This window comes from Carassius carassius, chromosome 21 (genome assembly GCF_963082965.1).
Source record: "Carassius carassius chromosome 21, fCarCar2.1, whole genome shotgun sequence".
NCBI lineage: Eukaryota > Metazoa > Chordata > Actinopteri > Cypriniformes > Cyprinidae > Carassius > Carassius carassius.
In genome coordinates this window covers 31,547,968-31,608,915 of record NC_081775.1, presented here as the reverse complement: position 1 = coordinate 31,608,915, position 60,948 = coordinate 31,547,968, and the positions used below count along the sequence as shown (strand labels likewise).

Here is a 60,948-nt window from a genome sequence, read left to right as displayed (position 1 = left end):
CTGTGTTGCCATCTCTTCCTGCTGTTGTATTGTCTTGTCATTTATTGTACATCTGACTTATTCAGTGTTAAGCTCTATTAAAGGAGAATTTTACTTGCAATTGCATCCAGTCTTCTTTGCCGTGACAATAATAGAAAAAGTGGTGTGGAAACAATCTTCACTAAAAAACCGGACATACATTTCACCAATAAATTTTTTAAATATTAATAGTTAACATTTTTCAAAAGTCTTTGTTTAATATATACATATATAAATTCTGCCTTTTTTTCTCAGAATTGCAAGAAAAAAAGTCAGAATTGTGAGAGAGAAAAACTTTTTTTTTCATGCCAGAAATAAAAACACACAATTGCAAAATGTACAATTAGAATCTCAATTAAACCATATATAATAAATCAGTTAATTGATCCCTTTAGATGACTCGCTCTTCTGCACCCATTTTTTGACCTGAATATGATTTTCATATTCTAATAAGTGGGATTTCTTGTAAGGTCAAGGGTGAAACTAATGTAACAATATCAAGAAAGAAAGTAAAATAGACAAGCTTGAACATCCAGAGCAATTACTGAACACACCCAGAGACAGTGAAGAACAGCACAAATCAACACACTCCTGAGAAACACTCCTGACATTCACCTGGATGAGGCGCTGCAGGGAATATTTCAGCTATAGAAGAGATTTCATAACCAATTCATAAAATTGTTTTCTTTGGTGTAATTGGTGATGAGTCCGGGCAAGCCTGGCGATGAGGGCAGAACAGCCTTTAAATGAGCTTTCCTCTGTTCATTCACACTCAATGCTGTTCAACCATGGAGCTCAAAGCAACATCTGTGCTGCTGCTCGTCTGCGTCACCTTCATCATCCTCACCAGCACTGAAGGTCAGAATCTGATAAATCTCAATCACGTATACCACTTTATGTTGATGCAAACTGTAAAATGTAATACTGACTTTTATTAAATGTTTAGGTTTTGCAATTTTGGGTTATGCATTTGCTGCTTTTACCTAAAGCCAGTAGCATGTATTTTTACAATGCTTCATACAACACAGATTCTGTTCTGCAATAGCTCTAAAAACACAAGTATTGTTATTCGGATCAATTCAGTTCAGTGTTGATTACAGTAATGCAATGAGCACATTTGGATTAAAGCTTGTGACCAGTAGTTAATTTGTAAATGTATAATTGCCGGATCTAAAACAGCAATTAAAAGGCACTGTGTCCGACACTGAAGTTTTCTTGGAACATTCCATGACGTCACTAAATGCTGATGCCACAATTATAAGAGAACATCGTTCCCAAGTTTCTGCATTAATCTAATCAGGACACAGCTTCAAGCCCTGGGACAAAAACGGGTTGCCAGGATGACTTTATGTACATCTAAAATGCATTAAAAATAAAAAAATTGTTTTCATAAAAATTTAATTAAATCATAAATATGTGAAAAATATCTGACTTAAATAACAGTTTTAATTAAACACACATCCTTGCTTTATTTTACAAAATCTCAAATGCCAAAAACTTCGCTGTTTATTCATTAACAAAATACAATACAGTCGTTCGTAAAAGGTCGTTTTAGACAGTTCGTGGTATAACTAGTTCTCTTTGTATGCCAAGCACATTTTTGCTCATGTGAAGAGGATATTTGTCTATATACGAAGGTACAAAGCTTCTACATTACAAATAAAATACATTAGGATTTGTGCCGAATGAGAGGTAGGCGAGCACAATTAATGCCTGGTACTTTCAGTTCCCTTTCAGTCAGTCAGTGTAAACTAAACGAGCCAATGCACATTGATGCAATTATTGCATCCAGCTGTAGCTGATAACAGCATGAGCATAAGGAGGCAGCAGGTGCAATGCATCCCAGCTTTTCACTTTGGAGCCGAGCACAACATTGTTTTGCTCCATGCAAGTGTCTTCAAGTAAGCTACGAGTTCAACAGGCTCTTGGAAGCTTCTGGTGTTGGTGTTACAATGCTTCAGCGGTGGAAACTATTTCTCTATACGGGACACGCTTATGGTGCGTTGGTAGAAATCCCAATTCGAGAGTGACCGACTAAAAGGGAGCGTCTTGATTATGTATGGTAACCCTCGGTCCCTGAAAGACGGAATGGAGATATCACGTCCCATTGTTTTGGTTTCTTTGGGTTTATATACTCTCATTTCATTCTTCTTTTGTTCTGCATACTGTAACATGTATATGATTTGTTTTGCAGTGAGCTACACTATAGCTGTTAATAGATTTTATATTTATACATTATAATATTTCACTTTATTTCATGTTCTTGTAAGTTATTACACTCTGAGAGCGAGTTGAACTGAAGAAAAAAATTTGGGGACCAATACCTCCAAATACATAAAACTGCAGTCGCTCATATGCACACACGCACTATCACAACTGCTACAGCATCTGTAAGCTCCTGTCAGTAAAGTCATTTGTTTGATTGCCAGAGACACACATACCTTTAGCAGCTTGAATAGATGGTGAGTCACTGTGGACAGCAGAGACACTGTTGTGACATGCATCTCTCTGCTTTTTGGGAACATCAGACATGCCCTCTATATAAAACAAGACTTTTCTGTCTCTGTCCTTCTTTCCTGAGGAAGTGTGTGCTTTTGTTAGGAGAAGATTTAACTTTCATTCAATGGCAGATGTTTCTTTTGTTCCAGTGGATGCCATTCCCAGTTGTTGTCTGAGAGTTTCAAAGCACATCCGTAATGACCAGATCCGTTCTGCTTACAAACATAAGATCCAGCACAAATCTGGTGTCTGTGACATCGATGCAGTGATGTGAGTGTTTAACACACAAACACAAACACAGATCAGTCCTGTGCTGCTGCTTTAACTGTGTTCACTTCTCTACAGACTATACGTCGGAAAGAAGCAAATCTGTGCTGATCCCAGAGTCTTGATTCGTATGAAGAAACTCGAGAAGAATCACAAACCCAAACGGACTTAAGCGAAGACTGAATAAACATCATCATCTGTTTTATAATGCATGAATCTACCAGCAGTTTCAGTACTTATGGTTTGCATATTTTAAAAGTCATTTTTTTACTACAATATACTGTATATATTCTTTGTATGCTCTGTTTTTTAATGCAATAACCTTTTTCCAGTTTTGGCTCTGTGTTGGTTGAATTTTCACACTGACTCAAACAAATAAAAGAACTGTTAGTTCGCAAATGCTTAAAACTATATATATATTTCTTTTGATTAGAGCATTAGACGTTTATATTCTAAACACTTTTCAAATACTATATTAAAGTCTTATTTTTACACATGGTCTGTTTTTTTGTCTATTTTTGTTTTGTGTACACTTTGTATAACATACTGATGTACAAAGAGCTGTAATGGTCCAAAAGTCTAAGACTAGCCCTACTTGTGAACGTTTTTCTTTTCATTTCTAAAATAATTTTAAATTAATTCCTTAATTAAATGTTATATTAAAGGGTTAATTCATGAGAAAATGAAAATTTAGTCACAGGTTTTGGAATGCCAGGAGGGTGGATGAGTAACCAAGACTTTCGTTTTTGGGTAAGGATGAGTAATTAATGTGGAAAGATGAAAAAAACGAACATGTTTAAGTGTTTAAGTGCACCAAGAGTCACATGATCAAAAGTTAGTCATCTAGCTTTTTTTTAATATTTTAAGTAGGACTTTTACATCTAGCCTGTATTTTTTCTTCCTTATTATGGCTTATGTTCATTTTATGTTTTGTTGTTATTCTGTCTTACATGCTTTAAACTGTATGGCATTGCTTTATATCTGCTTTGTACTTTTGGTCTTGTAGTCTACTTAAATGTGATGGAACTAAATAATAATGATAATAATATAATAAAAAATAAACTTTTTTTATTGCTAGTCAGTCAAACTAGTACTTAAGAACATATACTTATGGAACTGGGCCCAGAAACTCACTTACTTTTTCCTTCTTTGTTGGACTTTTAGACTTTTTATTGTTGTTGACGCTCATTGAATTCGTTCCCTAGACCCTAGTTATATAGTGAGCACTACATGCTGTGTAGTGCAGAAGGGCATAGCGGTGATTTCTCGGCATCGGTCGCCATCTACTGGCGGCTTCACGAACAGACCGAACTAATCAGGTAGCACAGGTATATTTGTAGAAATAGACAACATTGTGTGAGTCAAAATTATACATTTCTCTTTTATGCCAAAAATCATTAGGAAGTTAAGTAAAGATCATGTTCCATGAAGATATTTAGTGAACTTCCTACCGTAAATATATCAAAACTTCATATTTGATCAGTAATATGCATTGCTAAGAACTTCATTTGAACAACTTTAAAGATGATTTTCTTAATACTTAACTTTTTTTTTTTGCTCCCTCAGATTCCCAAATATTGTCCTCCTAACAAACCATACATCAACGGAAGGATTATTTATTCAGTTTTCAGATGATGCTTTAATGTTTAATGTAATAATTTTATGTAATAAATGTAATAATTTTCATTTTCAAAAAGAAATTGGACCTTTAAGACAGATTTTGTGCTCCAGGGTCACAAATTTTATTATTAGCAAACGAATGATTGAATGATTGTTTTCACCCCAAAAACACATCAGCAAACTAATAAAACACAGGAAACGAATGAAACAAGTCAAATTAATTATACAGTAGTTTTCATAAAAAATGAAAACAGAATAACAGATAATGCTTATAATACTACTTTAATGCCTTAAATCCATTTCTGATTTGTGATTAAGTTAACAAAATGACTAACTGTAACCTAAGTTACTAGTTTGACCGGTTTCAGGTTTCTCCAGTCTTTCTGGACAGCAGGTCAACATTTACAGTTTCATCTCATAACATCTTTTAATATCTCTTTTGAAAACCCATCTGTTTTCTCACTCATCTGTTATTAGTTTCTTATGCTTTCTCGTTCTGTAATGCATTTGTAAAGCCTCCATGAGTTTGTTAAAGGAGCTATACAGTTACTTTTAATTATGAGTACAATTATTTATTTGTAATAATAGGCACTGTATTCTCACGCAGTGAATGTGTAAAGCAGGACAATTATTATGTGGGCACATTCAACTCGACCAATCAGAGACCGTTTCCGCGCCTCAAAGCCCCGCCCTCCCCGAGACCCCGCCCCCTTGTCATGTTAGTTCAGTTGTTGTTCAGTGGCAGTCGTTTAATTAATTATTAACATATTTTGATTATGTAACTCATTCAGAGTTTCTCTAGACTGGTTTTAGACACTAATCCAGCATGTTAGTCTCCAGACCGGCGAAAGAAGAGAAAACTGCGAGGATTGAAGCAGTTCAAGACTGAAGAAACCGAAACAACAAAAATGACGTTAAACGCCGAGGTGAACCGCGCGAGACTCATGAAGTTCGTTTCCGCCGCGTTTTACGCCTTCTGCTCGTTTTTTATCATCGTGGTCAATAAAAGCATTTTAACTGAATACAAGTGAGTGTCCGCTTCCGGCTTCCATATTAGAATATCAACATATGCTTAATTATAACCATAATGTGTGTTCATTTAATAGGTTTCCCTCGTTCATGTTTCTCGGAATTGGGCAGGTGAGAAACATTAAACCCATGTATATGCAAAAAAATGCACCAATCTCAGTGATAGTGTTTTGTTTGTTCATAGATGACAGCTACTATAATCATTCTATACGTTGCCAAAATGAGCAAAACCATCCAATTTCAGGACTTTGACAAAAGTATTCCAGGGAAGGTAATGTAGAATGAATTACGTGCATTTTTTTTTTTAAATCGCATTGTCATGATTGTTTACTTTTCTGATCTGTAGATATTTCCCTTACCATTGCTGTACATGGGGAACCACGTGACGGGACTGGGCGGGACTAAGAAACTCAGGTGAACCAATAGAAACACAAGAGAAACTCAAAGAGGTTTGCATCAAGACAAAATCATTTGAAGCCAGTGTTTTGTGTTTTTCAGCTTACCCATGTTCACTGTGCTCAGAAAATTCACCATTTTACTCACAATGATCATGGAATCCAGGATACTGAGGTATATATTTTCATTCAGTACATTTTTTTGTTATTTATTTAAATTATGCCTTAAAGCTACAGTGTCACTTTTTCGTTTGAATATTTAAATATTGAGCGAGTAGACTATAACCCCGCCCCCTTTTTTTGCCTGAAGGTAAGCGAGAATATCATTATTTGTAATATTTGTGTCGCTTATACGTCCTTTTTTTTCCAAGTCAAAGTAAACCTTCATATACCAAAATATATTTCGGAGGCAGGAAAATACACTTATAACCTTGTAGTGTTATTTATTTTTATTCAGTTGTGTTCACACGCGTTATAGCGGGGGCTTGATTTATTTCAAAGGATAAAAAACATTGACAAAAATATACAAAAAATATCAAAAAAATATGTCGTTGGAAAATATATTTAGCAAATTTTTTTTTTTTGCATTTTGAACATATTTTTTTAATTTGAAATCCATTAATACATATATATATATACACACACATTATATATAAATATATATATACACACATTATATATATATATGTGTGTGTGTGTGTGTATTTCTGGTAGGAAATTTACAAAATATCTTCATGAACATGATCTTATCTTAATATCCGAATGATTTTTGTCATAAAAGAGAAATGTATAATTGTGACTCATACAATGTATTGTTGTCTATTTCTACAAATATACATCTGTGCTCCTGATGACTGCTTCTGTGCTGCAGGGACACACACACACACATATATATATGTATATGTATGTGTGATGTATTTCCCTGGAAACTTATTTTCATAACTCATCTGTACGTGTGTCATATCCAAAAATAAAGATGTTCAGGATATTGTTATCAGATATGAATATGACCAGTCATTCATTGTCAGCTGTTTAAAAAAAAAAAAATTCAATCAGTTCTTACCTGCTCAGAAATATATATATTTCAGATATCAATCTTTCTTTGAATTATTAGAGAGTTTTAATGTTGTGTTCCTCTGGAAGCAACCTGTACTTCTATATTTTAAGGGCCAAAGTGAGTCTAAATGCACTGTGTTTGTATCTTCAGGAAAAGCTTCGCTCGGCCGCTGGTGTGCAGTGTTCTGGCTATAGTTGTAGGCGCTCTGGTGGCAGCCAGGTACATGAACACAGATCATTCATAACAATAATAATATCATATATGATACAGACTCAGGTGTGTTTAATAACTCTGACTCGACCGCTTCAGCTCGGACCTGTCCTTCAATGCAGAAGGATACACGTTTGTTCTGCTAAACGACGTCTTCACGGCTGCCAGCGGAGTCTACACCAAGAAGAAGCTGGGGATGGAGGTACATCTCTGTTTGATTAATTATGATGCATCCGTCATACAGCGGTCAGATATCCATCCGTGTGACTCAAATGACACAGATTCATTATGTTTATGATTATAGAGACTCTTGAAAGTCATTAGGTGTGAACTCCACAGCTTCTGATCTGCAGTCGTGTGCAAACACATGAACTCTTGCCTTCGCTGTCTGTTGTTTCAGGGTCTTGGTAAATATGGGGTTTTGTTTTATAACGCTTTTATCATTATCATCCCAACGGTGCTGGCGAGCGCTTACACCGGAGATCTACAGAAGGTGAGCGAGAACAGAGAGATGAAGAAGATTAAGCTGTAGAAATCTGAACTTTAACATCAACATCTCTTGTTTTCAGGCTCTGAGCTTTGAAGGATGGATGTCTGTTACGTTCATATTTCATTTTTTATTGTCTTGTGTCATGGGGTGAGTCCAACTCGTGCCTTCTTAGTATTTTATTATCATGAAATAATATGGTTCTTAAATGTATATAATAAAGTTTGGGATCATAATGATTTTTAATGTTTTTACAAGAGTTTCTTCTGCTCAAAGCTGCATTTATTTGATCAAAAATAGTTAAAAAATGTATATATTGTCAAAATATGTTCTAATATACTGATATATTATCAGAGCTGAAACTGTTGCTGCTTAATATTTTTACAGTCACTTTGATACTTTTTTCAGGATTCTTTGATGAATAAAAAGAGCATTTAATTAAAATATGATCTTTTTGAACAATATACACTACAGTTTAAAAGTTTGGGGTCGGTACATTTTTATTCTTTTTTTAAAAATAAAAACTTATTCAGCAAGGATGTGTTAAATTGTTAAGAAGTGATAGCAAAGATTTATATTTTGGAAAAATGCTGTTATTTTGTAACTTTTTATTCATCAAAGAATCATGAAAAAAGTATCATTATTTGTCAGCACAACTGTTGATAATTCTAATAATAAATCATCATATTAGACCGATTTCTGAAGATCGTGTGACACTTTATACTGGAGTAATGATGGAAATTCAGCTTTGCATCACAGAAATAAATTATATTTTAAAAGATATTAAAATAGAAACCATTATTTTATATTATAGTAACATTTTGCAAGATTACTGTATTTTTAATCAAATAAATGCAGCCTTGATGAGCAGAAGAGACTTCTTTTGAAGTCTTAATGATCCCAAACTTTTGACTGATAGTGTGTGTATATATATATAACTCTAGTATTTTCTCATTTCAGGTTTATTTTGATGTATTCCATCATCCTCTGCAGTTTCTATAACACAGCACTAACTACCACAGTCGTTGGGGCAATTAAAGTATCTTCACTAAATATATATTATTTATTGTACTATAATAATATATTGTATCATATAAAGAGTTTCTGTGGTTCTGAAAGTCTTTATGTCCTACAAATGAAGGCCTCAAAAGGACTAAAATAAGAGCAGCTGGTCTTGAATTCATAAAGTTGTGTTTAACATTAAGTGTTTCAAGCACTGCAAATAAATAAAATATCGTTTAAGTATCGAAGACGTTTATTTGAGAAGCAAAATCTATAATTAAATATGTAAGTTCATATATGTGTCAGTGAGGAATAAACACTCGTTAGCCTTTGAATTGAGATACTTGTTCTCTTTTAAACTCAATTTATTCTGTTGAATTTAAACTAGACTTCAAATTTAAGTCTTTTTTCTCAAAAAAGCGGTTTGTGTTTCTCAGAACGTGGCTGTGATGTATATTGGCATGTTCATCGGTGGGGACTATATCTTCTCATGGACGAATTTCCTTGGTCTGAACATATGGTAGGAAACTTGATTTTCTAGAACAGTTTCCAGTGTATTATTGTGTTTCTAATGCTGTGTTTCTCCTGTTCTCAGCATCTCGGCTGCTCTGATTTACTCCTACATCACGTTTCACAGCGGCTCCGAGTCAAACGTCAAAGCGGCAGAAGATCCCCCGAGTGTTAACAACACAGAGAGTCATCTGGAGGAGAAAACGTGATGCTCTGCCTCTCGCAATGAATGCATTATATAAAGAAATCCCTCGCTGCTCGGAAAACCATACAAGAGTTTCACGTTACTTCAGTTTCTCTTGTGTACTTCTTTTAATAAATAAACACAAATGCATCAACCAGGAAGGATTCATATCATTTAATGAAGACTTGAAGTGCTAAAACTAATGAGGAAAAGCCCGTTCACACATCTGTACAAAGTCTTTTGAGCACAACGAACAACATCTCAGAATAAAACGCTCGATTACATTCTGCTGTCGAGACCGGATCAGCTCATGCACGGCTTTCCCAAAGGATTTCAGGGGGGGGGGGGGGGTTATTATAAAATGAGTTTCCAATGACGAACATCTTCCAGTTTCCAAACGAATCCATGAAATATCGTAATCCGAAATGAACCGCCGATTGAAGCACATGAAGAGAGAAATAAAACGTAGTGTTACGGATCGACACCGAAGTGCTTTTTAGGATCCAGAATCTCATTTTGATCTTTGGAAGTACAGTCGTAGATTAATATCGTAAGTGCTTCATACACTAGTTTAGAAGCGTGTACCAATGCGGCATCTTTAAAGCTGGTTAGTTTGATCAACATTATTGCGAAGCCTGAGCCGGTGGCTTTAAATAGAGAATAAATACATGATTAAACACGACCGATGTGATGGACGACGGCGTACGAAGCCAACCGGACTAATGTATAAAAGCGCTATGCCATCTGCCGTCAGTAAGTCTTCATCTTTAGCAGGTCGGTCACCGCACCCTGTTTCACACACACACACACACACTCTTTCCAACAAAAGTGCACGACGGAACAAACACGAGACGTCTCATCATCTCCTTAACAAGCTGAGAAAACGACCACATTCTTCATATAATGATATCACTACCATCATAGCAGCCTAAAGGTACAACAGGAAGCAAAATAAGGTGCTTGTAGCTTATATAAGCCCAGGAGGGTCTGGAGGGCGAGGGAAGTCGCTCATGCGGAGAGATTGTTGGCTAGCTCGATGAGCGCTAGTGCGCCGTGAAGACGCTCACGCTGCTCTTGAAGACGCCTGCCGCCGCTCTTCTCTTCATCCTGCTCCTCTTCTTCACCTTCGTCAGACGGCAGGAAGTCCAGAGGATCCTGCTGCTCCTGGTCCTCTATAGCAGTGTTACTCAGAGTCTTAGCTTTAGTCGGCGCGGGCGTTCGCTGCTCCCTCGTCTGCCAGTATCTGACAACACAAACACAAACACCGTCACTCTGGTCCTTCAGGCTCATTATTGAAAAACTAAAACTATAAAATAAAGCAGTAAGCCACGAGAGGCTATAACAGCTTGTAAGAAACCCTGTTAGCTGATAAAAATTCACTGTAAACCACGGCTTCACGGAGCTTAATGCTTTTATAAAACGGTTATTCCATACACGTAGTAAGGTTTCACAAAATAAAACAGAGCAAATAAAGTGTAATGATGATGTTAATAACAACAGTATTCTTCCACCAAACAATGTAGCTCCTCAGAAACAGTTGTGATTGCTACAAAGTGGTTGCCGAGCAACACACAGAAGTAAACAAAGGTGTTTGTTACATTGTAGAGTCATTTAGAACAGCTTAGAACACGGCTCAGCCAATCAGAATCAAGGACTAAACTATCTGTTTTAATGATAAATGAGTAACTCGATCAATCGCATTCAAAATAAAAGTATTTGTTTATACAATATGCATGTGTACTGTGTATATTTATTATGTCTATATAAATACACAGAAATTTACACATAATTTAAGAAAAATGCTATGTCTATATATTAAATATATATATATATAAAATATACACGTAAATATTTTCTAAATATATACTGTTTGTGTGTGCCTTTATAAATATACATAGTACACACATATGAACAAAAACGTTTTTTATATGCTATTAATCGCGATTAATCACTAATAAAAAGAGCTAAGTATAAAAAAACTTTTGAAAATTAAATAAATATAAATAAATAGAAAACTTTTAGTACAAAACATCTCCCCCTCTATCATTTAAGAGCACCTACTCTCAATAATTTTAGTTTCAAAAATAAAATATATAAATATAAAAAAAGCTCAACTATATCATAAAAAAAAAAAAAAAAAAAGACAAATCTATATTTTTAAGAGAAAAACGAAAATTATAATAATTTCTTTAAAATAACAGATTTCAGATTTTCAAATGATTGTATCTCGCCCAAATACTGTCCTCCTAACAAACCTTACATCAAAGGAGAGATTGTTTATGACGTATAAATCGCAAGCTCAAAAAATGGGTCCTTATGACAGTTTTGTGGTCCAGGGTCACATATAAATTTTTTTGACTGAAGAAATATCGTTGTGGGATTTTTTCACACACTCATCCAAAAATATAATTAGTGTTTATTTCAAAGGGTTACCAATGACACAACATTTGGAAATTTTGTTTTAAAGTGTTACATTTTTTTTTTTTTTGCCAGTACTTCGAGTGTGTTGATGTTGTACTCACTTTGCCAGCCATTCGGCCACAGCCTTGTTGTCGGCCCCCTGTGATCTCCCGGGGCCCCCCGCGGGCTCCTCACGCTTCAGACGGGCGTACGGGTGTTTGGGACAGTGACGGTTAGCGTGCGTGAATCGACTGCCGCAACCTACAACACACACACGAGGAGAAAAACAGAGCTTTGAAACACACACCAACCAACCAGTGTTTCACTGATTACGTTTACCGCCGTTTAATTTGTTTGTTTTTTTATTACCTGCGATTCTTTTTTCAGAATTCTTGATGAATAAAGAGTTAACAAATAATAGGAAATACTTTTTTTTAACAATACACTACCATTCAAAAGTTTGGGGTCAGTTTCGTTTTTCTCTCTCTTTTTTTTTTTTCAAATAAATGAATAATTTAATTCGACAATGATGTGTTAAATTAATAAAAAGTAATAGTAAAGATTTACATTCTGAAACAACACTATTTACAAGTTTTCATGCATTGATAAATCCTGAAAAAAGCACCACAGGTTTACCCCCCCCCATTTTAAACATTTGTATTAGTTTGTAAGCATGTGAGCCTATGATCAACCTCCATGTTTATATACAAGTTTGTTTGTATACGTTAGTTTTATAAATTTCCCCAAATTTCCAATTCCTGTAAATTCCCATGTCCTAATAAGTTCCCATGGAAATTTACCAGAAATTTTCCGCCCCATTAACTTAGACATCAGTAAACTAATTATTTACCTTATTCTGAATAAGACAATATTATGATTAAGGTGTTTACTAGATGTGCTCCAATCAGGATTTTTGAGGCTGATCACAGATACCAATCTTTTTAAAGCTTTCTTTTTATCACATAGAATTATTTATAGTGATGATCCAATCAAGACTTTTAGACATTTATTCAGGGCCTGAATTCGTGACAGCGCTAACGCTCACCTTTCTCCGAACAGACGAAGGGTTTTTCTCCGGTGTGGAGGCGCTGATGGGTCTTCAGCTGTCCGCTCTGGACGAACGCTTTCCCGCAGTCCGGATAATCACACAGGTACGGTCTTTCACCTGAGACGAGAAGAGGAACGTTAGCGCTCTCGTTCTGACGTCTGAACACAAACACGGCTCACTGTTGCAGCGCTGACCCGTATGCGTGCGTTTGTGCGCCTGTAGAGATTTCTCGCGGGGAAAGACGCGGTTGCAGATGTTGCAGCGGATGCGGCTGCTGGAGTTCTCGCCCTCGTTGATCAGCTCTCGGACGGTGTCTGCCCGCGGGCGTCCACGCCGAATGCCGTCCTGAAATAAGACAGCGGGAACATGTATGTGAGACAGAACGATACACATGTGTCCCTGCAGCACAGAAGCAGTCATCAGTAGCACAGATATATTTGTAGAAATACACAACAACAATTGTATGAGTCACAATTATACATTTCTCTTTTATGCCAAAAATCATTAGGATATTAAGTAAAGATCATGTTCCATTAAGTATGTTTCCTATCATAAATATTTCCAAATATCGTCCTCCTAACAAACCAGACATCAATGGAAAGTTCAAAATTCTAATTCAGTTTTTTTTTTTTTATCATTGATACATTTTGCAACATTTATACTGTTATTTATTTCTTGTTTGATACTGTGACACTGCTTTGAAACAATCTGTATTGTGTAACATTGCTTTACTTATTGCAAGAGAATAATAACTATTAACTTTATTTTTATAGCTCCATTAAAAGTTGCATCTCAAAGCCTTCTGCAAAAAGTAAAAACACATTGGAATACAAAATAAATCAATAAAATGAAATGATAGTGAAAACACAGCAAAACAGAAAAATGTAATTATGCATAATTTATTTGTTATTACAATAGTAAGTAACGTTACATGTAAAGTGTAACAAGAACACCTTAAAATAGGGTTACCTTACCACATACTAAAATAACACCACACTTTGTTATTAATATTTTAATGGTAATATAAAATTCGACATCATATGAATAGTCATAATTCATTAAATGTGGTATATTTATTTATAATTTTACGCCACACTTCAGGCCAAACTCAAAAATAAAACTTTTAAAATAGTATCAATTGTAATACTTCACTGACTATAATACATTACTGTACCTACCAACATATATATATATATATAATGAGTTAATTCAAAATAACAATTATACGCAATCTATCAAACTGATAACGTTACTTGATTAAAAAAAAAAATTTTCCCACGGTAAAACTTCCACAAAAATAAATATTAATGTACATTTTGAGTTAAAACGTATCATTTAAAGCAGGACATTCTAACAAAACACGTTTATATCATCGTGTTAACAGTCAGTTTGAGGGAACGTTAACTGGAGTTTTCTAGAAGCGTAATGGCTCACATTTTGGCGCGCACGTGTGACGTCACGCCTAACTTCCAGGAGGAGAATTTAAAATCCCATTCAAAGCGCGCCTTTTACTAACGGCGTGTTAATGTACCTCAAAATCATTTCGTTCGGCAATAACACGTGCTAATAAAAATATAACAGTGCACGTGTGTGATATAATACAGTGTGTTTAACTATTACTGGTACAGACTCTCACCTTGAGGTGTTCAGGGCACGAATTGACGTCTGATTCGGCGGGAGAGCCGCTGTTTCCGGTCGGTGAGGCGGCTCCGCTGCCAGACCCGGGGCTCAGAGTCACATTGTGCGCGTTCTCACCCCAGCGCCACGGATACACCATGAAGTCACTGAAACCGGGGCTGGCGGGCACCAGAGAGTCCGCTCTCGGTTTGACGGGAGTCGTCTTGATCACGGACACCAGAACTCTCTTCGGCGAGTCGTTACAGAATATCACTTGATGCTTGCTGTCAGCCATCGCTAATAAAGTTCCGTTAAAATGAAGCTTAAAACCGTTTAGTTAAAAATAAATGTGTGAAAATAAGTGCAGTTGGAGGAATATCCCGCCGTTAACGTGCCGTTAGTCGCTGTGTTATAAAGGCAGTCATTCCCGATGTTACATGTATTAATGTTCCAGACCGCGGCGCCTTTGATTCCGTTCTTCTCACTGGCAGGAGCTGATACAGTGATCGGAGCTCAATCGGTACTTTCCCGCGTTGGAAATCGCGCCCGAGCGCGGCGCCCAGCCAATCAGCGAAGAGGACGTCACGGCGCTCAGAGAACGAACCAATGACAGACGCTGTGACTTCCCCGCGGCCAATCACAAATCGCGTGACGCAGGGACACTTTTTAAACATGGCAGAGCGCGCTCTTTCTGACGGACGCAACGGTCGTCCAATCACATGGCTCGTTGTGTACTGTACGGCAGTGTTGCCAAGTCTGCGGTTTTCCCGCGGGAACTGGGATACTTTTACACTGTTGCTGCCGACCCCAATAACGTGATATTTAGCACCTAAAATGAAAATTTTACTAGAGGTACCCCGCCAAAAAAAAAAAAAAGGATTTTACTCTCCGCCTTTTTTTTATAGGGAGACACCCAACGAAACGCAGATGGGCGGGGTTTGTTGTCTAAACCTGGCAACCCTGCTGTACAGGACTTCGCGTGCGTTCTTTCTTGCAGTTTAACGTCTCCCGCGCATAATGTTTACATTCACTTCGATTTAAAGGGAAAGGCGGGCGGTGACGGTGGCGCGAAAGTTACGTCATCAAACCGCCTTTTGTTTCATTGTTTCAGCAGCTGTCTCATACAGAAAACCTGCATTATTCGATTCGGTTTAAGATAAAAGCCTCCCGCGTGAAACAGTGTTTCAGTAACATCTGCTGCATTTCTCTCAGGACCTCGAGTTCAGGTCCCAAGACTTCAGAATAATTTCCACATTTCTATTTTGTTTAATTTTTTCATTTGTGCTATTTATGGATGGTTCTTTTTTTCAGGAAATGAAGAATAAAATATCTTTATTTAGTATTTCATATAGAATTGCATTTCTTTTTGGGAGACATGCATGCTTAAATTTTTTGTAAGAATTCAAATCAATCAAATTAATTGCCATAAGAGCTGTTCCACCCAAAATTAATATTAAATAAATAACTTTTAATTTCGGAGATTGCAGTTATAAATAAATTTTTAGTCAAATAAGTTTATTAGATTAGCTTAAATTGAACAATTATACATATTTTTGTAGTTTTCATTTTAGCTGTACCATTTTTTTTAGTAGTTCATATGCTTTTGTTTTTCTTTGTTAGTTCTCGTCTACGTATGGCTTTAACATATTTCAGTTGTATTTTTTGTTATTTTAGTAAAAGTTAACCTACACGAAAATATAAATAAATTAATAAATTGAAAACACTTTTTCCATCTTCAGTTTTGAATTTCAGTGTTTTATTAATTTTGTGTGTATATATGGTTTTATTAACTTTTACGTCAAGTTAACCTACACAATTTATACATTTAAATAAAGGATTTAGCATTTTAAGTTAAATATTTTTTTTTCTAATTGTGAGTAAATAGAAATATATAATAATGTTCATTCAACAACTACATGTGCAATAGCAGAAAGGATTTATTAAAAGGGATATGACTCAAATCCTTTCCTATTATATATATATGTATATATAGACATGTGAAATAATCATGATTTAAATTTGATCAAAATGAAAAGGTATGCTGTATTTACAGTAAAAAAAAAAAAAAAACAATTCTCCAGGCTATATACAGCTTTCAGTCATGCTTAGCACATTACAAGTATTAATAAAAGTACTAGATACAGTATTTAAAAAAAAAAAAAAATACATTTTTAGTAACAATGCATGATGACAAAGGCAGCTTCTGACACTCATGATATTTACAATGGCATAAAAAGTCAAACTTCACATATGCTTAAAGCTCTCAGATTTAAAAATAAAATTCATTGCTTTCTCTTGATCAAATAAAAATGCTTAACATCTGCCGATTTCCCAAAAAAACTGTGAATCTGGTTTATAGTAGTAGATCACTTAGACGAAACCATGAAGCAGTAAAACTGGAGTGATTTATCAGTCAGTGATGGTGGTCTTCACTGGATCCAGGTTCAGCGGAGAAGAGGAGCTCGAGCTTTGGACATCGAGTTACTGTAAAACAACAAATACATTACAGACCGAAGCCATATGAGAAGAACGACGAGCAGCGATCATGCACATGCTCTAAACTCAGACAGACGCTGAGAAACGCTTTATAAATACCAAGCAGAAAGAAGTTAAAGGAGGAAGTCCGATACCATGGTCTGTGAAAGCGCACCGATGGCATTGTGTGAAGCACTTTCCTTCTTCGGGACAGAGATGGTCTATTACACGTTGGCAAGGCAGTGAAAAGATAAAAAGCCGTTAAAACTAATCTCTGATTCTGTTACGGATTCAGAATAGAGGCACGTTTACAGCTGGCACTCACACGTCTCGTTTCTTAAGTCTCTTCTGCTCACCAAGCATGCATTTACTTGATCAGAAATACAGTAAAATATTGTGATTTAAAACGCCTGCTTTCAGTGTGAATCGGTGTTAAAGTGTCATTTATTTCTGTGATGCTCCGCTGTATTTTCAGCATCATTCCTCCAGTCTTCAGTGTCACATGATCTTCAGAAATCAGAATAATATACTGCTCAAGAAACATTTCTGATTATTATCAATGTTGAAAACAGTAAAAAAAAAAAACCTCTTCAAAAATGCATAAAATTTAGTCAAACATGACATTTATAATGTAACAAAAGATTTAGATGTAAAATAAATGCTGTTCTTTTGAGCTTTCTATTTTTGAAAGCATCCTGAGAAAAATAAAAAACGTATCAGTTTCTGCAAAAATATTGTGCAGCACGACTGTTTTCAACATTGATAATAATCAGAAATCAGTATATTTTCATGAATTCTGAAGATCATGTGACTTTGAAGACTGGAGGAATGATGCTGAAAATACAGCGGAGCATCACAGAAATAAATTACACTTTAACACAGATTCACACAGAAAACTGATTTTAAATTATAATAATATCAAATTTTTACTGTATTTATGATTAAATAAATGCAGCTTTGCTGAGCATATATAATTCCAAACTTCGATGCTGAAACTAGGATTTGAAACTTTGCAGCTTTGAAATCCTACATCTATCTGATGAATACGAGACGCTCGTTACAACCAGATGTAAACGGCTCAGAGTCAAACTCACAGACCGAGAGCGCTTGTGATTTCTGTAAGAGTCGTTTAACATGAATCATCATCAGCAGAGGAAAGTGTGCAAGCAGAGACGGAGAGACGTAAGAGCGTAAGAGCCCGGGTCACGAGGGCCGCTGTACACTTACTGAGCCGAGGCCATACAGCTGCAGTGATCTCTGACTGTTCACTGGACTTAAGTGCTTTAAGTTCGACTGCTTGATGAAATTACTGTTGGCCACTGAGCCAGTGCTAACGTCAGAAAACACCGGATCCTTTTCACAGGCCGTTACGTGCAAGCTGCCTAAAGATTTAGCGAGCCTTGAATGTAAAGGGCTGTGAAAGGAAAACGTCAACCGTGAATATGGACGTCAGACTTGCTCAAGTCGCTTTAGCGAGTTTAATGCAAAAGGGTTAAAAGCTCAGTGAGATGCTTACCTCGTGGCCCTGATGGATCCAAGGGAAGCCCGAGTCCTTCTCCTTTTGTCTGAGCTGCATGGAAGATATTTTACAGATTATATGAAGACTGACTGTTGATAGATTTACAATCCAGCACAAATAATTGCAGAATAATTCAGTAAAAAATAAATATATATATAATAATAAATAAAATAAATATACACACACACACATTATATAAAACCATTAATTTATAAATAATCTCTCTCTCCCTCTCGTCAAACTATAACAATTAAAATAAAAATAAAAAATGAAATAAAATCATAAAAATAAAACATTAATATACATTATGCATAAAATATTTACATGCATTATAATGAAATATAATCATTACTATATAAATTATATGAACACATGCACAATATAAAATGCATTTTATGAAAAATACACAAATTATAATAAAATAAAATAAGTTAATGGAAAAAAAAAAGTTAATAAAGAAAAGTTACCTTAATGACCTTGATGTTGATTTGGAGTGCATTGCATTTTCTTCTAACCTGCAGATAAAAGAAAAAACAAAAAGTTTAGTGTGATGAAAACATGCAAAAGGACAACAACAACAAAAAAAGAGCACCGAGATTAGATGCATTGGTGTCTCTGCGTCACACATGCAGAGAGAGAAGCCACAGAATGATTCGCCATCCCTCCCCTTACACAGGATATTCACACGCTCTTCAAATCATCCTTTAAAGCCTCAAACGAGCCACACGAGGCAGAAACACTTTAATAGACGATTGGTATCCTCTGACAGCACATGAACATACATCAAAAACCATCCACGTGCGAGATACTCTTCACACGTTAACTGTATGAATGATTGTGTTGTGAAGTAAGGAGAAGTAAAAATAAGGAGAGTAGAATACAATTATCAAACGATGCTTGATCTCAGATTGATGGTGGTCAGGAAGCCTGTGATATTTGTAAAGGATGATCCGTCGAGACACTTACAGCGTTCCAGTCCAGAGACGTTTAAGAGAGAGCATTTACAATCCCACCCCGTCTATACAGTAATGGATGGAAGGGAAGCCACACAACATCCAGCAGAAGACAACGCTACAGAGACTCAGAACAAAAACAAGAAGGAAGGAAGACTGGAAACTCGTCTTTTCCTGCCGGACACTGGATGGATCCACATTCACTCCACTCCTGCCTGTTCACACTGAGATTACAGCAGGTTTAACCTTCACAATGCATTCAAAATCTGTGAAGGGTTTCGCATTTCGAAGAAACTGATGTTGACTGAAATTGATATTTTTTTCAAATAATACCATTTGTGTTCCTGGAGCACAGAAGCAGAGATCAGTAGCACAGGTATCGTAAATATATCAAAACTTCATTTTTGATTAGTAATATGCATTGCTAAGAACTTCATTTGAACAACTTTAAAGATGATTTTCTCAATATTTCAACTTTGTTGCTCCCTCAGATTCCAGGTTTTTTGTAATATTGTCCTCCTAACAAACCAGTTATCAATCGAAAGATGATTATTCAGCTTTTAGATGATCTATATATCTCAAAAAAAAAAAAGAAAAAAACTTTTTTTTTTGGTTCAGCACTTACCGGGTTTTTCGGACTATAAGGCGTATCAGTCCAAAAATACGTCATGAGGAAAAAAAACATAAGTCGCACTGGACTATAAGTCACATTTATTTAGAACCAAGAGAAAACATTACCATCTCCAGCCGCGAGAGGGCGCTCTATGTCTTCAGTGTAGACTATAGGAGCACTGAGCAGCATAGAGCGCCCTCTCGCGGCTGGAGATGGTAATGTTTTCTCTTGGTTCATGTCTCTTAATTCATTTCTCTCAGTTCATGTTAAATTAATTTTGATAAATAAGTCGCACCTGACTAAGTCGCAGGACCAGCCAAACTATGAAAAAAAGTGCGACTTATAGTCCGGAAAATACGGTAATTTTTCCATTAATGAGTGAATGTTGCTATGTTATTACTGCATGCATATTTATTTATCTTTTCAGTATTGATGAGAAATTGTATGCAAATATCTCATTGTATGACTTTTTATCCACATAAAAGACACAGTTTTTCATGCTGCAATCATATGGTTCATTAATAGAGGTATATATAGAGCTCCGGAGCCTGACGTCACGCAATCTAAACTCCGCCATTTTGGCAGGCAAACAGGAGAGCGCCAGAACGGCTTTTGTGTTATCGATAGCGGTCGAGTCGAATAATAATTCAAAACAATTAACGTTACTATTTCAACATGGTGGACAGCTGTTGTGCGCCTGGATGCCAGAACAGGCGGAGGAAAGCAAAAGGGAAATCCTTTTATCGTATTCCGAAGGATCCTGGTAGACGACTGAAATGGTTCAATGCAATAAGACGTGCTAACCAACACAACAAAACCGAGAGATGGGAGCCATCAAGCAATGGATTTCGCTTGTGCAGTGACCACTTCATATCAGGTATGTTCTTTCTAATGTAACTTGGCTAGCTAACATGTTGTTTAATATGGTTTCTGGTGATTGTAATGTCATTACGTTTAAGTTTCAACCCTCTACAAAACGAGTGAATCACTCGCATATGCGACTAAATCTTCACTCTGGGCAACTAAATAATGTCCACCATTAGCCATTGGCTAATAAATTCTTAGATTTTACACTTTAGCGTGTATATTAGAGGCTAATAGTAACGTTTAAGTTTAGCATAGATTTATTTTCACTCGCTGAATACACTGACTGAGCGCTTGAGATTTTATCTCTCTGTCAGGCTGATTTATTTAAGTGATCACTAAGTTCGTTGGTATTTGTTTCTGTTAACTAAAGTTCATTGCGTAATAACTTCAATGTTAGTACTGGGGCTACTTGTAAATCGCTTTGGATTAAAGTGTCAGATAAATTAATAGATGTTAATGTAGCTAGCCTAAAATAAGCTTATATTGTTGCCATCGGGATACTGTAGGTCAGGAAAGCTAATGTTATAAATTCCTTTATTAATACACACGAAAAGCACCCCGGGGGCATTATAGGGATCTGTTATGTTTAATCTATTAAGTTTTGCTATGTACAGCTCTATATCTTTTGAATTAAAGTGCGCAGTGAACTCTGTTGCCTTAAAACTCATGCTGCCGTCATTCATTCACGCTCGGTCTCGTACCGCCTCTTGCCTGCCAAAATGGCGGTGTAAACAGAATAGGTCACGTGACGTCCGGAGCTCTATAGGTATATATATTCATGCTTATCAACAAAATTCTGTTCCAAAATGTTGGAGATATGAGGTAAAGGATAATTATATTTTACTAATTTTTTTAAACTTATATAACATCATAAATAATTTTAAATAAACCATTTTTGACACCTAATGGTCCTCCATATATCCCCAGATCAAAATAACCTGAACATAAAATGAGTAACTTTTGTTTTATTTGAAAGGTTAGATCTCATACAAAATAATGGTTAAAAACCTTGCATAAACAGTTTAAGTTTCATAGCACTTTAAGAAAAAAAATCAGTCCTACTTTTCCATAATAAACTTGAAATAACTAACGTTTTAAGACTAGTCTAAACGGTTTATACAACCGCTCCCAGTTCTTTATTTACCCTTGTAAGGGTAATCTCACAGGTGACCTGCTTTGATCTATAAAAAACTGAGTTTTCACTAAAAGGTGAGGAGTTTGATCTGTGCGATTTCCAAACGGAGACTTGGCTTGACTTGGAGATGAAATAAAGCTACAAAATGAGCCTTTAAATTAATCAACATGATTAAAACTTCCCTGTTGCACACAATCTAATCCACACTTCTGTCGTCTGATTGATAATTTAGACGTTTAGTGTAACCGTCCAAACGCTTTTTATCAAGTAAACATCAGAATAACTGCAGTAATATAACACTTACTGGACAACTGATATTTATATTTTATGCAAGTATCTGCTGCATGGTTATAAAGATCTTTGATTTAAGCATCAGAATTCAATCATAAAAATATTATTACGGTTTCATATATGACTTAAAAATTGGGTTAATTTGCTACATCATCTTGAATTCAGATTTCAAACTCAGTTTGCAAAAAAAAATTAAAATACTATTTAAACATGGGAATGTGGAATAAAGGCTAGTAAGCATTTTTCTGAAATCATTGCAAAAATACAATTCTGAAATCATGATAAAAATCATACTTTATTAGCCGTGTACTGAAATCAATCAGACTGTAATGAAGCGTCAGGAGCAGATTTCTTCCACACTAGTGGACTTGTACCGTCAGGCTTCGATGGCTACATGTAGAAAGAGAAAAACTTACGATATGGAGCCCGTGGATGCTCTGGACTGCCTCTTACTCTTCAGCGCTCTTAGTTTATCACCTTGTGTGAGTCCTCCGCACTCCTCTTCCTCTTCCTCAGTGTGCTAACCAATGCAAAACACAACCTGGTTACCAATCATAAAAACAACAGCATCTTTGTCATCCATATAATTCAGGAAAGTGCACTAGACTTTATGCTGTTACTCACAAACATGGGATGTTCCAGAACAAATAGATTCACTTACCATATCAGAGGCTGTTTTCCTCTGTGAAATGTTCTTGTTTGTACCATTAATGGAGATATCTTCCACTCCAGACAGGATTCCAGCCACTGCTGATTTACTCGAGCCATTTTCCTGCTCATTTATTCTTTGGCGGTACAAATCGCCTTCGGCCCACAGACTCGCCTGCTTCCTGTTACAGCAAAGCAGTTTATTGAAAAACTTCAAGTTTATATCACAGTCGAGTGTTTGAATAAACTTATTTTTGTCCAGACATGGTTATATATTACAGATTATATACAGTATTGCATAATAAATACTTCCCTTAAAAAAAAAAAAAAACCACGATTGCTTGAAAGAACAAAGATAGACCATATATTTTTATGTTTACGGTCTTCATGTTTCATCAGTTAAAATTTCTCCATTTCTAATATGCGTTTTTTTCAGTGATAACTGGATACTTCGTCCATATTCGGGAGTGTCTTCCGTGTGTTATTACTTCTGTGATGCATGCAGTGTTTCTGCGTGAGAGCGCCCCCTGGCTTCCTGGATGAATTAAACATCATGTGTACTCCGTAATGCACATAACACACTAAACATAGCAAAGATAATACTTCTCTCTAAAGAAATAGCATTATCATCATTGATATCGTTATCGCAGTGAATACCAGGAATTATGGTGATATGTTTTGAAGCCCATATCGAAGTGCGTGTGGAAGACTCACTCCTCGATGAAGTTCTGCTGAGGTCCGATGACTGAACCGGGTCTGCAGATCCTGATCCATGCGATGGCTTCAGCTGAAGTCAGTCTGAAGTGTTTCATCATATAACAGCCAATCAGTGTCCCTGTTCGGCCCAGACCGGCTGAAACACACCGTGATTGGTCCGTTAATAACTCTACTTCATGACACTGAAAAACTAAACCTGGAGGACTCCTATCCACAGATGAACTGAGGTGGGTTTGCCGAATCAGGCAATAAAATCATACAACAATTATAAGGAGATTCATGCAGAATTTCTGATAGCATGAAGCATATTACAATGCAGTTACACAAGCCTAACATTTAAGATATGGGTGCAAAACAAATTATATCTCATGATATAATTCAGCAATATCACACCAGCAAGAGTGCCGTTTATCCCCAAATCTGCATGCATGCAACAGTGATATTGATTTTATACAGCAAAAAAAAAAAGAAAAAAAAAAGTCATCATTATCCATTTTTGCTTTATTTTGCAAAGGTAATTTTTTCCAAAAGAGCCTTTTAAATCAACCAAAAAAAAAAAAACAGCGGTGATTTCAATGATTCAGTGACTCACTCATAAAGAGTCATTTGCTTCTGATTGAATCAGTAACTATTCAACCCTTTTTCTTTTATAAATATATATTTCAGCACTCAAGGTTAAAATCTAAATTTAGAATCAAATGATTTTTTTCTGGCCCTTTTGTAAAAGTCTATTGAAAGCTTTTTTCATCCAACACAACAACAATGACTTTAAATGATCTTTTGGGGGTAATTCATTTCTCAGCCTAAGTCCCTTCTAGATGAATGTGTCTGCTAAATATGAATGTGTCTGAATAAATATGACCCTGAAGCACAAAGGCACAGATGTATATTTGTAGCAATAGACAATACATTGTAGGAGTCAAAATTATACATTTCTCTTTTATGCCAAAAATCATTAGGATATTAAATAAAGATCATGTTGATCAAGATATTTAGTTAATCTCCTACCATAACTATATCAAAATGTAATTTCTGATTAGTAATATGCATTGCTAAGAACTTCATGTGAACAACTTTAAAGATGATTTTCTCAATATTTAGATTTTTTTTTGCACCCTCATATTTTCAAACAGTTGCATATCGGCCAAATATTGTCTGATCCTAACAAACCATACATTAATGGAAAGATTATTTTTTGAATATGTATAAATCTGGTTTTGTGCTACAGGGTCACAAATGTAAAACTTTAACATATGCAGATGAGTAAACATGCAAGGTTTACGTCAATAAACAGGAAAGATTAAGTAATATGACGTCTAAGGCTTGAAAAACCCCAACCTTTGCAGTGGACAGCAATGCCTCCGTCAGCATTCTCGCAGATGTTCAGGAACTTGTTGACGATGGCGTCGTTGGGCGTACTGCCATCTACGAAGAACAGGTCGTGGTGCTTAAAGCCCATGTCTGTGAAACGCTTGGCGTCGTACATTTTCTTGTTTAGGCGGATGATGGTGGTGATGTTGTGCTTCCTGAAGTAGGGGAAATACGCTTCAGGGGCATGAAGAGGGTATCCTGAAAGAGGAAAGTGTATATAAATCTATACATAATCCCAGCTTTGGAAACCATTGGTTTAATGGGTGAACAATCCAAAACATACGCACCATTCTCAATTTTACTCTTTGGATGAGGGCCGCTGAAAGCCAAAAACTTCCCTGGAATTATCCAGTTGAAATCTCCATTTTCTGCACGCTGGAAAAGATATTTAAGCATCGTTGAGTCGGTCAGTGTGCGGCTGAAAAGTTGAACTGACAGATTTTAAAACTTATAATATGTTATGTATGGAATTTGCAAATGTCCACGCCCATTTTCAGGTAAAAACTCACCTCATAATGTTCATATTCATCCACATTAAACTTTGAGAAATCCAGCCAGCCAAACTTTAGAGCCTGAAACACACAACATGCGATCAGCAGGAATATCGGACCGGCAAACACATCAGATAAAGCTTCAGAGAGACTCTGGATTACCTTGTGAACGGCCAGCAGACAGTCAAGGATATTCAGATTGTACATGCACGCTCCAAAAGATGCATCTCTGTTGAATGCAATAAATAAAGTCAAAGATGAAATCTAGAAATGGAAAAAAAAAATGCTTCTGATTTAAACATTTTAAAGTCTCACAAAAAAAAAAAAAAATGCATGTAGGGGTTAGATTAAAATTACCGAAAAGGTAGATAAGATGCATTTTGCGAGACTAGAAGGCTGTACGCTTCTTCTGGTGTTTTCTGTAGATGCATTACCTACAAAAGAGGACAAACAAGTGACTATTTCACACCTAACTAAATGCAAAGTTCATGCAAAACCATTAAAAGATAATATATTTGAGCATTCCAACAGGCTGCACATTTTAATGAAAGTCTATAGATGGAAAGAAAAACTTACAGCATAAGAGCCGATCAAATACGCAGCATTGGCTTGTTTCTTTCGGTCACCACAGGTATAAAACACAATCGTCTTCTTTGCAAGGGCAGAAGACTGTTGAGTTAGAACAGCACATACAATTAAACATTTAAACATTATAAAAACAAGCGTAAGATGCTTGCATACATACACTGTATTTATTAGAACATCATTACCTTCAGCTTTTTGTTGAGTTTGCAACAGAAGCGATAAAACATGGCCAGGTTGAGCGGGCCAAAGTCCGCATAGAAGCTGTTCAAATATAAAAATCGAAGAGATTATTGATAAAAAAGCCTGATGCAATCCATAAAAACCATATGCATGTTTAACCGACTGTGCAATAGGGAAGAAAACTCTTAATACTGAACATCTAAACCAAAAAAAAAATAGGCTGATATTAACACAATTAAATTCTGTTGCTTGTAATGTAAATTATGAGATCTGAGATGAGAGCCACTCTATATCTCTAAATGATACTTAATAGTGTTCAGTCCATTAATGTCTCTAATCATGAAGCAGTATTTCAGAAGTAAAGCACAATTAGACGCTCACTTCTCATAGGAAAGCTCTTCATCGATGCAGAAACAGTGTCTGTCAGGAGTGCTCTTCACCTTCTGATGAAGAAGAGCAAAGTACAGCTGATCTGAAAAACACAAGAAACAAAACTATAAAGTAATGACCGCACTTCCTGCAGAATCTGAATGGATTTGAATCAACAGATTTGAATCCGCGAACCGGAAATGAGTTCTCAGACAAACCGCGAGACAACAAAACATGTGTATTATTAAAAAGAAAACACAGAAGTATGACACTCACCTTTAATGAACTCAATGCAGTTCGACAGATCGCACGTTTCTATTGTAACGTCGTTCCGGAGCATGCTTTAATTTTGGTTAAGGATAGTTTAATAATAAAAAGACGTAACGTTAACACTAAATCTAAAGTCAACACACGTTTACACATTCAACCAAAACTAACGTTAACTAACTTCTGTCGACAGTTTATGAAGATATCAAGTTCAAGAAATGCATCGAACTACAAAATAAAAAAAAAGTAAAATATTTTTCACCCTTGTCGAAACTGTTTTATACAGTAAAACCTGCATTAAAAAAAAATATGGATTAGAATTATCCCTCTGATTAAATTGTGTAAATACAATAAGGCCACACGACACAAGCGATCTTATTATTCTCGCCTGAAGTCTGAATAAAGTTCAGTCTGGTTTAAATCCAACGCGACGTTAAACCCTTTCCCACCACCTGATTGGATAACGGTCGCAACACTGACACGTCAATCACACTAAGCCCCTCCCTCTAGAATTTTAATCCAGCGGAGTTTAAAATCAAACGCGACGTTAAATCCTTTCCCTGTCGTCTGATTGGCTGACGGTAGCACGTCAATCACACTAAGCCCCTCCCTACAGAATTTAAATCGAGCAGCAGCCAATACTCCACTCTAATTGGCACCCTGCCCAAGCCGTTGCTAGGAGAGAAGTACCGATCAGCCAATAGAATCTCATTTAGCTCTGACTGAACCCTTTGATCCATTCTCGGTGATTTACAGCCATTAAACAGAACAAAGAAAACAGTTTCGTCTCCAGAAAGACACTATTAGTTGTTAATAATGCAATTCTAGAGTCATCCTGACGTATAATAAGCGGTAATCTCGACATAAACAACACTTAGTATGTGGTTTCGTGTATATAAACCGCCAAACACACCCCTGACAGGACTCGTATGACCCTTTAGATTGCTCTTGGACTCCATCTGTGGTTTGTTTACCTGTGATTCGAAGGTAAATCTCACGCTTGGACTCCGTCTGCTCCCTCAGAGACGCGCACAGTCTCTTCCTCGACTCGCTCCGACGCTCGCTCTTGCGCTTCATGCTTTCCTAGTACGCGCGAAAAAATGGCGTTTCAGACGCGAAGGTGCGATAGAAACAGGATTTGCGCTTTAGTTTGCATAGTCTGGCTTTAAACGACTCCATATGCTGCAGACCAAAGTATATTCGAGGCAGTTTTCCTGCCAGTGACGTAGAGAGAACAAGTTTCTAAGAGCCTGTCGAGTGACGTCACTGCGCCACAACATCCGGGCACCCGCGGGAATTCTAACCATGCTCGAAAAATCCCCAAAAATCGAGAGACTAATCCAATAATAATCGGTTTTAACATTATTTATTTGCATTATGTTTTCATGTTTAAAATACTGTCACATAACTGTAATGTAAAATATATTATTTAAACCGTATTTCTGCATTATGGTAATCGTGCTAAATGTCTTAAATGTAATTTATGCAGAAGTTAACAGTAATACTTCAGTAGGTATACAATGCACGATGTGCATATGTAAAATATTACTGTTAAATGATTATGAGATTCACAATCAAATAAGTACTAGTATATCTTAATTATAATGCTGTTGTTTTTTTACATGTTATAATGCAAAAAATAAAATTAAATTAAATAGAAAAATAATTGTAAAGCATTTACACATAACAGCAACATTTTTTATAGTATTTTATATAAATATTTATTTAAAAAGTTTTTTTTATTGTTTTGTAGACTCCAATGATAATGAGAATAATTTAAACAATGCACAATGTAAAAAAAAAAAAACAATTGTCCAATTATTTCCTTTAGGTAAATAAATTTCTTAAGAATGAATCATAACTTGGACATATTTACCCCGAAACTAGTGTTGCAACAATATGACCTGTGTATATGCATACATATATATATATATATATATATATATATATTAGATAGATAGATAGATAGATAGATTTTTTTTGTGTGTGTGTGTGTGTAATGTATCAAATATAATCAAGGGTCCCTAGCAGTGGAATGGCTTGCTCCTATTAAACACAAATGATATAAAAAAAAACAACAATTGTGAGCCATTACATAGTTCAAACAAAGACCAGCATTGCATTATAAAGCATCGATCGCCGTTCCATCATGTCTAACTCTTAAAAGCTCCCTTTCCATTCAGATGTCAATGATTTTGTGTAAACCGCTGAAGTCCAGCGTTTGAAGGCCTGCTAACTGAAGCAACCAGTTGATGGGCATGTGGTCCAACCGGTTCATGTCAAAATGAGCAAAATGAACCTCTGGAGCTGAGAAATAAAACACTGAATGTTTAGATCAAGTCAAGAAATAGAGATGAAAGCAGAATCAGAACGTGTGTGACCTGGGCCTACGATGAGAGCGCCGCCTTGCTGCAGCGGATCTCCCTGGAAGTCAAAGGCAGGGCTGTTCACGGCACGCCAGACGCTCCGCAGATTTCCGATCACGAGCCCGGATTTCACATGAGGACTGCTGGACGCTGAACATACAGAGTAGAGGCACATTCAGTCAAACACATCATTCTAAAGCATGGAGATGTGTGTATACAATGACAAAATAAGCTATGCATCTATTTCAGGCAGTCAATTTATGATTAAAACATTAAATTTGACATTTAACACACAAGAAGTGACTAAATCAAGCACAATACGTGTCTCCATGTATGTCTCTCCTCTTCTCATCCCAAGTTTTTTGTAAATTTGTCTCTCCGGATCAACATATATTTCATGAGAGTAGCCTGTCAGGGAGCAGAAAGCCTACAACATGAAGAGATCGCAGAGAACAAGACAACCTTGAGTAGTTTTGCATCATTAAACTTTGCATCATTACTGAGAAAAAAAAAACATTGAAAATGTTCTCAATCAACTTGATTGGACTAGAGAAACGAGTCAGAGTTTGTGAGATGTAAACAGGAATTGCAAAATTAAAATTAGAGCTGGCAGATAAGAATCTTTTCGAAGATTCGAATCAATTGAATCAACATGACTCACTGCTTCGAAGCGTTCGGAAAGCCACACACTGGCGACGCCTGCTGTCAGAACTGTGTTACTACAACACAAACTCAGCTCAAACATGCACTACAAAAGCTTTTACAAGCCCACTGCAAATGTCTTTTTGAAATTATGCATTAAATGCATTTTTTAGATCATTATATACCTCATATTAAATATAAAGAACCACTGAAATTCTGAAACTTTGTGTTTTGATTCATCAAAAAAAGTTTTCAAGCCTTTTCGTATTTTAACTGTATAAACTCATCCTACCTCTATATGACACCACGACGACTGTCCAATCACTACTAATCTGATATTCGATTCCTACATTTATGAGAAGGGAAAAAATGTTTTCTTTTTTCACATTCATTGAACATATGCTGATTTTATATTTATATCATCCTAACCCTAACCTGCAACATTTGCTGAGGTATTTTTCCCAAATCTTCCACATATTCTTTGCATGTGTAGCACAAGAAGTTCTGTAAAATATTAGAAGTTAGAGAGAGCTTTATTGCCAACTATGTTTGCACATACAAGGAACTTGTTTAAGTGTCACAAGCTGTGTCACACCGATAATAACAATAAGATGTGAACAAAATACACATGCATACATATAAATAAACTACAAAAAAAAACAATATTATTATGTGGAATAGACATAATATAGCCTTATTATGCAGTGAACAAGTAAAGAATGAAAAACAAAACAAAAATAAATAAAAAATCATGAAGCATCAGCTAGATCTAAAAAGGTCACAGAACCTCTGTGACAAATGTTATGGCAAAAAAGGTCATGCAAAGTCAAGATGATCTGCTGGAGAAGCTCTCTTACCCTCACGAAGACAATGATAGCTTTGTTGTGTTGAAACAAACTGCTGAAGGTTTTACAGACACCGTGTCGATCAAATATCAGACAGTCGCTGACCTCAGACACGCACAGATCGTGTGAAGCGCGTTTGTTCTCCTGGACGGAGCGCGCGATCTGGCGCGTTATCGGGAGAACGCCAGCCATTGCGTGCACTTTTCCAAGACGAGTTATTTTAGGAAGTTTCCGCCCATTCCTGCGGGATCACGAGCCAGCCAATCCACCCATACACAGGGATTTACGACTTCATTTCTGATAGAGAATAGGTGGCTAATAATATTATCCCTGGACACTGGTAAAATAGTAATAATAAACTGTAACATTTGTTATGTTAGAGTGTGGCTTAAAAATAATTATGTCGTGGTTCATTGGAATGAATCATCCGAACCGATTCGTTGACTCGTGACTTTTTTCATAACTTTTTTCGCAGGTAAACTGTCAGGTGGTAATAATTATTATCATTAGGCTATTCCTGGATAATGACAATTGTTTGGCGGTTTCATGGAATGAATGAATCATACGAACCGAGTCTAAAATGTCCGAGCACAAACAAAAAAAGCGCTATAAAAGCAATTTGACTTGACTTTCAGGAAGCTAAAGATTTTTCCACTAGTATAGTTGCGGGGTGGTAACAATAATGATTAAGCTTATTATTAATGCCACTGGGACATTCTAAAATTTCATGTTTATGTATGAATGCCTTAAAAGTTCGCGGTTCATTGGAATGAATCATCCGAACCGACACACTAAAACGAACGCACTAGCAAAGCATCGATATGTTTGAGATGCGCACACTTTTTCGATCCTTCCTATCAATTTTATAACGCTTACACAAGTAAAACTCCGAGGTGGTGACAATATTACGAATAAATAATATTACTATTCCTGGACACTAGTCATGATAAAATTTAATCTTAATGTTTTAGGGACGTGACGTTTTAAAAGAATTGTATAGCGGTTCATTGGAATGAATCATCCGAACCGACTCGCTAAAATAAACGCACAAGAAAGCGTCATTCCTTTCTCCAAACCTCTTTTTTTTCTTTATACAAAGTTGATTTATATATAGAAACTATCCAAAAATCTATGAATCCAAAAGCAATAATCTATTTATTCAGCATTTGTGCCCTTTTGAGATGTTTTTTTTTTTATTTTTTTACTTTGTTGTTGCTTTTTTTGTTACCCTGGCAATGAAGGCAAATCTGTCTCTATGTATTTATTTTTTTTTTTGGTTTGTGCTATTTCCCTTTCTTTTCATTCTTGTCTCTGTGTAAATGTAACGTTACTGCTTTTTGCTTTTAAGTTACTGTTCAATAAATGAAAAGCGAAAGAAAGCACCATTCAAAAAATTTACTTTACTTGTAAATAGTGACAGTGAGGTGGTAACAATATTGTGACTTATTAAAATTATTACACCTTTTACAGATTTTTTTAATCTTTACTCTTGACTGACGTCATAAAATAATTGGATCGTGATTGTAATTGATCGTGTGCAATGAATCTAAAATATAAGAAAATATACTAAAATAAAGACCTTTTTTTGAGGTGCACCTGTAGAAGTAATTCTGACATGACTTTTTTTTTTTTACAAGTACAGCTGTGAGGTGATTACAAAACTGGGAAAAATTAATATGATTCTTCATGCACATTGAATCGCGCGTCATTGGAATGAATCATCCGAACCGACTCGCTAGAATGAATCTTAACTCACGACGCTGCAAACGATGAAGAACGCGTATTTTTTTTGGCTGGAATGTGTGTAGATGATTTGTACAGATTCATAAACACTCGTTTGCGAAAGTTTCAAAACAAAACCGCTTTCACGATTCTTAAGTGTTGATGGTTAACAAAGTAAGGTGCGATTTAGCGTCCGTCCTGTTGCAGTGCAATTATTTATACATTCGCATTAAGCGTGTTTACAAATGTTATAGCCGTATTTAAAGAGTTCCCTTTAAATCACCAATGATAAGCCACCGTGTCCTCACAGACAGTTGATCTAGCCAATGAACGCCCGCTCTCATCTCGAGCCTTGGGCGGGATTTCCGCTGTTATTCGAAATCCGGAAGTGTTTTGAAACATTGTAGCAGCTTGACACAGCGAGCGCGCGTTTGCGGTGCGTTCGCTTCTGTTTCTGTGTCGCGCGGAGGATGAGAGCGCGGGAAGGAGGTGCCGAGGGCCGCGTGAGCTGGTGAGAATGGGCAGGTTTTATTATGACAGATATTCGCTGTTGCCTCTTTTCTCGCGAGGGACTTTAATGGCGTCGTCCGCCGCTATCACTCAATGAAACACAACAACACTCCTCGACGAGTGTGTGAACAGTGACAGCAGTGTTTGGGAATGTTTATACGGTCCCTGCTGAGACGTAACAGCAGCACAGAGCCTAACTAACACATCACACATGATATCTGAGACATATAATCTAGCCATGCTGTCCTAAATACTCCTTTTCCAATGCATATAGTACTGTGGGGATACCTTGGCACAGTTATGCTATAGATATATAGACTGTAGTGCGAATGGATGTTCATATATTTGTTCACTTAGTAGATGGACATTCAGTATTGATCTTGCTATGCCTCATGTCGTGCACTTTATAAAACCATTGGTAAGACTTTTGTTTGATCAAGTGTCTAGTTAGTTTAACATCCGAAGAATGTGTTTTTATAATTTTTGGTATGTCACAGTGATTTTGAGACACCTGCAGTAACTAATCCACAATGCAACAGCCATCAATATAACCTGATATGGTCTTGTGTAGATGCAAGTGAGTCAAAACCTATTTTAAGCGCATATTTATTGTTCAGCAAAAGACGATTCTTCTGTCACTTCTTTTAATCTCTCTTTTTTTGGATTTTTCCTTTTATTTGATTTTCAAAACAACAACACAAAAAATAAACCAAAATAAACAAATGCCATCAGCACTAACTACATCTAATATGAATACTTCTGACATCAGAATACCCTAAATATATGGTCTGGCATCGGACTTAAATGTCAAAACAATGACTGTTGCAAAACGTGTTTCCCAAACACGCCTCCTGTCTGCTATTGGTCACTCAAACAGATAGCCCCGCCCCCAGCTCACTCCACTGGATGTTGATCAATGTTTTAAATGTTACAATGTTACGTTCTGTGAACCTATGGACACTTATAGTGATTCCAAACATTAAACGTTAAAGGAAAGTTTTTAAATATTGTATGTTGTAAAAAAAAATTTCCTCGCTTTAGTAATTTGTATGAATTTCTACCCTCCTTAGTAAATTATGGCCTTATTGTACTTTTAACCTACCCGTGATTACTATAACGAGAGAGCAAATTAATAAGTTCTTGATTCTAAGCAATGATAAATATATGTGACCCTGGAGAACAGATTTATACAGCTAAAATCTGAATGTGGTTTTTTAGGATGACGATATTTAGGAAATTTAGGAAAAAAATCTAAATCTTGAGAAAATCATCTTTAAAGTTGTTCAAATGAAGTTCTTAGCAATGCATATTACTAATCAAACATTACGTTTTGATATATTTACGGTAGGAAGTTTTTAAATATCTTCATGGAACATGATCTTAACTTAATATCCTAATGATTTTTGGCATAAAAGAGAAATGTATAATTGTGACTCATACAATGTATTGTTGTCTATTTCTACAAATACACCTGTGCTTCTGATTCAGAATCACATATTTTTCTCTGCATGTTGCACATATATTTTACTGTTAAAGCCACTGCTATTTCAATTGTTTTGCAGTAAAACTGTCGCTCTCTCGTTCCCCAGAGTCACCGTGAATCATCTATATGGGCCATTTTCTCTCAAGAAATGGTTACGGCCTGAAGAAGAAATCACGGAAGCTGCGCAAGAAGAAGAAAAGGAGGAACTGCTTCCTTCGGGGTCCCTGCATGCTATGCTTCATCGGGAGCGTCGAGGACGACTGGCCCTTCGAAAACGCGGCGGTGTCCAAACTCGTCTCGCTGAACTCGCCCGAGGAGTGCGTCAGGTTCCTCCTCTCTCCGGGAGAACTGGCCCTTTGGGAGGCTCAGGGTCGCAGTCTGCTCTCCAAGCTGATCGGGCCCCCGGCGCGGTTCTGTGCCGCGGACGATTCTGAAATGGTGTGCAAGCGTAAGTGTGCTGAGCTGCAGCGGTGTACGCCCCGCAAACAGCCTCGCTGTGCCTTCCAGGAGGCCATGGAGAACGGAGAGGAGCGAGGAGACAGCCGCTGCCTCCTTCCTTCACTGCCTTCATCCTCCTCCTCTTCCTCTCCTTCGGAGGAGGACGGCTCCGGCGCGGGACGGCATACAGATGCAGGCAGCGCCTCGACTTCTTCCTCCACCTGCTGCTGTCAGTCGTCTCGAAACGAGAGCTCGGAGGAGACGAAGAGCGCTGAAAACACAGACATCAACCAGCTGCCCTCCTCTATACTGCTCAAGGTCTGTACTTAAACGAAGATGTGCTCATCCAAGAGTATTCACAAAACATCTTCAAGCTAAAAGTAGCTCCTATAACTCGCCGGTTTAGGAGAAGAGCTAAATGTTTGCTCTGAGAGGTGTTTCGCTCTAAACTAGCTCCGAAATGTGTGAAAGGTGAGGAGCAGTGAAGAGGAGTCTCCTAAAATATCTGTTTGCTGGGAATCTGTCTCTGAACGTCAACATCTGAGACAGATTTGACATTTATAAAGGCATCACTTTGGTTTGGGAGGTTATCCTGCTCTGAATTCTCTCCTTGTTCTCATTAAGCAGCTGAGCAAGAAGTAACTTCTCTTTTATCAGCCGTGATTATTACACTGTTAATTAAAAGAGTGTTTAGAATCGATTCAGAGACGCACACATGTAAGACGCTCACAATCAGATCAACGTATACTTGTTTAATTACTGCATTTTAAAACCTTTTTTTGAATATGGGAGTATAATACAATATTTCTATGAATGAATCTCTGACAGAGACTATCAGCCAATCAGTGTGTGTGTAGTTAGGAAGCATGATGACATCATCCACAGCCACGAGCTCAGCCCCGCCCCCTTCCTCTTCTCTCTATTCCTGACTAGAAGTGTGTCTCAGCAGATTTGTGAACAGCTTTTAACAGGAAACTCTTTTACTGCTGTTTGGGAGATGTTTTGTGAATATGAGCCCTAATTTGTAGAAATGCAGCACTGCATCAGTGTCCCATCAATGGATGCTCTGCAGTGAATGGGTGCCGTCAGAATGAGAGTCTGATAAAAACATCACAATAATCCACAGCACTCCAGTCCATCAGTGAACATCTGGAGAAGACAAAAGATGAAACACATCCAGCATTAAGATGATTTTAACTCAAATAATCCATAATAACACTTCCTCCAGTGAACAAGTGTTCTGGTCTGAATCAGGAGAGAAATCTGCACAGATCAAGCACAGTTTAAACAGCTCTAAACAGAGCTGAGAGAGACAACAGCAGATGCACTTTTTCACTGGAGGAAGTGTTATTATGGATTATAATCTGGATTCATTCATGTATTTAAAGTGATGATGAGTCGATGAACCCGTGTGGTGTGTTCTTAGGTGTTTTCTCACCTGTCGGTGAAGGAGAGATGTCTGGGTGCGTCTCTGGTCTGTAAATACTGGCGCAATCTCTGCTTAGACTTCCAGTTCTGGAAACAGATCGACCTCAGCGGTCTCCAGCAGGTTTGTGCTTGATCCAATTCATCCATAAAACTCCTTTAGTTCTAGGATTATCTGTGTGCATGTCTGTTAGGGCTGCAAGATCAAGAAAATCAAAAGAAAAGCTAAATCGTGTACCAACCGTGTTCCCAAACTGGTAATGAAAGTTTAAAAGAAAAAAAAAAAGTTTCCATGGGCTTCCTGCAGTTTTCAGCCAAAATAAAAGTTCAGTAAAATAAATGTTAGATTAGTAATTTTACAGTTGTTAGGTAAAATAAAATTATTATAAGTAATATATTTCTTAAATTACACTGAAATATTACAATGGTAATTGTTTTTGTTTATTTGGATATTATTATAAGAAATAATTATAATTTTTGCCAAATTGTGCAGCCCTATATAAAAGTAAAGGCATTTTAAATCGCCATATATATATATATATATATATAATTTATTATAGAAATAATTACAATTGGATTTTTTCCCCCAAAGTTTTTATTTTTATGAACTATAGCTGAAAGCCGTGTTGCATTTTTATTCATTTGTATAATGGCAGCGATTTTATTTTAAGTTTTAATGTGATGTTTGCTAAAACTAATATATATATATAATTTTTTAATTAAAGCTGAAATATAAATATAAGCTAAAAATTTTTACTAATGTTGCATTGGCTGCTAACTGAAATTTAAGTGCAAGTATTAATATTGCTAAAACTGAAATAAAAAAACTAAAGCGGAATAGAAATTTATTAAAAAGCGAATAAAAATGACAAAAGCAAAAATCACTAAACATCACAACCACAAAACAAAAATGCTATTCAGATCCATTTAAACCCAGTTTTTCTCAGAAAAGAAAACATCAACAATGATGTGCCATTAGTAACTCCTTGAAATAATCAATAATAATAATAATAATAAATAATAATAAAATGTTTTATGTGTTTTATGGCTGGTCACATGGGATAGTGTGTTTACTGAAATTACATTCATGCAATCATCAAAATGTATATATATCACATCCCAGTTATTAACCCATTGTTAACTGTTTCATAACATTCTATAGTTACTATTATACATAAATAAAAAAAAAACCGTTATTATCCCAGCGGTCACTAGCGGTTTCCTCATTCTATGACCACACTTAACAAAACTCAATGCATGCAAATTCACATATTAATACTAGACACCTTAAAGATAACATGCACCAGAAATCTTTATCATATATCACTAGCCTTTTGAATCCATCATCATCTCATGATGCAAACAGGAATTTAATAAACTCCTCTGGTCATGTGACAGTTTACACAAAACATGTAAAACTGCACATATTTGCAGAAAATGCTCTAAAACCTCTTTTTATAAATGCTTTATAAATGAGAACCTTCTTTACGGTCTCTATAGTGACTGGTGTATAATGATATTAAAGTGAGATTGCTGTCTGTGTGAGCACAGGTTACAGATGATCTCCTGGTGAAGATCGCGTCCCGGAGGCAGAACGTGACTGAGATCAACATCTCCGACTGTCGTAACGTTCAGGACCACGGCGTTTGCTCTCTGGCGTCTAACTGTCCCGGTCTGATCAAATACACGGCGTACCGCTGTAAGCAGCTCAGCGATGTGTCTCTGTGCACCGTGGCCATCCACTGCCCGCTCCTGCAGAAAGTGCACGCCGGAAACCAGGACAAACTCACTGACCACGCTCTCAGACTGGTGAGCTGTGCCAAACTCACCTGAGAGAAATATCAGTCAGTATCAGTGTTTGCATCCACATATTTAAATGGCTCAAAGAAAAAAGCATTGGTTTAAGCATTTTGATACTGCTTTAAATTGTTGTTGTTTTCCCAAAAGAAATATTCAAAGTTTTCCATTTAATCTAATTGCAATTTTGTTTTTGTTTTTCCGTGCAAAAAATAAATATGATAAATGTTTTCCCTGATTTACAGAAGACACCCACTAAAATGTCATTCAGTGTAACGGTCTTGTCAGGCATTTTACTACAAAAATCAATTTATGACATATTAAAAGAATAATTACTTTCACCCCAAATACTAATAATGTGTAATTTTACATTTTTTAAATGTTGCTGCTTTATTCTTTTATTTATATTGATGTGTACAATAATCAATAAGCATATTTTTTGAATCTTTACATAAATATTTTGTTATACTGAATAACCAAATTTTGACATTTTATCCTCAAAAAGCTAATTTGAAACCTTAAAAGTAGACACTTTTCTTGCATTTAATGTGCTTTCAATGGATATAAAATCACTTTTGTAAATATTTTTTTGAGTCAAATGGAAATTTTGGGATATTGTGATAAAATTGTTATTAATTCTATTCATTTAACAGATGTTTTAAATTATTTAAAAATACAATAAAATCATAATATTTTATAATAAAAATGTAACTTAAAAATATTTGCAAAATAAAATAAAAATATTTAAATAAGAGTAAAAAAAGTTTTTTTAATATTTAAAATAGAAAATAAAATAATAAAATATTTTAAATAAAAATACAGTTCTAAAAATAAAATATTAAAAAAATATATAGAAAAATAGGTTGAAAAAAAAATTAAATAAAAAATAAATCACTCAAAATAAATATTTTATATGCTTTCCCGCACGTAATTATTATCTGACCAGGTTTCTTACGGGAGCTGGAAATTCTTGAAAATTCTTGCATTTCCATATATTAAAGGTTTGAAAAATGCTCGATTTTTTGCTAAAGTGCTTGAAGCTCCTTGAAAGTGTAATTGCATTGCTTTCATTATAAAAATTCAATTCTCTGACTAAACAGTGTGTGTTTTAGATAACAAGATAATATGGTTAGGATGCTTGTGCTTTATATATTTTGGCTGTAATTTTGTTGTCCAGGGTCACGTGTGTGTGTGTGTGTGTGTGTGTGTGTGTACTGTGTATATGAATTATGAATATATAAATACACACACATGCATGTATATATTTATAAATAAATCATATAAATGATACAAATATAAATATATGCATGTACATTTTTTCAAAATATATTCTGTATGATTGTGTATTTATATATACATAATCAATATACACAGTGCACACACATATATATATATATATATTACATAATTATTATATATTAATCGATTGACAGCAAGACTTATTTGATCTATTAATTAATTGTATCTAGTAGTGTATCTCGAAGGGGTTCGGCTCTGTGCATCCCTTCTGTGTGCAGTCATATGGCTGTACTGAACCGAATGCATGTTTGTGTGTTGTGTGCAGTTGGGCGAACACTGCAAAGAGCTGAAGGATGTGCATTTCGGCCAGTGCTACAGCATCAGTGACGAGGGTCTGGTGGCGCTGGCGCAGGGATGCAGCAAACTACAGAGGATCTACATGCAGGAGAACAAACTGGTACGTGCATAGAGACTGGCAAATAAAATGAAATTAGATCATATTTTGCTGTGTGTGTTAGTGTGCTTGTATCCTATTAAACGTCCTCCTACAGTTTCTGATATTCTTTATATATTCTGTGTCGAGGTCGGTTCACACTGTTACAAATTCATCTTTTTAAATATGTTTAAATCGATTTTGACCATTTATGGGCATTTTTTTTACATTCTGAAAGTGTGCATTGTGTTTTGAATCAAATTCTTACATTTAATCAGTGAATTAAAATGATAAAACGTTTGGGCTTTTACTGAGCAAATGCAACCAAAAATGAATCTTTGCAGTGCAGAGGAAACACAGAAGCTGCGTCTGAAGAGGCATTTAGATGTGTTTACACACAAGACATGAATGCATTTAACCTGCAATTACAAATGTTTTCATATATGTGACCCTGGGGCACAAAACTAGTCATAAGATCAATTTTGGAAATTTAGATTTATACATCACCTGAATAAATCATCTCTCCATCGATGTGTGGTTTGTGAGGAGGACAATATTTGGAAATCTGGAATCTGAGGGAGTGAAAAAAATCTAAATCTTGAGAAAATCATCTTTAAAGTTGTTTAAATTAAGTTCTTAGCAATGCATATTACTAATCAAACATGAAGTTTTGATATATTTATGGTAGGAAATTCACAAAATATCTTCATGGAACATGATCTTATCTTAATATCCTAATGATTTTTGTCATAAAAGAGAAATGTATAATTGTGACTCATACAGTGTATTGTTGTCTATTTCTACAAATATACATCTGTGCTCCTGATGACTGCTTCTGTGCTGCAGGGACACAAATTATTCATAAAACACTGAATAGATACTTTAATGTAAAATTAGAGCCGCCAGTAGGTGGCAGCACGTCAGGGTTAATGAGTGAGTCATTGCGACTGAACTGAATCATTTTTAAACAGTTGATTCATCCAGGAACGAATCACCTTCATGTTGCTCAGAGACTCAAAACAGCGATATGACTATGTTTGTTTGGAATTATTTTTGTTGTTTAAATGGGAAATATAGTGTCTATAACGCAAGTCTCTTAATTAACTAACTTCTTGTTTATTGAGCTGTTGTAAAAAAATCAACATCACATTTGTAGTCATGGCCATTTTTGGAGAAAAAAAAATTATTGACTATTTGAAGTGGTATCAAAATATACATTTTCTGCCCCCATATCTTGAATTTGTGTTCAAACTAAATTTATTTTAATAGACTGAATCATGCAAAAAATAATAATAATACATATGCATAAACATACAGATTTTAGTATATACTGTATGTTGATTTAATAAAGTTGCATATATAAAATATTAGGGATGTCCAGAAATCGGGCCCGATCGTGTGGTTTCAGACTCGATCGGAATCGGACGTTACCTCCCGATCAGGACTCGGATATATATATATATATATATATTCTCATTAATTTTTAACACATCTTTTGTTATGCGGTGGCACAGAGTTAGACCCTTTTGACTCCACACAGAAACAGCAACGCGTGCGGCATGACATTACTTTATTTTCAAGAGCTGGTGTGAATAAATATAGATTCAAACTCAAAGAGACATGATAGTTTGCGCATGACCTGATATTTCATTCGGACTCAGGATACAGCGAGATGAACATCACAGAGCGCTAAACTCTCATGCAGTGTGTGTTTCATTCATACTCGAAGCCGGAGCGCGCTCTCGCGCTGATATCAGGAAACTCCTAATATGGACAAAAGCGTCCAGCTATGCTGTGGTGCGCACAGGAAAACAGAAACTTATGCAAACACGAAGACATTAATATACGATCACGACAATAAATTGTTCTTCAAGTCATCTCCAGCAGGTGATAAATAAAGTATGAACAATGCAGTGCTGATTGACATAGTATTTATTACAGTATAGAAACTATTCTGCATTATTATGTGATAAACAGTGTTTGTAGTATATAAACAAATCATTATTATTTGTTATTGTCCAGCATTTATAGATTTCTAAGCCAATTAAAAACTAGAAATTAGAGAAAAAATAAAGTTGCCTATACTACCAGTCAGAAGTTTTTGAACAGTAAGCTTGTTAATGTTTTTTTTTTTTTTTTTTTTTTTTTAAGAAGTCCCTTGTATTCACCAAGCCTGCATTTATTTGATCCAAAGTACAGCAAAACAGTAAGATTTTGAAATATTTTTACTAGCCTATTTAAAATAGCTGTTTTATATTTGAATATATTTCAAAATGTAATTTATTGAAGATCCTGGATCTGTTTTTTCGCTCTTCTTTATTCTTTTTTTATGTGTTATAGAAGTATCGGATCGGGACTCTGTATCGGCAGATACACAAAATCAAATGACTCGGACAAAAAAACCTGATCGGGACATCCCTATAAAATATATATTTTTTGGCATATATGGTTGCTGCATGCATAAAATAACATATAATGTAATCATCATTATATGTACATAATCATATAAAATTACCATAATAAAATTTGGATACATTATAAAATTATGTCTTTAAAATCGGCCTTATTAAATCATGGCTTTACAATTAACATATAAGGCATTACCACTCAATATAGGGCTTTATACTGTATGTCATATATTACATTCCCATATGAGTAATTACATAGTAACTAGTTTATTTTAGAAATGTGCATACATAATACATATACACAGTACACACTCATATAGTATGTAAACAAAAACTTTTATTCTGGATGCAATTAATTACAATTAATCATTTGACAGTATTCTGCTTTTCAAGGAAGCGTTTGTTTTAAAGCTGTTGAAAAGTGTTGGTGAATGTCTGTCTGCAGCCACTGGAGGTCACTGTTGTTCCTCTAATGAGAAAATGTTGTGTGGTTCTGTGAGAAGTGCTGTAAAACAGACCTTTGGACATCTTTTGTAATAAAACGCAGGCTTGATGTGTTTTTGAGCCACTTCAAGAACAAAAGGACTCTAAATACCCAATAATGATAGATGATCTGATGTACTTCTGAGTGAAACTAGTTATTCAATAAAAAAATAAAATATATTATATCTATATATATCTCAACATTGTATTTGGTCTTGACCAAAGCAAGTGAACTAGCAGACTTTCCTGGTCTGAATATACCCTAAGACAAAATTCAGAGTATTTGTGCGTTCGTTTGTAACTAAAAAGTAAAAAATACAATATTAACAAAATAAATACGTAAAAAAATAAAGTTGTGTAAAAAGAAGACGCACGTTAAAGATAAAACATAAAAATAAATACATCAAATAATATGTATTTATAAAATGTAATATGTTAACAAAATATTTAAATCTGTAAAAAGAATAAAAAAAATATTAAAATAAAATATGCAGAAAAAAAGTGTGCAATAAAATCAATGTAAAATTGGCAGATTTAGGCAGTGTGTAATTTTCAGCTGTAGTCCCAGGGCTTTCTTTCCTTTAAAGACTTGTATCTTAGAAGATAAAGCATTTAATGTTGGTTCTGGAGTGGTTTTGTGTTTTCAGATCGCGGGACTGAATGATCGAAATGATTAAAGTGTGAGAAACTGAGACTTTCTCCACAGTAGCATAAAGTAAAAATCCAGATTAATAGATTTGAAACCGTTCAACCGATGACTGAAGTTATAAACCAAACACCAATCAAACTACTGGAGCGTGACTTGAATGCAATATGAAGTATGATGCATGCACATTATTTGTCTCTTTGGTGTTTCCTCACTATAATGTGATGGTCAGAAACCATAAACATGTCTTTGGTTCCCCTCGAGAGTGAGACACGGCTCCGCTCCGTCTACTGATGACATCTGAGTCCTCTCTCTCCTGACAGATCCAATGCTTTCGGTGACAGATCGCACAATTGTGGCCCTCATTTACAATAAAGGGCCCCGCTGCTAATGGAGTAAAACGATCCTGCGTCTGTCTCTCCCAATCAATGATGAATAGGGCTGATCCACTCGGCCTCGCACGGATAATTGAAAAATTAAAACGCTGTGCATTTGGAGCTTCTCCTTTTAAACACTGGACTCTTCTGGAAATGTTTGAGTCTGTTGGTCATTTCAAACCTAACGTCATATTTTTTGTTGATGCAATTTTTAATTTGCATGCATCGTTTCTTTAAGATGCTTCAATGCTCCTGTTCCAGAAATGCATGTTCAAACAAGCGTTTTGAGTTGCATTTCCATCCTCTTTTAAACTCTGTTTGTGTCCTTTAAAAGCATAAACATTAATAAAAGGTTAAAAATAGACCGTTTTAGATCATATACTAATCTCTGAATCAAGTCTTAACATGCACACACTTATACTCGAGGAGCAGATTTATCTTGTTTTAAAGAAAGCTGAATGTTTGTTTTTTTAGATGCATATCATATTTAGGATTTATATCCTTTTAATCTGTATTTGTCATCTATTTTATGTTTTAGTTTAGGTGAACTGTTTCTTTAAGACTCTATTCTGTTCACGTTCCATAAATGCATCAACTCATTTTTTAAATTGCATTTCTGTCATCTTTTAGACTGTATTTGTGTCTATTTAAGCATGAACCACAGACATGTGTTGACGGATAATAAGCAGTTTTCAGGCAGGATTTTGACCCTTTTGTGTGATGCAGCGATTTTCATATTTGTGTGTACTGTTTCTTTAAGATGCTTTCACGCTCCGGTGCCTGAAACAAGCCAAACATACATTTTTAATGCATCTTCTTTTCTGTGTTTGCATTTTGATTTAAGCTTCTCAAGTGTGTCTTGTTTTAAAGATGTTGAATCTAATGTCTACTCAAACATGTATTGGGGTCAGAAGTTTAATCTTTGTGTTTTGTGATGACAATATTTACACTTTTATGCTCCTTTCCATTGAACAATTAATTTCTCCCCTGTTTTAATCTTTATTTGTTTCTTTTTAAGCATAAACATGATTCAAATGTTGATAGATTATGCTGACAATGTAAATACTTCAATTTATGTTCTCTAAAACCAAGTCTAAACATACAAAATTGTATCTTAATAAAGAATATATTGTCTTTTTAGGTTTATGCTTAAAATGAGACACAAATACAGATTAAAACTGGATAGAAATGCATTAAAGATGTTTTTATTCAACTGAAACATTTGATCTTAAAAAACTTTATTGTATCACCTCAAAACACAAAAGGTAAAAATCCACCCTTAATATGAAACAGTTTTGAAATGAAACGAGATTTAACATGATTAAAACAAGATTTGCACTTATTTAAGAAGCAGATTTGAGTATGTTAAGACTATTATAAGCATAACTAAGTAAAAAAAAAAAATAGCACGTTAAAAATAAAGGAAAATATGTATATTTTGTAATTATGTAGCACATTAAATTGACACATACATACTTAAATACTTAAACATACTTAAAACGGCTGCTCAAGTAAGTGCATCATGTGTTGAAGCTCGTGTTATTTCAAAACCTGCTTCATATTCAAGTCAAGATGTGTCTTTAAGACGCTCAGGTTCAGGAATCACGTCAAACAGAGGTGTTTCAGTCCTCTTTTAATCTGTGACCATGAACCACAAAAGCAGTCATAAGGTACATTTTTTGCAAACTGAGATTTATGCATCATCTGAAAGCTGAACAAATAATCTTTCCATTGATGCACGGTTTGTTAGGACGACAATATTTGATGCAACTATTAAAAAATCTGGAATCTGAGGGTGCAACAAAACTAAATATTGAGAAAATCATCTTTAAAGTTGTTCAAATGAAGTTCTTAGCAATGCATATTACTAATCAAACATTACGTTAGATTTACGGTTGGAGATTTACTAAAGGCATTCACAGAACATGATCTTAAAATCCTAATGATTTTTGAAAATATCAAAAAAGTATTGTTAGCAATTGCTACAAATACACCTGTGCTACTTAATTCACCTGTGCTCCAGAGAACCCTTTGCATTGTGTTTTCTGTGATTATCTTCTGCTCTGCTCTTTTAATGATCCGGCTGTGATTATGGTCTAAATCCAATTTTCATCTACGTTCAGATTTACAGAGTATCCCGTGCTCTTGCCTCCACATTTTATGGCCAAGTAGCCAGAGAACTAAAAGCAATTATGCCGCACATTTAGTCTATTTCCCGGCTTGTGATGGCTTCCAAATCAAATCTGTAGTTTTAAGGCCAGGTTCGCTCTTAGATTGGCCACTTGTCTCGTTGTCAGGTCTGAACTCGTGAACTGCGGGAGTCGAGCTCTTTGAATGTCTCCGAGCTGAATGCCAGCTTGTGGGAGTCGTTTTATTTAGTGTAACTTTAGATGAGCGCTTCTCACAGCTTTCAGGACAAGCGTTGCCTTTGATCGCATCAGTGCATCCAAGAACCACAAAGTTGCCTGTAATATTTTCTGTATTCCTGTGTTGTTTTTGTCAGTCGTTGTGAGTGCAAGCAGGCGGGTCTCACTAATGTCTTCCAGGATGTAGACCTAGAATAAAATCATGCCTTTTTGCATGGACCAGAACCATATCACACAGCTGTATTATTGATAAATAAATCTGAAATAATAAATTAATTAAAAAATCTATGAACTACGTTTGAAATGTTTTGGTTGTGTAAGGTTTAAATTTTTTTTATTAAAATAATAAATTACTTTTATAAAATTAAAGTCTCTTATGCATAACAATGCAGCACTTATTTGACAAATAATACAGAAAAAAATCGTGAAATATTATTACTATTTAAAATAAATGCTTTCTCTGTGAATATTTTGTAAAATGTAACCTCTTTCTGTTGCAAAGCTATATACTTCTTAAATAGTTGTGCCTTGAATGGTAGTGTGTAATTTAATCTATTTAATATCAACGTTTTTTTTTTTTTTTGCCATCAGAAGTATATTTAATTTAATCCTAATTTTGCATGAAAGGCTTGTTCTTTGCTTTAACAGTACTGTTTATTATTTTATTTTATTGTTATTTTTATTTTATTTAATTTCCTTAAATATGTTTGTGTGTGTATGCATATATATATATATATTTTTTTTTCTTTTTATTTGATGGCTATAAATAAGATACTCACTTGTCAGAAGTATATTTAATTTAATCCTAATTTTGCATGAAAGGCTTGTTCCCTTCTTTCTGCCCGACACTTTCCTCGAAGTGCAGGATTTTAATTTTCTCTGATATGCCAGAAACTCACACCCGATCGCGCACACGTCCATCTGATTAGCATGATTTTTAATTAGCCTAAATGTCTACTGTAAATGGAATTGTTGATGACCTAAAATAGATTAGAGCGCCCTCAATTTGCCTTTAATTACGTGTGTGCGGGATGTCAAATGTGCCGACAGCATCATTGGTAGATGATTAAATATCACACATCACTTTATGGGATTATTTGGCTTTTTGAAGTGGCATCTAAGGAATAATAAGCAGAGCGGTGAAAAGTTTTGCATTAAATTGAGGCAACGAGAGCGGAGGATGTAATGACTGCTGTCAATTACAGATACTCGTCTTCTCACAGATTCTTCTTTTTCATTGAATGCGATGAGAGACGAGGGCGTCCCACTCAGCACCTGGATAAAACAGTACCTGGTTTTAGGAACTATTTTTACTCCTTATATAAATGGCCTTAAAGGAGAAGTTCATTCAAAATCTAAATGTGTTAATCCTCAGGATCATCAGAGATTAAGGAGGAGTGTGTTTCTTCATCAGGTTTGTAGAAATGTAGCATTGCATCAGTGTCTCATCAATGGATGCTCTGCAGTAGGGCTGCAACTAACGATTATTTTGATAATCGATTAATCTGTTGATTATTTTTACGATTAATCGGTTTATGTACTTATATTTTAGTTTTTTCCATTTTTTCCCCAAGTAAATTATTAATAAATGGTCTTTATCCTTCAGCATAGATTTTTAAGAGATTTTAACCATTTTGCACTGTCATATCCTCATCAAAAATATACCTGGAGTTGTTTTATTGTGTTAGTGATCCTTTGTCGAACTCTTCTGCAATCAAAACACTGACCCATACTCTAGCAAATTTCACAAGTAGATTTCAAATAATGTTTTCACCATGGCAGTCCTTAGAGCTCCTAAAGTAGTTTAACATCCCGAACAAAGCTTATTAAGGAATCTTTCAGAACATATTTTCACGAAGAATAAGGATAAAACAGAATAAAATTGCAGTGCATTGTATTTTATTATTTACTGGGAAACAGCTTTATAGCTTTTGCTGTGAAATTGTAAACAATTCTTCGAATAAAGTGCCAATGGCATGAAACCTGAATGGAACTCACAATTTAAAGTAAAATCCATCAGAAGGTTGTCCAGAAAAAAAAAATTGGACACAAAAAAACCTGCTGTGTGAAAAAGAGCAGTGAATACTTAAATATCTTTAAACATTTACCTCTCATTCAGTCATAATTAGGCTGCACGACTGAATTATGAACTGGTAAACGACAAACTGATCACAGAACATGTTTGTAAAGCTTTAAATGTTAACTGTTAAAAAGCAATGTTATCAGCTTTTACGACTAAACATTTGCAAACAACATTGTTCTGGAGAATCTGCACAAATGAAAGTCTTAGGGGCCGTTCACATATCGCGCCTAAAAACGCGTGGAAAACGCTAGGCGCACCGCTTTCTCCTCCTTTCCAAAGCGCTCGGGCAGAAGCGCCCCTGAGGCGTCTGCCGTTGCTAAGCAACCATGACGTGCTCTCTCCTTGAAGACGCGGAAATTTCAGCAAAGGATAAATGGATTTGCAGCTCAAATAAATCGCTTGCAGTAGCTCTGCTACTAAATTTTTTTCAAAATGGAAATCCATATACAACTATGATCAGCTGTTCCTTTCATCTTTACTGAGCTTTTAACGTTGTTACGGGAAAGGATGAAGCTGATTGGTTAGTTCTTGTCACATGACCCGCGGTGCGCTTGCGGCATTCTGAAAAGTTGAAATGTTTTTAACTCGATGCGGTGCGGTGTTGGAAATAACGAACTTGAGCGCGCAAAAGTCGCGATATGTGAACGTCCCCTTAAACAGTTCAGTAGTGCAGAGTTTACTGGTTACTCTTCTCTTTTGAAGGCTCAATGTAAAGTACTCCCACATCACGCTGAATACTGCAGAGACGCTGTTCGGGAAGCACGTGACATAAAACGAGGCCAGCTATTGGCTATTCGCTACTTCGAAGGGGAAGTCGTGGCCTAATGGTTAGAGAGTCGGACTCCCAATCGAAAGGTTGTGGGTTCGAGTCCCGGGCCGGCAGGAATTGTGGGTGGGGGGAGTGCATGTACAGTTCTCTCTCCACCTTCAAAACCATGACTTAGGTGCCCTTGAGCAAGGCATCGAACCCCCAACTGCTCCCCGGGCGCCGCAGCATAAATGGCTGCCCACTGCTCCAGGTGTGTGCTCACAGTGTGTGTGTGTGTGTTCACTGCTCTGTGTGTGTGCATTTCGGATGGGTTAAATGCAGAGCACAAATTCTGAGTATGGGTCACCATACTTGGCTGAATGTCACGTCACTTTCACACTTTCACTTTCACTTCTCCTGCTGTACTGGCTGAGTAAAACCTCCGGTGGCTCATTACTGCCACACTTTGGTCACCGCAGATTTGAAATATGCACGAAATGAGCCGCTTACGGCAAATAAAAGTTATTTAGCAACTAATCGATGACTAAATTAGTTGACAACTATTTTAATAATCGATTTTAATCGATTAAATCGATTCGTTGTTTCAGCTCTACTCTGCAGTGAATGGGTGCCGTCAGAATGAGAGTCTGATAAAAACATCACAATAATCCACAGCACTCCAGTCCATCAGTGAACATCTGGAGAAGATAAAAGATGAAACAAATCCAGCATTAAGATGATTTTAACTCAAACACATATAGTCTATAATCCATAATAACACTTCCTCCAGTGATAAAGTGTTCTGGTCTGAATCAGGAGAGAAATCTGCACAGATCAAGCAGCGTTTAAACAGCTCTAAACTAATATGTTAGAGACAACAGCAGCAAAATTAGATTTATAGGTGAACTATTCCTGTATTAAATGTAAAACTTTGTATACATTTATTAGATCAAAAATATAGTAAAAAAGACTGTGTGAATATCTGTATATTATGTCCATGATGAAAGCTGTATTTTCAGCATCATTACTCCGGTCTTCAGTGTCAACGTCATCGAGACCCAGGAGGAAGAAATCACGTTCATCGATGACGAGAGCATCGCCTTTCATGACTCTTTCTAAATGTCACGTCTGTGTGTGTGATATGAGAGTCAGCGAGCCATTCTTTAAGCTTCTTGTGTGGGATTACAGCTTTAAAATCCCTGCTGGACAACAAGAGGTGTGTGAAAAGGTCCCGGCGTATCGTGTGTGTGTGTGTGAGGATGAGCTCTTGGCCTTTAGGAAGTTATTATCGTTAACTAAAACCGTAATAAATTCTAATAAATTAATTACTTGAAATAAAATAAAGATCATCTGATATAGAAATATATGAAATTAAGAAAAAAAAGATGTTTTCTTGGCAGCTAAGATAAAAGTTTAAGTCGAAGTTCTAAAATAACCATAGCTTAACTACAACCCAAAACTATATAGATAACAAAAAAACACAACAAAAATACCTTAAATTAACAAATTAAAAAGGCTAAAATAGTCTGTCACTTCGTGTGAATAAGCAGTTTAAACATATTTAACTTAGTTTTTATTTTGTGTTTTGTAAAGGTGCATCTTATATATGAGTGTCTCAGGGTTATTATAGTTATATCAAATCAAAAACCATAAGGCAACATTTCACATGTTCTTATAGTTTGACTTTATGTGCTAAAATAACTAAAACTGAAATAAAAATGTATTCAATTAAAATTTAAACTATAATTTTAAAAACAACAAAAACTAATAAAATGAAAAAAAAGACAAACTTTAAAAGTAAGATAAAAGCAGAATAAGAATTAAATCGAATTCATAATATAATAGTATCTCACTGAAGCTAAAGTAACACTGATGTTTCTTAATAGTAGAATAGTGCTGCAATCGGATTAAAATCAGGATTTATTCTCAACGGCGGAAACAGGCTTCCATCATGCTAACAACATTTTGGTTACTTACTAATCATGCTAGCAACATGGTAGAAACATGAAAAAAACATGCTAGTTACTAGCAAATAATGCTAACAACAGGCTAGTCACTTGCTAATCATGCTAACGACATGCTTGTCACTTGTTAATCATGTAATAAACATGCTAGTAACTTGTTAATCATATTAAAAACATGCTAGTAACTTGTTAATCATGCTAACAACATGCTAGTCACTTGTTAATAATGTTAGTAACATGCTTGAAACTTGTTAATCACATGCTAGTGACTTGCTAATCATGCTAATGACATGCTTGCCACTTGTTAATCATGTAATAAACATGCTAGTCGCTTGTTAATCATGCTGGAAACATGCTAGTGACATGTTAGTAACTTGCTTATCATGCTAATGACATGCTAGTCACCTGCTAGTCATGCTGGAAATATGCTAATGACATGCTAGAAACTTGCTAATGACATGCTAGTCACTTGCTAGTCATGCTAGCAACATGCTGGTCATTTGCTAATCATGCTAACAACATGCTAGTGACATGCTAGTCACTTGCTAATCATGTCAACAACATGCTGGTGACAGGCTAGTCACTTGCTAGTCATGCTAGCAACATGCTGGTCACTTGCTAATCATGCCAACAACATGCTAGTGACATGCTAGTCACTTGCTAATCATGCCAACAACATGCTAGTGACAGGCTAGTCACTTGCTAATCATGCCAACAACATGCTAGTGACAGGCTAGTCACTTGCTAATCATGCCAACAACATGCTAGTGACAGGCTAGTCACTTGCTAATCATGCCAACAACATGCTAGTGACAGGCTATTCACTTGCTAATCATGCCAACAACATGCTAGTCACTTGCTAGTCACTTGCTAATCATGCCAAAAACATGCTAGTGACATGCTAGTCACTTGCTAATCATGCCAACAACATGCTAGTGACAGGCTAGTCACTTGCTAATCATGCCAACAACATGCTAGTGACAGGCTAGTCACTTGCTAATCATGCCAACAACATGCTAGTGACAGGCTAGTCACTTGCTAATCATGCCAACAACATGCTAGTGACAGGCTAGTCACTTGCTAATCATGCCAACAACATGCTAGTGACAGGCTAGTCACTTGCTAATCATGCCAACAACATGCTAGTGACAGGCTAGTCACTTGCTAATCATGCCAACAACATGCTAGTGACAGGCTAGTCACTTGCTAATCATGCCAACAACATGCTAGTGACAGGCTAGTCACTTGCTAATCATGCCAACAACATGCTAGTGACAGGCTAGTCACTTGCTAATCATGCCGACAACATGCTAGTCACTTGCTAGTCACTTGCTAATCATGCCAACAACATGCTAGTGACTTGCTAATCATGCATGCAGAAACGGGCTTCCATAGGATATTAAGTAAAGATTGTGTTCCATGATGATATTTTGTGAATTTCCTACTGTAAATATATAAAAACTTAATTTTTAATTAGTAATATGCATTGCTAAGAACTTCATTTAAACAATTTTAAAGATTTCCTCAATATTCAGATTTTTTTGCTCCCTCAGATTCCAGATTTTCAAATATTTTCCTTCTAACAAACCAGACATCAATGATGAGATTATATATTCATCTTTCAGATAATGCATAAATCTCAGTTTCGAAAGATTGCCCCATATGACTGATTTTGTGGCTCTACACACCCATTTGCAACCTTTATTTAAAGTAGAGTGAGCACACAAATCTGTATGCATTCATGTGTATAATGGGAAAAATGCATGAAGTTCTCTGTGCTTCTACAGATGAAAAAAGGACGACTCATTGATATGCAGCTCTGCTTTAGTAATATCAGTAGTTTGATTTGATAATTGTTACTGTAACCTTAAGAGATTCTCTGGATATTAGTGTGCACTTCTGAGTGTGTGTTCGCTCCCTGTGTGTGTGTGTAATCGTGTACATGCTCTTATTTACTGCGGTGAGTGCTCATTTCCAGGAATTGGTCATATAGTGGCCTGCCATGCATCGTAAAGAATATATTCTTCAGTAATTGAATGAGCTGAAGGGATGCGAGGGGCTTTCTGGAGGAGTAAAAGTGTTTTCCCGCTGGCTTTTGGGATGGACAGGAAGTGCAAATGTCTGGAGGAAATGACATCATCATAATTGATTCATGATGCCTTTTTCATGTTTTTTTGCTCTCTTGAAGACGTTTATTGTCGTGTTTGTCAAAGTTTGCACTCCTTGTGTGTGTATTGGGCAAAATATCGTGCAGCACAACATTGATAATAATCAGAAATGTGTCTCGAGCAGTAAATCATCATATTTCCATGATTTCTGAAGATCATGTGACACTGAAGACTGGAGGAATGATGCTGAAAATACAGCGGAGCATCACAGAAATAAATTACACTTTAACACAGATTCACACAGAAACAGCTGTTTTACAATCTAATAATATTACACAATTTTAAAGTATTTTTGATCAAATAAATGCAGCCTTAGTGAAGAAAAAAGAAAATCTTAAATGTTAAGAAACTTTAAAATACTAGTTTAAGTATTCAATGTGCATCTTATGTTCTAACACTAAATTATTATACAGTGGTGTCCAATTATTTTTCTCATTTAAACCTGGCAATCAATATTATATATGTATGCATTTTAGTTATTCTTAGAAGTTAAATATTTTTCAATATGAAAAATGAATATGGATCGTTTCACTCAACGCAAAATGTTCACTGAACCTTATATATACTGTTTGTATGTATATCTCTTATACAGATTTAAGTTTTATCATCACTTATTACGGTACACGGCTAGTTCTGCGTTAGCAGTGTCTTCTGCTCTCTGAAGCTCATTAGCAGCACTCGATTGCAGGAATAATGCATGGCTTTAATAAGCGCGTGGGTCGATGTGGTTAATGAAGGTGTGACAGACACCCAGGCTGGAGAAGTTAACGAGGTCGTCCCCGCCGTTCCTCCGTCTAACAGCTGAAGACGAGGGCTTGATCTCAGAGCGTCCTGACCCTTTCGCTGGTGTTTTATCCAGCTCTTGTCATTCGGATGGAAAGGTGAGCGTAAACAGAGTCTGTGGCTGAGAAAAGCCTCATATTTCCTCCAGCAGCGTTCAGGACGATATGAGATATTGCACAGAGATGTCTAATCGATTAATGGTGCACTCAGGCAGAGTAATTAACAGAGAAACGGGACGCATCAGAGATAAAACTTGACCTCAGATGCCTCTTGATCTCGGTGAATAACCCCGAGTCTTTGGTTTGAGTAGAGATGGGTCACTAATGAGTGCTTGAGTCTTTTAGTAGTGTTTGGGATGCACCGTTTTGAGAAAAATTCTGATTTCAAAATGTCAGTTTATTTAGTTATAATTATAATGTATTGCATTATATTTTGACTGGTTTGTTTGTTATGAGCAGCTGGTGACGTGAAAACTTGTTTAAAGTGATGTTTGTGATTTGTTTGAAGCCACTCACAGATCACCGGCCTTAACATACAGATCTGTGTTTATCAGCTGTTTACACACTGTAAGTGAGCTACTGTACAAGTGTTTTATGTTGTGTAGATCATATTGGATCATGTTTTCATCATTTGAGGTTTGAGCTCAGTGCGTCCTTGTCCATTAATGCTATAGACTCGGAAAAGTGTCTCAAATTCACTTCAATATGTAGAGAATGAAGGACGAATATCAAGACGAGATCATGACTTTTTTGTTTTTAACTTTAAAACACAAGTATGACATGATCCAAGCAACATTCTCTTTATTAAAAACCTAAAAGATAAAATAGGGTTTTATTCCAAGTGCATCACACATGAAGCTCAAAGCACGATTGCTTCTTTTAAAACTTAGCTTCATTTGCTGCCTTACTTTTTGAGCATTTAAGTATTTAAGATTTCATCAAACTGACTTAAATCAGAAAAAGTTTACATTGCTCAACTTTTTCGATGGATTGGCATGACGTACTGATCATATAATTTCTATAGTGCATAAAAATCAAATGTTAAATATGAAGAGAACTTCTAATAGTTCCTCTAAACGTTGCTGTGAAGTTGCATCAGGAAAGTTTCTCCGTCTTCAAGCCGCTCTCCGGTGGCCGTAACAGTAATGCTGTGTTTTATTATGTCTCATACGCTCATAAGTTTGTCCCTGCGGCGTGATGGCCGTGGACTGGTTTCTCCGTCGTTAGTTGGTCGTGAGGAATAGCCTCCATTAGCACAGATTCACACAGACTCATCAGCGCTCTTGTTTCTGAGCCCAAACCTCGCATAAAGAGAAGAAGATGAACACTTGAGGATATCATCGTGCATTTACTGCTTCACTGGCTCTGTCTGTTTGAGATAAAATCATTAATGTTGAGGCTCTTTTGGACACTAGACTGTACTTTAAATGTGCAGGGCTGTTAATACAGTAGAACTGAATGACTACCGTATTCATACCGTGGTACTTTTGGTAGTTTTTGTAGTCTTGAGTTTAAAGTCAACATGAAATCCATTAACCATGTGTTTCTGCTCTCATAATTGGTTCATCCCTGCACATTATAGTGTAGAAAATCATTTTTTAAATGTATAAACTTCTTCTAAACAAGGCTGCATTTATTTAAACAAAAATACAGTAAAAACTGTAAAATTTTTAAATATTATCACGCGCGCACACACACACACACACATATATAAATATATATATATACACACAACTAAATAATAATAATAGTAATAATAAGAAGTGCTAAACATAAAAAATACTGTAATAAAAACGAAATAATAAATTACTAGTGGGATTCCACTCATTTTTTGTAATAATTTCATTGAAAAAGTGCATTTTATTTTTTAACTGATAGAGATTGTAATTGTTACTATTACTGTTATTAAGAATAACTGTTTTCTATTTAAATATATATATATATATAATCTTTTTAAAAAGTCTTAATTTTATATAATTAGTTTAAATCAATATCTAAGTCCTAAATTAAAATCTTATTCAATTTATGGAATGAATGGAGAAAAAAATACAGATTTTTAAAGTCTCAGAACTAATGTTAGCAAATTAGAAGAACACCAAACTGCCAAATTTAATGAATACCTCAACTACCATTAAAAAGTTTGTTGAATTGTACCATTAAAAAAAAAAAAATTTAAGGCTGCATTTATTTGATTAAAATTACATAAAATGTGAAATATTATTACTTTTTAAAACAGCTGTTTTCTGTGTGAATCTGTGTTAAAGTGTAATTTATTCCTGTGATGCTCCGCTGTATTTTCAGCATCATTCCTCCAGTCTTCAGTGTCACATGATCTTCAGAAATCATGAAAATATGATGATTTACTGCTCAAGAAACATAGACAGAATGAAGTGAAAGAGCAGATGTTTCTCAGGAAATATATTTATTTTAAATTAGGGTCATTGGCTTGTTTGAGGCACATTAAGCTTATGAGATGTGAACTTTTGATGCACTCAGACTCTTCTGGTCCAGCACACATACACTGATTTTTTCTGTCCACACACACACACACACACACACACACACACACACACACACACACACACACACACACACACACACACACACACACATTTTTGATAAAAATTGTAGTATTAGTAATAATACATAAAATAAGATCTTAATAAATGCTTTTTCATACTTTTTAAAACATCTTAGACTTTTCAAAGTTTTTCTAACTTTTTGGTCTAGCTTAAAGTTTGTCTTGAGAGTCTTTTATTTATTTTTAAAAAAATGTATTACATAATTATTTATAAAAATAAAAAACTAATTTCTATTTGTAATAAAAGTGCAACAACAACAAAAAAAATCCATGTTTGTTGTTTGTAGGGATGCACAAATTGGCCAAATATTTGTGATTATAATAATAAAAATAATGATAATGAATAATGATAAGGAACTACTACAACTAAATAAAATATAAAAAAATCACTAAAAGCAAAATAAGAAATATCACTATTGTCGTTTTTATTTATAAATAATATTTATTTATAATATTCATTTATAAAGAATATAATAAAATATTTTTGAGTTGTAAAAATTACAATACTCATATTTATTAGTATTCCTTATTTCTATTTATTATAAAGAATACAAAAGTAAAATAGTAAACACTACAATTTTATTTGAACTTTAAAGGCTACCTATTATGCCCCTTTTTACAAGATGTAATATTGGGTGTCCCCAAAATGTGTCTGTGAAGTTTCAGCCCAAAATACCCCACAGATTATTTATTATAAAAAGCGGAAAATAGAATTTTTGGGTTGTGTCTTAAAAGAGCTGTTTATCTATCTCTTTAAATGCAAATGGGCTGCATATTCCCGCCCTGTCTCCAGAAGAGGGCGTGGTTTATACGTCTCTCTGCATTTCATATCTACAGCAATAAATGGCTGGTAGAAGCAGCACAACTGAGAGCAAGAGACCTGGTGTGTAGCCGAATATATGGGAGCTTTTAAAGCTTTTCTTTAGCTGATAAGTTAGTAAAGGTATTTGGCATGTGTTGCATTCACGAATGCTTGCTGTAGTTGAATGGAGCAGCTCCACAGTCCTGCTCTCGGCTCCAGCTCGATTACTGAATAAATATCATACAGTGAGCAATTCATAACTGCGCCGGGCTGTATGTGTGAACTATCGAATCCTGCTGGATTGTGAGTGTTCCCCTCCTGTGATTGTATTTCAGGAAACCTGCTCGTCTTCGAGTGATTGATTTCTAAACAGGACAGCAGATGTGCACTGGCTCTCGTTCTCGAAAAAGTCATAAATATTATGAATTGACAGGTAAAGGTTACCTGGACGAGCGTACAGTGTCATTAAAGTGCAGGAAAATAATCACAAAACACAGAAAAAGTGAAAAACACAGCACAGTACTGCTCTTTGAGCTTTAGTTTCACAGTAGATTTGTTACTTTATATATACTTTATAACTTAAAACAAACTCTGGAGAGTTATAGAGATTGATTTCAATGATTACATATTTTTTTTAAACTGTTAAAAATTATTAAAATGCAATTAATGTAATTATTACAGCCTGACTGATATATCGTTTAGCCGATATTATCGGTTGATATGAGCCTGTCACCGATATATCGGTATCTGCTAATATGCCACCGATATGAATTTTTTTTTTACCGAACATATAATGCACATTAAATGCTTCTGAACACACCAGTGTAGAATAGAACCCATTATAATCAGTGATGTTGTCTACTCTGGATGCAGTAAACCAGGGGTCATCAACTATATTTGTCAAAGGGCCAGAATTTTTCTCTGCAGACACTGTAAGGGCCAGATACTCGTAATATAAAATAAAATTCGAATTGTATCCTAATATGTTATTATTTGATATACTAATTCTAAATTTGTTATTTTTTACATATTACCTGTACTGCAGCAAGCCACCAGGGGGCGATAGCGATATTTTAGGCTTCATATTTGTGAGGCTGTCAAGCTGTCCATCACTGTCACATGCAGGTCGTAGTTTGTGGAGAAGACTAGAAGAAAGGCCTTCTGAATATATTTGAATGAAAAAGGGCACTCTCAAAGAGCCTTAAGCGAGAAGTTGATTCAGAGAAGCGTAGTTTTAATGAAGAATGGACTGATAAGTACTTATTCATAGTGCCTACTGTTAGAAATGCTGTACCTGTGTGCCTCATTTGCTTTTTTTTTCTCCGTTAGATTTAAAAATAAATAAATATGGAACGGACCCGAATATTCGTTCGGTGGGTTGGTATTCGATTTGAAAATTTGACATGTGAATATTCGTGGTTTTTTTTGTTTTTTTTGCACACCTGGTTTCCCTGCGAAACGGTTGTCATTCCCCGCAGAATAAGGCCGGCGACTGGCTGCGTGAGCGTCTCAGCTGCCTGGCGTGTCCGTTTTTATTTCGGCTCCCATATTTAACAGGTTGGAGTTGGAGACACGCATCTCAGGCGCGTTCGGGACTCGCGGAAAACGGTGCATGCTAGAAATAGAACCGACGTGTGTTCCAGCAACTGGAGTGTTCTCTGGCTAGAGCGCAGAACAGTGGAGTTTGTATGGAGCGAAATGCATGTCTGAGCTTGTGTTTTGTTGCTTTGACATTGTGGAAAATAGAATAATAGAAACAAAATGTATTAGCATTTTACCCGTTATTATCAATCTAAATTAATCTCGTTTTTAATTTAACTTAATTTCGTTTTTTCTTTATTTAAATTTCATTTTTCTTTATTTAAATTTCATTTTTCTTTATTTAAATTTCGTTTTCTTTATTTAAATCTATCCTTACTGTGCCAATTTGTTAGTCAGAAAAATATTAGACTACCTTAAAAGTATTGCTTAATTTAACAGACCTGTGTGTGTGCGTTTTATATCACTAGTGCAGTGTCCGTTCTTGGAGCAAGCCCTGCCTGCGTGAGGAGTGCCACTTCCCGCTCGTCCTGTTCTGATTGTAGTTTACTAAAAGTTTCTTAATTCTGAATGTGTCGCGTCTCGCGTGTCCATCTATATTGCACCAAATGCGACACTGCACTCCCTTGTTAAGTCGATTGGATGAACGGTTCTCAAAATAATAAAAATGCAAACGGACATACAGACACAGATTCCTGCCTTTATTAGAGAGAAAAACATGTTCAGCCCCTCTCTCCGAAGCTTCGAATAGTCGATGTTCATTACTACCGAAGCTTCGAAGCTCAAAAAAATGGTATTATATAGCCCTGAACTTCCTCTTACAAGGCTATTCCTGAATTCAGTATTATTCTGGGGGCCGGATGGAAATCGTTGGCGGGCCGGATTTGGCCCGCGGGCCGCCAGTTGACGTTCCATGCAGTAAACTGATGTCCCCATCTTTTACTCTCACAATGAGCTTATATTAATTTGCTACATTAGTAGGGCCATATGATTTCCACGATGCAGAAAACATGGATGGAATCGTGGAATCCAGTCATAAAAACGGAATTTACTGTGTAGCGCTGGAATTTCATGGAATTTGTCTTATTTTTGATGAATAAATATAAAAACAGGCCAACGTCAAGATGATTTAAATATGAATGTTCTGCATGTTCATTGGATTACCAGAAAGTACACAACACAGAGTTTGTGAATGAAATTTTTTAAATTATTATTATTTATTAATTTACATTTGGAAAAGCTGTGCTTCCTGGATAAACCTGCCCCTGTTGGTTTGGCAGTAGCTTGCTTGCCCTACACAGTAACCTTGTTTCATTTCTTAAATCAAGTTATATATATTTGTGTTATTTAAGTTATTTATAATAAGTTTACTGTTAAGTGCACTGATGTCAGACTCATTTTGAATAATTGTTACATTGTTAAATACCCTGCCTCCACTACATAGGCATATATTTGTCACATCATTATAATAATAATATAAAAATGTAATGTTTTTGTATCATCACATTTGAGTTATCCTTGCAAAAAATGTTTATGTATATATATATATATATATATATATATATATATATATATATATATAAATATATATAATATTCTGTTTATGTAGGCTATATACTGTATTCTATATACAGTACCAGTCAAAAGTTTGGACTAATGAGAAGTGTGTCCAAACTTTTGGCTATACTGTACTATAATATAGCCTATACATAAAGAATATCGGTCGATATATCGGTATCAGCCTTTTTTTACTTCCTAATATCGGCATTAGGATATTAGTAAAGATCATGTTCCATGAAGATATTGTGTAAATCTCCTACCGTAAAAATATATCAAAACTTTTGATTAGTAATATACATTGCTAAGAACTTCATTTGGACAAATTTAAAGTGATTTTCTCAGTTTTCAAATATTGTCCCCCTAACGAACCATACATCAATGGAAAGATTATTTATTCAGCTTTCAGATGATTTATAAATCTCAGTTTCCAAAAATTGACCCTTATTACTGGGTTTGTGCTCCAGAGTCATGCATATAAATATTACTAAACAGAAGCATATTAAATATTATTTAAATTTCACTTTCAAATTATTATAATTTTTTTTAAATTTCATTTAAATAATTACATTTATATTTTTATCTACTAAAATTGAAGTTTGTTGAATGAACAAACAAACAAAAAAATAAAGGTTTAAAAAATAAGCTTAATTTTTTTTAAATTTACTTACTGTAATTATTGTTAATGGCGTGTCAGTCATTAGTGTATTGTTCAGTTGT

At 35.5% G+C, this 60,948-nt stretch overlaps 6 protein-coding genes across 9 annotated transcripts in view; 3 read left to right on the top strand and 3 right to left on the bottom strand.

Moving 5' to 3' along the window:
* The first annotated feature begins 732 nt into the window (after positions 1–732).
* Positions 733–3,087, top strand: LOC132098163 (C-C motif chemokine 28-like). The gene is made up of 3 exons (XM_059504334.1): positions 733–876; positions 2,667–2,787; positions 2,863–3,087. Exons 1-3 carry the CDS (start codon positions 765–767, stop codon positions 2,954–2,956), a joined length of 327 nt encoding a protein of 108 aa, XP_059360317.1. The 5' UTR covers positions 733–764; the 3' UTR covers positions 2,957–3,087.
* A 2,019-nt stretch (positions 3,088–5,106) lies between these two features.
* On the top strand, positions 5,107–9,435 carry slc35d2 (solute carrier family 35 member D2). Its single transcript, XM_059504329.1, has 12 exons — positions 5,107–5,431; positions 5,511–5,544; positions 5,618–5,704; positions 5,780–5,847; positions 5,932–6,003; positions 7,036–7,104; positions 7,195–7,297; positions 7,496–7,588; positions 7,665–7,732; positions 8,543–8,621; positions 9,022–9,104; positions 9,180–9,435. The coding sequence occupies exons 1-12, from the start codon at positions 5,313–5,315 to the stop codon at positions 9,301–9,303; spliced, it is 999 nt and encodes a 332-aa protein (XP_059360312.1). The 5' UTR covers positions 5,107–5,312; the 3' UTR covers positions 9,304–9,435.
* Positions 9,436–9,437: 2 nt separating this feature from the next.
* Positions 9,438–14,987, bottom strand: znf367 (zinc finger protein 367). The gene is made up of 5 exons (XM_059504330.1): positions 14,363–14,987; positions 12,921–13,071; positions 12,724–12,843; positions 11,801–11,939; positions 9,438–10,521 (listed from the first exon to the last, which is right to left on the bottom strand). Exons 1-5 carry the CDS (start codon positions 14,636–14,638, stop codon positions 10,287–10,289), a joined length of 921 nt encoding a protein of 306 aa, XP_059360313.1. The 5' UTR covers positions 14,639–14,987; the 3' UTR covers positions 9,438–10,286.
* Positions 14,988–16,764: 1,777 nt separating this feature from the next.
* On the bottom strand, positions 16,765–28,114 carry cdc14b (cell division cycle 14B). Of its 3 annotated transcripts, none has more exons than XM_059504313.1 (16): positions 27,799–28,114; positions 26,570–26,660; positions 26,194–26,269; positions 26,000–26,092; positions 25,781–25,857; positions 25,586–25,652; positions 25,442–25,504; positions 25,220–25,307; positions 24,900–25,130; positions 23,559–23,697; positions 22,858–23,026; positions 22,613–22,716; positions 18,805–18,852; positions 18,335–18,388; positions 18,046–18,232; positions 16,765–16,827 (listed from the first exon to the last, which is right to left on the bottom strand). In XM_059504313.1, exons 1-16 carry the CDS (start codon positions 27,899–27,901, stop codon positions 16,825–16,827), a joined length of 1,593 nt encoding a protein of 530 aa, XP_059360296.1. In that variant the 5' UTR covers positions 27,902–28,114; the 3' UTR covers positions 16,765–16,824. The 3 variants fall into 3 exon arrangements, with proteins under 3 accessions (XP_059360296.1, XP_059360297.1, XP_059360298.1); XM_059504314.1 differs by lacking the exon at positions 27,799–28,114 and adding an exon at positions 26,834–27,272; XM_059504315.1 differs by lacking the exon at positions 18,046–18,232 and having other exon boundaries at positions 27,799–28,113.
* Positions 28,115–28,811: 697 nt separating this feature from the next.
* prxl2c (peroxiredoxin like 2C) lies at positions 28,812–31,044 on the bottom strand. 2 transcript variants are annotated; one of them, XM_059502886.1, is made up of 6 exons: positions 30,690–31,044; positions 30,268–30,336; positions 30,125–30,178; positions 29,512–29,617; positions 29,206–29,340; positions 28,812–29,131 (listed from the first exon to the last, which is right to left on the bottom strand). In XM_059502886.1, exons 1-6 carry the CDS (start codon positions 30,867–30,869, stop codon positions 29,004–29,006), a joined length of 672 nt encoding a protein of 223 aa, XP_059358869.1. In that variant the 5' UTR covers positions 30,870–31,044; the 3' UTR covers positions 28,812–29,003. The 2 variants fall into 2 exon arrangements, with proteins under 2 accessions (XP_059358869.1, XP_059358870.1); XM_059502887.1 differs by lacking the exons at positions 30,125–30,178; positions 30,268–30,336 and having other exon boundaries at positions 30,690–31,041.
* A 1,711-nt stretch (positions 31,045–32,755) lies between these two features.
* fbxl17 (F-box and leucine-rich repeat protein 17) overlaps positions 32,756–60,948 on the top strand; it is a 192,951-nt gene continuing 164,758 nt past the window's right edge. Inside the window, exons 1-5 of the mRNA XM_059504312.1 lie at positions 32,756–32,910; positions 34,499–35,148; positions 36,257–36,379; positions 37,807–38,064; positions 39,617–39,748. Of these exons, the coding sequence (XP_059360295.1) occupies positions 34,519–35,148; positions 36,257–36,379; positions 37,807–38,064; positions 39,617–39,748 (1,143 nt within the window). The 5' untranslated portion in view covers positions 32,756–32,910; positions 34,499–34,518. The remainder of the gene's footprint in view (positions 32,911–34,498; positions 35,149–36,256; positions 36,380–37,806; positions 38,065–39,616; positions 39,749–60,948) is intronic.

Excerpts from the sequence above, each read along its gene's own strand:
- prxl2c (XM_059502886.1), bottom strand. The coding sequence starts at position 30,869 with ATGGCTGGCGTTCTCCCGATAACGCGCCAGATCGCGCGCTCCGTCCAG. Across the intron at positions 30,337-30,689 it reads CTATCATTGTCTTCGTGAGG|AACTTCTTGTGCTACACATG; the intron begins GTAAGAGAGCTT and ends AATATTTTACAG. Across the intron at positions 29,618-30,124 it reads CGTCGTGGTGTCATATAGAG|GCTTTCTGCTCCCTGACAGG; the intron begins GTAGGATGAGTT and ends TTCATGTTGTAG.
- LOC132098163 (XM_059504334.1), top strand. The coding sequence starts at position 765 with ATGAGCTTTCCTCTGTTCATTCACACTCAATGCTGTTCAACCATGGAG. Across the intron at positions 877-2,666 it reads CATCCTCACCAGCACTGAAG|TGGATGCCATTCCCAGTTGT; the intron begins GTCAGAATCTGA and ends CTTTTGTTCCAG. Across the intron at positions 2,788-2,862 it reads TGTGACATCGATGCAGTGAT|ACTATACGTCGGAAAGAAGC; the intron begins GTGAGTGTTTAA and ends ACTTCTCTACAG.
- slc35d2 (XM_059504329.1), top strand. The coding sequence starts at position 5,313 with ATGACGTTAAACGCCGAGGTGAACCGCGCGAGACTCATGAAGTTCGTT. Across the intron at positions 5,848-5,931 it reads GGCGGGACTAAGAAACTCAG|CTTACCCATGTTCACTGTGC; the intron begins GTGAACCAATAG and ends TGTGTTTTTCAG. Across the intron at positions 7,733-8,542 it reads TTATTGTCTTGTGTCATGGG|GTTTATTTTGATGTATTCCA; the intron begins GTGAGTCCAACT and ends TTCTCATTTCAG.
- znf367 (XM_059504330.1), bottom strand. The coding sequence starts at position 14,638 with ATGGCTGACAGCAAGCATCAAGTGATATTCTGTAACGACTCGCCGAAG. Across the intron at positions 11,940-12,723 it reads CTTCGTCTGTTCGGAGAAAG|GTTGCGGCAGTCGATTCACG; the intron begins GTGAGCGTTAGC and ends TGTGTGTTGTAG. Across the intron at positions 10,522-11,800 it reads GTGGCCGAATGGCTGGCAAA|ATACTGGCAGACGAGGGAGC; the intron begins GTGAGTACAACA and ends TTGTGTTGTCAG.
- cdc14b (XM_059504313.1), bottom strand. The coding sequence starts at position 27,901 with ATGAAGCGCAAGAGCGAGCGTCGGAGCGAGTCGAGGAAGAGACTGTGC. Across the intron at positions 26,270-26,569 it reads GAAGAGCTTTCCTATGAGAA|CTTCTATGCGGACTTTGGCC; the intron begins GTGAGCGTCTAA and ends ATATTTGAACAG. Across the intron at positions 25,653-25,780 it reads GCATCTTATCTACCTTTTCG|AGATGCATCTTTTGGAGCGT; the intron begins GTAATTTTAATC and ends TGCATTCAACAG.